The sequence below is a fragment of the Gopherus evgoodei genome, chromosome 3 (assembly GCF_007399415.2).
Source record: "Gopherus evgoodei ecotype Sinaloan lineage chromosome 3, rGopEvg1_v1.p, whole genome shotgun sequence".
NCBI classification, from domain to species: Eukaryota; Metazoa; Chordata; order Testudines; family Testudinidae; genus Gopherus; species Gopherus evgoodei.
The window spans coordinates 990,358-1,057,500 of NC_044324.1; the positions used below are offsets into that span (position 1 = coordinate 990,358).

The 67,143-nt window shown below is 38.1% G+C and overlaps 5 protein-coding genes across 6 annotated transcripts; all 5 read right to left on the bottom strand.

The window, feature by feature from the left end:
- Nucleotides 1–2,563: 2,563 nt before the first annotated feature.
- HOXC4 (homeobox C4) lies at nucleotides 2,564–4,597 on the bottom strand. Its single transcript, XM_030554427.1, has 2 exons — nucleotides 4,039–4,597; nucleotides 2,564–3,574 (listed from the first exon to the last, which is right to left on the bottom strand). Exons 1-2 carry the CDS (start codon nucleotides 4,580–4,582, stop codon nucleotides 3,225–3,227), a joined length of 894 nt encoding a protein of 297 aa, XP_030410287.1. The 5' UTR covers nucleotides 4,583–4,597; the 3' UTR covers nucleotides 2,564–3,224.
- A 19,893-nt stretch (nucleotides 4,598–24,490) lies between these two features.
- HOXC5 (homeobox C5) lies at nucleotides 24,491–26,653 on the bottom strand. The gene is made up of 2 exons (XM_030554425.1): nucleotides 26,130–26,653; nucleotides 24,491–25,470 (listed from the first exon to the last, which is right to left on the bottom strand). Exons 1-2 carry the CDS (start codon nucleotides 26,584–26,586, stop codon nucleotides 25,256–25,258), a joined length of 672 nt encoding a protein of 223 aa, XP_030410285.1. The 5' UTR covers nucleotides 26,587–26,653; the 3' UTR covers nucleotides 24,491–25,255.
- Nucleotides 26,654–29,222: 2,569 nt separating this feature from the next.
- Nucleotides 29,223–31,441, bottom strand: HOXC6 (homeobox C6). Of its 2 annotated transcripts, none has more exons than XM_030554423.1 (2): nucleotides 30,976–31,441; nucleotides 29,223–30,212 (listed from the first exon to the last, which is right to left on the bottom strand). In XM_030554423.1, the coding sequence occupies exons 1-2, from the start codon at nucleotides 31,373–31,375 to the stop codon at nucleotides 29,896–29,898; spliced, it is 717 nt and encodes a 238-aa protein (XP_030410283.1). In that variant the 5' UTR covers nucleotides 31,376–31,441; the 3' UTR covers nucleotides 29,223–29,895. The 2 variants fall into 2 exon arrangements, with proteins under 2 accessions (XP_030410283.1, XP_030410282.1); XM_030554422.1 differs by having other exon boundaries at nucleotides 29,223–30,236.
- A 17,778-nt stretch (nucleotides 31,442–49,219) lies between these two features.
- On the bottom strand, nucleotides 49,220–51,803 carry HOXC8 (homeobox C8). Its single transcript, XM_030554424.1, has 2 exons — nucleotides 51,368–51,803; nucleotides 49,220–49,625 (listed from the first exon to the last, which is right to left on the bottom strand). Exons 1-2 carry the CDS (start codon nucleotides 51,801–51,803, stop codon nucleotides 49,333–49,335), a joined length of 729 nt encoding a protein of 242 aa, XP_030410284.1. The 3' UTR covers nucleotides 49,220–49,332.
- Nucleotides 51,804–58,309: 6,506 nt separating this feature from the next.
- HOXC9 (homeobox C9) lies at nucleotides 58,310–60,737 on the bottom strand. Its single transcript, XM_030558385.1, has 2 exons — nucleotides 60,200–60,737; nucleotides 58,310–58,554 (listed from the first exon to the last, which is right to left on the bottom strand). The coding sequence occupies exons 1-2, from the start codon at nucleotides 60,735–60,737 to the stop codon at nucleotides 58,310–58,312; spliced, it is 783 nt and encodes a 260-aa protein (XP_030414245.1).
- Between the last annotated feature and the right edge of the window lie 6,406 nt (nucleotides 60,738–67,143).

Consider the following 67,143-nt stretch of genomic DNA (forward strand, 5'->3'; position numbering starts at 1 on the left):
CTTCCCCCGTGTTTTTTTTAAAGTGCAAAGCTACTTACTTGGCGTTGGATACTTTGATCTGGTCATAGGGTAGTAGCCAGTTGGGAAATAAACCATGGGAAGGCGGGAAGTGAGAAGAGAGATTTGGCCGTAACTTCACCCTTCTTCCTTTCTCTTGGATTATTTTGGTGACAACACAATGCGATAACACGCATTGAATCTGCCCCATCTCTCCCCCATTACTATGGTAAAATCTACAAAGACGCTAAACCATAGTGGTGCCGCTAAATCTATGTAGAGAGACACAGAAGGTACACGTTGTGAGACCTACCCGGGTCAGGGGGGCTTGGAGGTCAGGCTGCCAGGCTAGAATAAAGCTGATGGGATAGAAAAGTTGTCCTTTCAGTGAACCCATTTTTGCCATTTACCCGAACTTCAATAAAGTATCTTTCAGGCTCCCAACATGGAGGCGTCAAGAGGCTAAAAAGACTATGGTGCAGGCTGCTTGTAGCTAGGAACATTAATTTTTTTTTCCTTCCCCCTGCTGCCTGGCTATATAATGCATTCATAATCTCCCTCCACGCCAGGAATTGTGTCATGGCCAAGTCTAAAGGCTAAGTAAGATGCTAAATAATACTCAGCATAATGCAGAGAAGAGATGAGAAAGTAAAGTTAGTCTCAGAGCAAAGAACTGGAACAGAAATGTAGGTACAAGAACGCAAAGGCTTGTGCCTAAATGTGATTCTTTTTTTATTACTGAATATGCAGACTATACAGTTGAAAATGTGATTAATGTTTCCTTAGCTTCCTCCTCAGAAACTCAGAGAGAGAACACACACACAACAAAAAAGTCTCATCGCATTCAGAGCCAGTGCCCTCTCAGAACACCCCCTTATAATTCATCAACTTATGATGCACTTTGCAAAAAGGGAAGCGGGGGAAAGTGGATCAAATTTTAAAGAGAAATATTTCCACCCAGCCCACCCCCACTAGCCTTAGTTTAGTCTGCAGAACTAGCACATGTAGGTTTCCACTGATGAACACACACACGTTGCTTGGCCAGTTCAACTTTGTAGCAGCACCATTATTACAAGGTTAGGACTTTCAGCCTTTGTTTTCTTTACAATGTATATGCATGGTGGATGTGTCCGAAGACTGTCTCTAACCTCAAGTAAAGGCTCTGTTTTTTTTTCCTTTGGAGAATGCTTTGTTACAGATTAGCTAGCCAATTCACTTTATTATATATAAAAAGAATTTAAATGCCATGGTTTTTTTGTTTGTTTTTACTGGTAAAGTATGAGGGATGGTCTGTTACAGGCAAGGAATCAGAGGGAGAGAAAAAATTACAACCAACTCATAACACATTCCTCTGCTTGGAGGTGGAAACGTTTAAAGACAACTATAGACTTGATGTCTGTTTACTATGGCAACATTTTTCTCCATTCTCACTCTTATATTAATGTCGCTCAGAAGGAGTGTAAAGAACTGAGGTATACATGTACACGATCTTTACATGTACACGATCTATTAGAAATAGTAATTATAATCTACGTTCCCTTTTCAGGATCTCTCTCACTAGCTATCACAATAGGTTCTGAGACCATTATTTGTTTAAGGGAAGGCTATACATGTTTTTGAGAGCAAATAACAAACAAAAATTAAAAACAAATGAAATAAAAATAAAAATAAAGGTAACAGAAAGATCCCCTGTCCTAATCCCCTTCATTCAGATTTGATAATCTCTCTTCTGGGGTGGATTAAAGAGATCTAATCACCTGGCCAACTATCCTAATGCAAGGCATTGGGATAGTGTTAAATGCTTGAAGGATAAATGTCTTTAAACAGGCCTACCTGAAAATCTGGCACCCCTATGTTATTTCAGACTGGGATAGTAGTTCTGTAAAGGAACAGGCTGCAAAGTTGCAAAAGATTGGGGCCTAGAAAACAGCTATATATAACTTCCCTATTTGCACACAACTCTTTCTTACAGTTATCTCATCCTTCCAGGAAAGTAAACAAACCTTCAGTTGTGGGGACAAATTTCTTGCTAAACTATCCATGTAACTCTCCCTTTGGATAATGTATTCAAAGTCCAAGAGCAAGAATACCTTTTTGCCAAAGCTTTTACAGTCTTTGGAAGAAGATTAGAAGAAACCTATTGGCTTTTATGAATGAACCAGTTCACATAATCTTGCAACAACAACAAAACAACAGAAATGTAGAGAAAGAGAAAAAATCAGAAAACCCTTATATTAGATAGAGGGGAACAGAGACAGATGAATGATATTCTAACTCAAACACACATCACTGTTCCTTTCTCAAAACAAGATTCCTCCCCTTCCCCCCCCCCAGTATATGTTTGACTAAGAGACTCTGAGATTGAAACACATTGACCAAGTTGTGATGTCATAAAATCTAGAATACAGAGTTATTTTTATGTTTGTTTAGACTTAAGCAGTAACTCCTACACATGGAATTAATGCCACAATCCCAGGATTATTATTATCCTTTTTTTAGGGCAAGGGGGAATGTTGAGAGTAAAATAAGCCACCAGACATTAAAGTAAAACTAATTCACACTCACTGGTTTATTGAACACTGGGACTTTCACATACACACTAAAACTCTTTATTCCAAGTTTACAATGATCATGTAAAATCAGTCCAAAAACACAAATAACCACGACAAAAAAACTAGCTACTGACTTTGTTTAAACCTTGCTCTTTTTTTTAATATGTCACTATCCTTCCCTTTTCTTTTTTTCCCGCTTCTCAAAATTTAAAGCAATTGCTCGCTCAATCTGGTTTGTGTGATTTTTTTTTCTTTTCAATCGTGATTTTTTTTTTAGCTTTTTTCACATTTATACAAAAGAATGTCAATGCTCCATTTTATTCTCGGTAGATCATTGTGCATTTGTAATGCAGAGGGCAAAATACCTACATTCTCTTTCTTTTTGATTATTCTTATTTGTTCATTAAATTCATCTAACAGAACATTGACCTCTCCCTCCCCCCTTCCTTACCCCTTAAAAATAAATAAAACCCTGAAATGGCGTAAAAAAACCTGCAGGTACTCGGTCACCTGGCTTCATGCTATGTTACATGCATCTAAAGCCTGTGGTCTTACAGAAGACCTCATTGTTTTTTATACGCACAGGAAAACTACAAGAAAAGAACCAAAATATATATATATATATTAGATTCTATAAATAATCAGAGTCAATTTTGTGTGTGTGTGTGATATTGTTTATAACCTTGTGATATCCTCTGCTCGCTGATCCTGAGATGTACCCGGTGATAGTTCCTCGCTGGGGGCAGCGTTACCAGCAGCAATGGTGCCCGCCGATGAATTAGATGGAGTCGAGGATCTGACTTTGGTATTGGGCAGCCTGTGGTCTTTTTTCCATTTCATCCGCCTGTTCTGAAACCAGATTTTGATCTGCCTTTCCGAGAGACACAAGGAGTGGGCTATTTCGATGCGTCTTCGCCTTGTCAGGTACCTGTTATAGTGAAATTCCTTTTCCAACTCCAAGACCTGCTGTCTTGTATACGCAGTCCTGGAACGTTTGGGCTCGCCTCCATTGTAATTGGGGTTCACTAGAAAAGCAAAGATTAGCATGAATAGAGAGAGAGAAGCAGACAGGACAGAGAGGGAGAGGGGGAGAGAGACAGGAAATCTAGAGTGGCTCAGGAAAAAGTAATCAGCTAAATGGGTTATAAAGAACTTTTGGCAGCCCAAGACTTTCTATTCTAATATGAAGGGGTTTCCCTAGCTCAAAAGACTGAATTATTTATGCACCCCTTACAAAGCTTTGGAGTTTCACACATACATAACAGAATGAACCACATGGCTACGGCTGCCCAGACTAGCTTGGCTATAAAATTTATGGTGGGTGTAATTACCCATTCCGAGTCGTAAATCCAGCTCAATTGTGCTAACCCAAAGACTCTCATGGAAGGGAAGGAAATAAAAAAAAAAAACGAGTGAGAGAGCGAGCGAGAGCATGGTGTGAAAATAGGAAGGAAGACAGAGCAGAGGGAGAGAAAAAAAAGTTGCCTACCAGTACTGACGTGGATTTTTTTCATCCATGGATAGACTATAGGTTGCTTAGAAGCTGTGCTGTTAAGATGCTCAGGGTTTGGCTGGTTGCAGGCTGGAGGGGCTGGGGAAGGAGAGGTGGAGGAACTGGAGAGAGCAGTCTGCTCACAGAGCTGCTGCGGTTTCTCTGAGAGGTGGTGGCCTCCTTGAGTTTGCCCATGTCCCCTTTGGTGCGCGGCTGGGTTGCCGGGAGCTTGAATATTGGCACAGCTGTATTGGCGCTCTGGGTAGTTTGGTCTTGGTGGTGGGTACAATTCTTGGTGGTGATGCTGAAAGCTGGACTCCCTTGTCCGGCTGTAATATTCCGGACTGTGGTCTGGGATGTAATTATTTTGCGAATATTCCTCGCATGGAGGAAATTTCGGATCGATGTAGTTAGAGTCCATCAAATAGGAGCTCATGATCATTAATTTCTGGAGTGGAAAATAATTTTTCTCGCTTTGTCGTTTTTCTGCTCCATAAAGCCCTCCTACAAGCTGGCGACCCCGTAAAGTTACTTTCACCATGTGACTCCCTTGTCCAATCACACCAGCCAGCCTAGTCCCCGGATAAGGAACCAAAAGCTTTTTCAAAATGTATCCAATTTGTGTGGGTATGTGGGTGTGTGTATTGTTGTTGTTGTTTGTTGTTATTTGTGTGATCTCAAAACTAGGAGCAAAGGGGTCAGGATGGTGAGAAGGATCAACCGACCCCCTTTTCCCCCCCCCCTCCGAAAAAAGACATACGTGTAAGGAAAAATAAAAGAATAAAATCCTACCGGTTTTTGTAAAGAGGGTGAAGGAACGTTTGGGGAATATTCCTCGTAATACCCCCCACCCCGCCACAGGCTGGATTTTAGAAATCTCTCCGTGGTAGAACTTCGCCCCACATCTTGCAGATCAACAACAGAACAAGTCTTAATTATGAAGGTTAACACATATGTCACTTTACCCTGCACAGGATAAGACATGCTCAGAATATGTTGAATTTTTCACTTTAAAGAAATGCTAGGTTACACAACTGCCCCCCTTTTCACCTCTAAGTAGCATAGGGCAGTGTAAGTGCCCTTGCTAGTAAAATTGTTTCCCCCACCCGAAATGGAATATTGTTAAACATACATCATTGAATGGGGGGTGGGGAGGGAAGGGAAGGAAACAAGTTACCTGAGAGGTAAAAGGGAATATGCAAATCCTGGCTCCGTAATTTAGAGTTCTCTAAATGCTCCCAACGTTTGCTTAAGAGCTATCTCATTTCCTTGGAAACTGATAGGATCTATTTGTGTATTAAAGATCATAGTTACACAGTCTTTCCACTCACTCAGAAAGCAGGAATGCTTTTGGAGTGACAACAATCCTCTACTTGTAAAACTACTTGTGTGTTTTTATTCCAACTGGTTTTTACAGGGTGATTATGCTTTGTTTTCATCATTCAAAATTCTGCCCTTTCCAGTCTGACAAAGCTCCATATAATACACATACATACATACATACATACATACATTTAAATAAACATACATGTATGATAGATAGATAGATAGATAGATAGATAGATAGATAGATAGATAGATAGATAGATAGATAGATAGATAGATATGTAGTTCATAGCTCCACATCCAGCCAGAAATTAGTTTCCCTTGCAATGTCCGTTGAAAAGACCCATTTAACTAGCTGCTTTAATAGAGGGCGGGAGGTAAGGTTCAGATAACATATATAAAAATGGCTCCCTTTCCCAGATGTCAGGACAAATAGACCCCCTGTGCAAGCACAGAAACTGGAAATCGATGTAAATATTTTGGAGCGTGCAGTTATAGCAATTAAGGGCTTTATCTATAGCTTACACTAAACAGAGAGGCAGAGGGAGTCGGATTAATCCCTTGTACTGCTTGATAACAATTATAGTTGAAAATCATAGCTTGCAGGGCATTGCCATATTTTACTTGATAACAATAAAAGTGACACATAAAGTTAACTGTTTATGTTTTATTTATTAGACTAAACGTGCCAGTGGTGTCGGAGGCTTTTGGCTCGTTGTTACAGCTTTTATGGGGTTGTAAAACACCATAAATCAGTCACATGAAATGGCTGGGGCTTTTTGTGCTGTTGGCTGAGACTTCTGCTGTTTCTTCTTTACATGAAAAGTAATAATGTGATTTTATTATTATTATGATCCTCATCCCCAATCATCATTATTATTCAGTCTACCTTTAACAAGCCACCCCCACGCTGTCCTGGCAGAAGCTAAGGCTGTTTTGCACTTGAATAACTACCTTTTAAAATGACATAACCAGTATTTGAGGATTTAATTAGAACAGCTGCAATTAAGGGAATCAAAGGAAAGCAGAACTTTACAAGGCTCTGGCATCGTCCATATACTCCCCTAGAGACGAATTTGTGACTCTCAAATATTCACACAAATTCGATTCTACAGGGTACATATAGACGACTGTATAATTTGGCACTTGTGGTGTTGAGGTTTGAGGGATGGGGAGGGAAAGGATTGCACTTCAGCATAATGCTCTCTGGCTGAAGGGAAGTTGGAGAGCGTGCAAAGGCCACTCACTCAGCATGTTGCTTAAGATGTTTACAGATATGGTTGGCTTTGCATATTTGTAATTGCGTATACTACCTCACACAAAGACCCAGTCCCATATATATTTTGGCACTGTTACATGTGGAAACTCATTTGCTATTTTTATTATCTAGCATGTATTGGTTTTATTTGCATCTTTTTTCCCCCCAAGGCCTGTCTAACTGCTTACCCAATGGCTTGACAAAGATGAGCCCTACTTTATTAAAGTTAGATATGTTCCATCTCTTGCTATAAGCGAGTAGAATTCTATCTCTCTAAAGAAAAGTGGCAAGGAGGGTGGGGGAAGAATCTAGAGTATGCAAAAGACATTAATGGAAATGTAGTCTGCTATTCAAAACATTGATTCAAATCTGTCCAATAAATTCCTTTTCACTAGCTGTATCTCATGCTGTCCAAGCACCTTGGACTCAGACAGGATTTTGACATTTATTGTTCATATTGATGCAAAAAACTTTTTTCCCAAGGCTGCGGGGATATTGAATAAAGATGTAGAGTTAATAAAGTAATTTTACCTGGGCATGTCTTTTTAATGGATGAATCTCTGTAAGCCACAGAGGAGAGGCATTAAAAAAATATGTCCACAGGTAGTTATCTAAGAATATACTTGGTGGTTATCATAAACAACAACGACAACGAAAGAGTTCAAAAATCCCAGGCGTGAAGGTCACCCAAACCAATTTCTACCAATGAGCTACAGACCTACAGTTCGAAGGCTTAAAAAAGCCTTTGGCTCAGTGTTCCAGATGGCCAAGGGAGATCTGCAATTTTATTTCAATGATTTGTTATTCTTATAGCTTTGGGACTTAATTGCAAATATATATATATTGTAAAAAGATTTTATTTCAAGAAGAGCCTGGCCCTCCTGCATTGTCAATCTAAATTCAGACCCCTATTCTATTTTAGTTGCAGGCACATTATATCTAAGCAGTGCACAAATATATTTTCCCCCTCAGTTGTCTGATTTTTTCTTTTTTTTTTCTTTTTGTGGAGTTTTTAGATGTGTCTTTTGCTTGAAGTGTTTGACAGAATTTTTGTCGCCATAAAATAAATCTGCAAGGACGTGTGAAGAATAGTTGCACAAGAATCTGGCTCTTTTGTCTAACAACCTTCCCTCCCACCCCTCTCTCTTTCGCCTCAATTTCCCCAGCCAACCCAACAATGTCGACAAACAGTTTTGGACTGACAACGCCAAGAGAAATATAGCACCTCGGAAAAATAATTTCTGGTTTTTATTTCCTCCTCTACCCAGGAATCAGGTTGCAAAATATAGATCTGGTTACCATTTCGAGAACATTTTTGAGTACAAAGCGCCTTTCTGACAGTACTGAAGAAAAATAAGTGACTATTGTCCCTGCGGATTCATTGTCTCAGCTATTACCATACTGACCGTTTGGTAACCTGTACCTCAAGCCATTAGCAATCTGTGCATCCTAGAAAAATGAAGTACCTATCTACTGGGGTTTTGTTATTCAATGTTTAATAATAATAATAAAACAACAAACCTCACACTATGAACTATCTCTTCTTGAGATTCATAGGCAGGAAATAAATTTTTGAGCAGAGTTTTATTTCAAAGCATTTAAGGGTTTATTTTAAGGTGATTATTATACAATAAGTTACATTAGTGTGTGTGCTGGGGGGGAAGACAGATAGTTTCTTGCAGAAAAAAAATAGTTGGTTTCTCTGTGACATATGCAATGACATGTAATTAATTAAATTTTAATTTTTCTAACAACTTGAAAGCAGTAAGTGCAAAAAAGACCTTTTCTTTTTGTTCCTTCATAATGCAAATAGACAGGTCTAATGTATGCAAAGAAATATGCAAATGTTTAATTGATTTTTTCTTAAATCTGTTGTCAGTAAAAGTAATGAATCGGCCTGAAACGATTTTAACAACCAGAGCATGTCAGGAGAAGTACTATCCTTCACATTTTTCTTTTTAGTCTCTTTAGTCTTCGAATCTGTAATAATGTAAATATTTACCCCCTCTTTCTAAAATATTAAAGATGAATTCTTGTTGTTTGTTTGTAAAAAATATGCAAACCGTTTGCTCAATCTCTCTCTCTTTCTCTATTCCCTCCCCCTTCCTACCCCACCCAGGAATTCAATTTTCTTCAAATCTCGTTGAAAGTGGCTTTTTAAAAAGTGGGCGCATTTTAATATTGGTTAGACAGCGTGACCTGAATTTCACCTCAACTGTTTGACTTGATCCAATAGGTCACTGCCAAGGAGTTATTGATGGGGGAACTCCATTGAAATTTGTCTCCTCACAAATGGCCTTTAGATCTTCTAGCTAGTTCAATAACTAGTTATAATGTAGAAGGGGAAAAATGAAGCCCAGAGGCAAACTAATTTGATGTTTCATTTTTATGCTGGAGAAATTGTTGGTGTTCTTTCTATCACCTTTCCCCAAGCCCCCCTTGAAAATCTGGTTTTGGCGAAGAACTCCTTTTAGCTGAGAGGAGATTTGAATCTGTATTACAAAATAATAATAATAATAATAATAATAATAATAATAATAATAATAATAATAATAATAATTATTATTATTATTATTATTATTATTATTATTATTATTATTATTATAGCCTCAGTTCATGAACTCGTCAAGACTTGACCTACATGGAGCCTAAAAATAACTTCCTGCTTGGTAGGAAACATGCTTTTACTTTTTTTTTAAGAGATATTTTAAATAGATCAAAGTAGCCAGGATGGGTAAACGAGTTATGTCTCAATTCTTTATAACTTCTCATGTGATTTCATTTAGCTCGAAAAGAAAATATATGTGTTGCAGCTTTGAGAACTAGCAAAGCAAACCTGTTCGAGAGGGTCCTTAAAGAATAACTGTTTAAAAGATTTGAAATTAACTAATAAACCTGCGATCGGTAGAGTTTTATTTATTTATTATGCCATATTTGCTTGTCTGTAATGGTCCAAATAACTACCACTGATAACTTGCGTTTTCTCCTTTAGCCTCTTCAACCCTATTTAAAAGGCTGAAAACATGTATTTTAGTTATAATCAATAAATTCGGAATCCAATCTTTTCTGAGTCTGACTGCTCTATCCTTTCCAGCACGGAGAAAAAACTTTGATGGAGGATCCTTTTAAGTGACATATATATAGGCTATAGGGTTTCTCCTTGACTTTTTCTACACAAACAATACCTGTAAGGACTCATCTCATGCTGCTGAACCATAGGTTAAGTTGTAAAGAAAACATTGGTCTTCTACGGGGATGGGAGGAAGGGGGAGTTGCAGAGAGAACTGTTCAGTGGAAGTTAGGTGGATGTTATTGTATGCTATGGAAATATATACAAACTTTAGACGGCTCTTGTTCTGTATCATCCTAGAAAGCTTCTTCTTGAGTGGCACTTACTAGCTTAACCCATTTAGCCTGGAAATCCTCCCCTAGAGTGATAATATTAATAATTACAGAGAATGCACTTCTATAGTTTGATTCTCTCTGAGATAGCACCTAACTCCTGAGAAGGTCTTTGACAGCCGATGCCCAGAAAAAAAAAAAAAAGGATTTGGGCTTAGCCACTGAGACAGCATAATGGGTTACAGTGAGAATATTAGTTATTTTAAATCGTGCAGGGGAATAGAAAGTCATTCCAACCTCTCATGAGGTTGAAGGGTCAATATAAGTGTTGGCTACGTTGCCCTGACCCGCAGCTAACTTTAGGGTGACTCTGATAAACCCTACTATGCCTTCATTTTCAATGTTGCTGAGAGAGCCTCCCTGCCTCAGATCGTCCTGCTAAATGCTTTCTCTTTCCTCTGGATTCCCTTCCTAGCTGGCGCAAGAGTAAATAATCCAGCTGAACTGGGGCTACACTTCGTGTGACTTTCGCCACAGAACAGTTGGGCGTTTAAACGGCAAAGAGAAAACTCCGATGGGTGATTCTCATTCTGAAGCTGAGTCTATGGGGAAATAAGAAGCACAGGTTGCAGGCACTTCTGGTCGGTACTGACACCCTTTGCAATTTAAAATCAATTCTGTGCTGGCTTTCTCTGGGGATGTGAAGTAATCACTGGACACTTCCTAAGCAAAGGGCAACAAAAGAGCACCCTTTCTGCCTTGGGTTTCAAATGGCCAAACTGCTCTTACCATACATATATGTGATAGAGTGTCTAATTAGATTGGATGTTCCAAGATTTCCTCAATATAGGTTATAGACTGGTGAGTGCTTGAATCAATAGCTGTTATTAAAACCTTACATATATCAATTCTCCTAGCCAGTTTAATGAATACAGCTTTTATATTCAAAATGTACAGGATTTACACACACACTTATTATATATACACTGTATATATATGTACAGTACATTGTAGTTGTAATATATATATGTATGTACACACACACACACATATATATATATAGTGTACTGTACATATATATGCATACTATAACCATGTATCAGATACATTATGTTTTGAAGTGTAAATATTACATATTCCACATCTAAAACTGTTTTAAAGTATTTGTGTATCTATTCATATCTCTGCATGTGAGTGTATGTTTTACACATACACAACTAACACATATATGCACACCCACATCCACATATATACACACAGGGACAGACACGCGTTTGTGTGTATCAGTGTTATTTTAGGTGATGAAAACAGTTCTATAAAGCACTGGAATTAGTTATTTAGGACTGATGAAGAAAAATGATCTAGTGTGATTAGTTTATTCTTCTGCATAAGATTCATATCTTTGGATATTCCTACCTATCTCGATTTTCTGTCGATCACCCGCACTCTGTACAAATATACAGCGTATAAAATCGGAACCATGTGTACTCTAATGAGCGAACAAGACCCATGGAGTTCTGGAGAAACCTTCTAATTGCCTTTAGCTACCAAATGAGATATTTTTTAAAACAAATTTCATTGGGCAGTGGAGAATGACAACAATGGACTATAATGGTTGCAGAGGAGTTTTCTGTTATCTATAATGTTTATTTTTTTTCACTAGGGTACTTTCAGTTTAATCTTTCACTGTGTAATAAACTATTATCTTAGTTAATCCCCAAGGTGAATCCATCAAAACCTTTTAATAAAACGTTTATTAGTTTCAGTCATTCCGAGGGTGGTAGCTGCACCTCCAGAGCAGCAGGCAGAACTTAACTAAACTTGGACTGCTGTAAAATACTTCAAAATAAATTTAGAAGTGTAAATGTTGCCCGGCTTATCCTGGCGATTAGATTTCTGCAGGCATTGTGGTTTGCAGCAGTCATTAGTCAAGCCTACAGAAGCAAAAGGAGCCGCGTAGTTGGACAAGAGAAATCTCAAGAATGATATACAGAACCAGGCCTCTAGCATCAATTCAAACCTGATAAGAAATCGGCTGCCTTATTGCAAAAAGAGATGGCTAAGCTCGTTCAGTTTGGCCTCGGATTCATTGAATAATTGTTCGATTCCTGGAAAGGCTAAAGGGTTTTCACACCAAAACCTGGGGAAAGGGAAAGGTGAACACCTAGGGTACTAGACATGCACCCACATGAGATTGCAAAGGGGCTGTGAAGGCAACAGATTGTTTGGATCCCATCCAGAGTTCAGCAGCTGGGACTGGCTCGGTGAAAAAGTGGAAGGTGGGATGAAATGAGGGCAGAACAGAATGCCAGCTAATACTAATAATAACAGACTCCCTAGATCCTAAAATCTTATTTTAAGCATCCATTTGGAATAAGTTAAGAGGAATTAGATATTAGTTCAGGGATAGTGCATCAGCCAGTGCAGCATGGTAGGAAACTAACATAAAATATAGGTTTGTTCATACTCCACTTCTTCGCTTACACATGACCCAGCAACTTTGAGACTGGACTATTTTTTTAAAGCTTTATATTTCTGTTCTCCACAGTATTATGGGGAATTAATTTCGACAGAGACAGGTACCCAAGGAAAGCAGAGACAGATGTAAAGTGTCAGGTTGTGTCTATAGGTAAAGATCCTCCCTCGCCCCAACAGTCTAATGTTTTATTCCGACCCAAAGTGTCAGGAAAGGAAAAATAATGGGGGCTTTTTGTTTTTAATTGGAGAATGTCTATTAGATCATTCATTTACAACATACGTTGACTGAATGTTGTCTTATAAAAACAGTACAATGTGTATACACACATACATACACACACTGAGAGAGACTGAATGCTATTTTATGGAAAGAGGTCACTTTTCACCATACCCGGGAGAGAGAGAGAGAAAAAGCGAGCTGGGGGAGAGAGAGAGAGAGACTGAAAGCTACTGTAGAGAAATAAGTTAGCCTTCAGCACGGATTATATACACACATAGGCTCAGATCATTTTTTGTGGGTGTCGAAAATGGATCTCTTTGATAATCTGTTAATTTCTCACTTAAATGTATTTAATCAGATGTAGCAATCAAGCAAGCATACCCAAAGCCTTACTCTGCCCTTATGCCTACGGAGCATATACCTAACCTTTTAGCTCTCAGAGTTCCAAGGAAAGCGGTTGTGTGTGTGTGTGTTTCTATTTTTATTACTGGGAAGCCTAGTTAGCTCACAAATCTTAGTCATTTTTGTAAAGTATGATTTTCTCCTGCCGGATATTATGCATCACAGCCACAAAAGTACACAATATAAAACGGAAAGAAAAAGGGAGGGAAAAACAGCAACCATCCTCTACCTTGTCTTTAATTACATAAGCCTATCAACCTAGTGGAATATACCAAACAGAACCATAATACAAGATATAATAATAATTAATAATAGGGATAGCTGTCCTCCCCCATAGAAGACGCTCAGTTGACCTCTCTTCGGGCTATGTTTAAGCAAAATAAATTCAATATTTTTAGGGCAAATATTATTAACAAGGGGAGGGAAGTTTGAAGACCTTTTTAGGAAGCTACTGGATGCATTCATCTCCAGTGCCAATGGGTCTTTAGATCTTATTAATTGCCTTAGCAGAATATCAGCTCCAAATATTTCCACTATGTCTTCCCTCAGATTAGGCTGGGGATCCAGGCAAAAGACACAACTACTTTTGTTTTGTTTTGTTTTTAACGACAACAGTGCAGAGGTATATTGGGCACAATAGACAATTGCCAGACCATAGCACGAGATTATTTAAAAAAAAAATCTTTTCGGAGGTACCTTTGAGAATGTAAGTAAAAGCGGATCTGTGGAATTTACAACCTTAAAGACACAGACCCCCTCACTTCCTGTGATTAGCGACAGATCAAAACGGACACCTACCTGCGTTTACAACCCCCGCCCCCTCCCTTCCTGACAGGAAAAAAACCTCCTGTAATAAAAGTCTAGTCAGCCATCCCTTTTGTGAAAGATGAAACAAAATATATGCAATCACGGCTTGTGAGTCTCAAAACCAAGAACATTGATTTTGGTTTTGGTTTAGAAAGAAAGAAAGAAAGAAAGAAAGAAAGAAAGAAAGAAAGAAAGAAAGAAAGAAAGAAAGAAAGAAAGAAAGAAAGAAAGAAAGAAAGAAAGAAAGAAAGAAAGAATTACTTACTGCTGTTTCTCTCCATTTTGTCATGGCCAAACCTACAGAAAAGAAAGTTTCATTTTTTTAAAGAAAGATACATACAGGCTATGCCCTACAGGATCATCCATAAACTCTAGCTATGTTCACTTTGCAAAATGACTACAGTTCCTTGTAGATTACACTCCAGTTCATGTTACCTAAACTCAAGCAAACTCTAATCCTGCCGCGGACAGAAATAAATAGAAAGGTCAACAGTAGCAGCTCTCTCTTCCCATGTGATTATTTTGTTGTTGATACATGAATTAGAGAAATCTGTTGAGTGCCAAGAGAGGATTATATATATAATGTCTATATAGATATATCTACTAAGGGAGAGGAGAAAATGAATAGGATACAGAATAAATACTCTAAGGGGGGGAAATAACATGATATGTCTTCATTTCTATCAAACTATCTTGTTGCCTCAAATCCTCTCTCGTTTTGGTTTGGCTAGGAAAACAAATATGGAATTTAAAAAATAGTAACCAACAATCTTGATCAGTGGAACAATGAAGCGAAAGTGGGAGGGGGGTTCGCACTAAGGAAGGCTTCCTCATTCTAAATGAAGAAGTGATATGGTGAACGGATAGGCATCTCCAATTCGTGCAGGGGTAATAAGGGAAAGTACATTCATATCTGCCAGGAGAAAGGGAAATCGCAAGTTAAAAAAAAAGTCGATAACTCGGAATTCAACTCTTGACCGGGAAAACCCAGATCAAAACATCATTTGACAGGAATGCTCTTTTAGAATCAGATACTAAATCAATAAAATCAATCCATCAGTACAATCTGCATAGGCAGAAAATCTCTGCACCGTGACTCTTAAAAGAGAGAGGAAAAGGGGGAGCTGATGTTTAAAAACCACTGGGAGAAAATCAGAGAGCAGCGAGCTGAAACAAAGTGAATCTCACCCTTGGAGTGTGCCTTTCTTCAGCTGGATATTTTGATTTCTTCATTCCACCTCTCGCTAGCCCATTTTTCTGGATTCAGCACCACACTAAACTTATGTTCGAAGGCATTATGATTCCGCTCACATAGGTAATTAATACGCACAATGCTTTTCTTGTAAACAGGAGTGTTTAATATTAACCTTCTTTTAAAAAAAACTTTTAATTCATAAGGTATGAAGGTGGCAAACAAAATTTTGAATTTGGTTATTTCATTGATCCTGAAATGGAAACAGTTTTCAAAAAATGTTATTTAAGCTAAAAACCAAGGCAGCCAAATCTGCTGAGGAAATGACAATAATTTACCAGCTACAACACTGATTTTTTTAAAAATTAATCAGTAAACCTATAACCGAAGGAAGAATTAGACAACGAAAGACCCTCTTGAAAGAATATATCTACATTTCAAGTCACACCAAAACTTTCTTCCTGTGTCAGACATGCAGCGTCTTAAATCTCTTAGTACCCATAACAAAGCTCAGAGCATTCTAGCCTGTACTCAATACAAATATTTACTTTTGATACCCTTGGCAATACTCGGCAACGTGCTTTTAAATGCCTTTTGAATGGTTATTTTTCATTATGAGTGGAGCACTGAAACTCTAGCACCTTTCGATTCTTTTTTGAAAGGAGTATACTTGGAAAATAAGCTTTCCTTAAATTTGCTTTGCAAAGGATTCCCTGGAAATAATCGGATCCTCTCCGTAATGTGAAACCTCCCAAAGCTCTCTTCGCTTTGGCATCCTATTTACAAGACACATCAAATATGGTGACTGTGAAGGACCGAATAAATGTTTACTTTTGGAATATAGCATATTTTTGGCAACTGCAAAACCTTTCTGTGTATAATCTTCTGAGGGTGACTAAGAAAGTTATAACTCTACCTTTAAAAAAAATGGAATGAGGTTATCTCAATTGCAAGTCTTGTTCAGGGCGAGCACAGATGTTGGTTGTTTCTTACAATAGATAATGAAATATTCCCACTGTTATAATAGGATGTGACCCAATTACATTGACTCGCAGTGGCTGCAATTTGGGAGTTGCGAACTCATGGTTTTCTGTTTTCTTGGTTATTGTGGCTGAGTTTAGTTTGTTCACCTTTAAGATAAATGTTTCCAGTACGAAATGCACGATTTTAAGGTACTAAAATGCCAGGAAGCGCTGTTATTGTAAAGTAATATCCCTTCCTTTCCCAAAACGGGTAGTTTAAAAGGCTACGTGTAAATATCTTGCAGCTGAAGTAATTTCAGAGAAACAGGTTTTAGCTCCATTTTAATTCCAAATTAAGCAGAATGCCTCTGAATCTCAAATATCCCAACTGACAACGCACAAAGATTAATATAGTTGAGCCCTGCGATTTATCCTCTATACGGTGGCAGAACTTGGACTGTATTTATGTTCCGATTTAAAAAAACCCCTCCCACAACGGTGCAACCTGAGGTAAAATATCAAGTTCTTGCTAATATTGTATCACCTGTTGGGAAGAGGAGGAGAGAGGACTGCTATAGTTACAAACTTGCCTGAATGTCTCATTTGCTTTTGCTAATCAAAAGATATTTAATTCTTTTTTGTTTGTTTTTTAACATATTTCAGGGTGTGTGCAAACCCCTTCTCTTGCCTGGAGAGCAGTGATCACCTGACTCCACTTTGCGCATGCTAGGTGGGTTCCTGGGGCTATTTTGGGTGCCATGAAAGTACACAGATCTTCCAAGCTAACTTTCCATCTTCTCGTGGTGAAATGTTAGCCAACCACATATACATTAAGAAAAAATAATAATACAGAGAAGAGTCATAGGGATGGAAACACAAACGTTGCATTGATCATAACGTCTCAGAAATATTTAGCTCCGGAGAAACCTAAATTAAAAATTGACGATTTCAGATGGCAAGAACTTCCCCATTGGAGAAGATGAAATGAACTAGTAACTCTTGAGCCAGATCAATCTTGTTCTTCAAGCACAAACAAATAACGGTCTTTATGAATAGGATTTCCAGGTGAAAACCAATTGTATCAGTTCATTTGTGTGAGCGAGGTTCCCCCCCCCCCGAAACTCAGAGTTGGGGAAGAGACAGAGCCGCCAAGAAATCCAGAGGGATTGTTCTTTGCTATCACGACCAAAATGACTGGTTTTGAAAAGTGCCACGTCTCCTTATGAAGAAACTTCTTAATTCATTGAAACCTTGGGTCCTTCGTTCATAAGAGAAATGTGCTTTGCGACACAAAACGCTAAAGCTTCTGTCCAGGCACAGAGTTATGGCGGTGTGTTCCCCAGGCAAAGTAGGGGATTGGCCACACTAAATATTAAAATTACCTTTATCTATGGAGAAATTGGGGGATGTTTGTAAATGCATCTCCATTTTCACGAAGCCTGAGTTAGTTTAAGACTTAATTCTACAGTCTATTCACTCCAGCACCCCCATTGTTATATGGTTATTAAACCTGGAACAAGTTGGAGGTCAGGCAAGGAAAAGGAAAAACAACCCTCTGGAAGCCCACGTGCGGGCTGGAGCCGAGATTTGCATTGAAGCCACCTGCCGATGAAACAGCTTTGGACCTTCCAAATTCACTCAGCGCTTTGCAGCATGGAACCCATGCGTCCACCCGGGCCTCGGAGCCCCAGAGAGCCTAGAACCAGGAGCTACCGCGCCTAGGGACTAGTCTTGCAGCGGGGCTGCATTTTGCTTCGCAAAGGGCCAGAAAGCTCGGGAAGCGGTTGCGATTTATTTCTGCTAACAGGGCATCCCTTTTCTTGTCTTTTTTTTCACCCCCCCACCCCCTTTCCAAGAGGCTACTCCACCGCGCCGAGACTAAAACAGTGACACACCAAACCAGTGCTGCTAGTCCCGGTTCAGTGTGAACAGCAGAAGTGATCTCAATCTACTGGGTTGTTTGGAGAGGAAGAAATTAAGGATCGGGTGGGCAAAAACTGTCTGTGCTCTGGGTCCTCCCCCTGCCCCACCCCACTTAGAAATGATGGCACCCCTACTGTACCTTTCATTTCCTCGCTGTCGCAACTGCTCAAGTTGTGTTGCAAAGAGCAGGCCAAACCCAGCTCACCTTCTTCCTCGGAAGAGAGATCTCGCACCAGAAGGGACTCGTGGCACCATTAAGGGGCCCAAGAACTCACCCAGTAAGACAGAGAAGAGGGGGAGGGGCAGATGTATACACATATGGCTGGGAGTGCTGGCTGGACAAGAAGCTTTTTAGAGAAAAGAGCCCTTAGGGGAACACTGGGGAACTGCTGGCTTCGGAGACATTTTGGAAAATCTGGCCCCAATCGTGGGTGCAGGGCTCTTGAAAATTTGGTCCATAATGGAGAATTTGGTCAAATAAATTATTTATTATTATTATTATTATTATTATTATTATTATTATTATTATTATTATTATTATTATTATTATTATTATTATTATTATATCATCCCAGAAGGTTGCAACAAAGATCAGTCCCATGTTGTATCATCCAGAAGTTAACGAATTTACACCCAGGATGAATTAGGCCCAATATATCGTCTATATTTAATAAGTATGTATGGATCTCTATACATACACCATATCACTGTGTGTATCTCTTGTATGACACTTTATATGCTGGATACACATGAAGGGTGTACTTTATAGGTGCATGTATGTACACAGTATCTACTTATAGACAAACTTAAATACTCTACACCCAAGGGTCTTTGTTCAGGCAAAATTAGCATATACTTCAATGGGAACTTCCCCTAACTAAAGGACTACACTTTGGTTTATTTTAGCACACACCTGGCTCCATTCAAGTCAAAGGAATTTTTCTAGTGGGGTCAGGATTTCACCTATGCCTATACAAAGAATAACCTATCTGAAGGCGTGTCTACAGCGTGTACAAATAGCTGGACGATGTCCAATTCTGCTCTGGCCACTGCACACTGCAAATCCGGAAAGATTCATCATTTACTCTGGTGTGAAGAGGGTACAGAATACGGCTCCATTGTGTTAAGTTAACTGAGAACCTTACTGAGGGACTCAGCAAGAGTTGCTGTTTATCGCGACATAAATAACTAGGTAACAACGAGTATTTAGGCCTGAATCTCCTGGAAGTCTAGTGGGATGTTGTCGCTGAGTTGTATGGGTGGGATCAGAGCCTGGATTTCAGGCCAAAGACTTGGGAAGCATCTTATAAAGACCATAAGTAACATCAACAACACCCACTTGAAGGTATCTGGGCTATGTATACACAGGGGCCTATGGTCACAATTCTGCTTGCTTTCCTGTAAAGGGACAGAGGTTACAACTCTCCCAGGATACAGAGTGTCCCGATTTTCAAATCACTAATGACAATGAAGGCTGTTTGCTTGGAGGAACTCCTCATTTTCCCCAGGAACACCTTTTTCATGAAAGTTTGGAGGACAAAGACTCTAAAGCTTACTGGGAAGGATCCTCCTTTTCTCCCCAACTCCACAAAAACTCCACTGGTTTCTTTGCAGGGTGCAGAGAATGCAGAATTGGGCTTTTTTGGGTCAGAGATCAGCTCTCAGGAAACTATTGAGAATAATGAGGTTTCCTCAGATTGTTCTTAAGTGAGTGTTTGTGAGCGTGATTCTCCATTGTTCTCAAAGGAATCTACCGGATGCTGAACATTTCTGAAAGTCCAATTCCCACATTTAGGCATCTAAACGGGAGCTGAGCTCCTGGGATATCCGGCCCTATACTTTCACCTTGCACCGTCTCTGTTTTAAGCGCAACAAAACATTTTATATCTTCACACGCACACACCCGTCCGCTTCACAGACAGATCCCCCCCACACACCGCCCTCCTTCCTTTTCTTTGAACTAGAGAAATCCTCTTTTCACTTCGCTGTTTAACACGAGGGTCGTTCGATCGCGACTTGGATGTCAATAAAACAAGGCGAGTAGCAGTTATTTCTGGGATGACACACTTCTCTTGACTCTAAGATCCAGAGTACTCAGTGCTAGGTAGCCAATTGTATGAACTAGGGGGGAAACGTGATATGTAAACAAACCAAGACGCTCTCTGGAAGTACAGTTGAGACAACACAAGCAGTATCCGAGGCAGGGATTCTTACGTATTTACCAGTCACTGCTACATTTCCTGATTCTCCTCTCCCCCCCTATTCAGTGAATATGACATGTCTAACTTTGCATATAATATAGTCTTTGTGGTTAGATTTCAAATATGAGGCCCGGCCCTACATTCCCAACACTACCATTGCCTAGGTGTGTTGCAAACAATACTGAATGCAAACCACCCAAACACCAATCTATTTCTCTACACTCAAACAGTGCTCCAGACAGGTGTCTGGACTCTGGCCTGCCCCATTTTCGATTGAACATTTAGAGACTGCATTGCTGGAGTTTGAAACCTATCCGCTGGAGGTATATTGTTACATTAACCCAAGGACACTCGAGGAATAAGAGCAACATCTCCTGGTTGTGGAGGGGGGGAACACAAACAGAGAGAAGCAGGGATTGCATTAATGGCACCTTGTGTAATCTGATCATATCATTCTTCTGAAGAAGAAAAAATGCCACGTCTCTTATAGCCTTAGTCCTTATCTGCGACGGAAAGTTTACAAATTCTTCGGCCTAGTTCCAATCCCTGCATAGCTCTGAGTTCATGCCTTCCTCTACACACCTGCCAACAGCATCAAAGGACTACAGAAGTCAGACTTCCAGATCTCTTTCCAGCTCAACCTCCCCCCCACAGCAATGCGCATGCACTTCACCACCCAGTAACGTTTTTTTAAAAAAGCAAACTCTATACTGTGTTCCTTTAAAAAAAAAGATTTAAAAACAACAACAACAACAAACAACAACAACTCACACAGGAGCCGAAACTATCTGATCAGAGTTTTAAAACCAAAAGGAGGAGGAGAATCAAAACCCCAATCCTCCACCTTTCACTTTCTTCAAGTATTTTATTGTCTACAGCTAGAGTGGGGTAGGATAGGGGTGGGGGGGTGAAATGTCTCTGCTTAACCAGTAATATATGGAGCTTTCTGGCCTTATCTTATTTCCACAAGCCCTGGGGAAAGAGGGAGAGTGTCTGATATTCCTTCTAGATAAGATTCCTCACTGCTGCTCGCCCTGTACGCCTTCTATATCACTTTAAAACGACATACACACTAGTTTGCCATACAGTAAAAGAAGAAAAGCCCTCCCCCCTCACAGTATCTACAGAATTCTGTGCCCATCAGAGTTTAACGCTCTATTTTAATAAGACTCACTGGATGCAATGGATTTTTTTTCCCCAGAAAGCGAGAGAGAAGGGGGGGGGCGGAAATTAACTTACTGAGATCGCTTGGGATCCATTTGGTAAGATGTACCTTCACTAACAGCAGTCTGAGACGCCGTAATCCACACTAAATGCCTTGTCCCACTGTCCCAGCATTAAACAGCTCTAGCAGCTGCGATGGTGGACAGTTAAGATTATATATGATGTAAATATATTGTGGGTTTGTCAGCTCCCCCAAACCATAAAACTTAGTTTAATGACATCACGTGTTCTCTGAGAGCCATTCAGGGCTTTTGCTTAGGGCCATCCACATAAATAACCTTCAAAAGTTTTAAACTACTAAATTCACATAGAAGCCATGAGTATTTCTGCTAATGTTCTCATGTTCTCAGTTAAACTAAAAGCCCTTTGCTCAATAATAATGATGATGTTAATAGTAATAATAATGCAGGATTTTTTTTATAAAAAAATGGAACTTTGGTCTGTGGTTTTTTTTTTTTGAGGCCATTTTAAGTTCACACTGAGTTGACACGGATGACAGGGGAAAGGTAAGTCATTTTTTATTTCCTTCTCGGTTTTACAGCGATCTTTGGGAAAGGATTGAGAGGCAGACAGGAAAAACAAAACCTCTCAAGAAAGCAGCAAAAAACAACAATCAAAAATGAATCAGTCCTGGAACATGACTCGTTAAAGAAAAAGAGGGATTGAAATAAATTCATGCCTCCTCCCCCCGGAAAGTCAGGATTAACCTAATTAATCATAAATAACTACACTGTTGCTTCGCACTGTGGCAATGAAAAAGTTTGGAGTTGTATGTGTTGGGTTTAAAAAAGAAGCAGCTACAAGAAAGCAGAACCAGCAAAATCCACTCCTCCCTTAGCTACAGCAAAAATGGATCTGATTTTGTTAACCCTTAACTGTCAAGTCTAACTGTTTCTTGACAGTTTACCGCTGAAGGAGGAAGGGAAAATGTTGTTGACGATTTAACAGATACAGTGTTTAAGAGAAAGGAGACCAAGACTAGATACAGAACTACTTAGTGAACGGCCACCAGTATACGCCAAATTATTTTCTATGCTTGAGCAATTTCTCAATAGATTTACACAGCATGGGTAGAAAATAAAAACCTAAAAGGAATGGTTAAAAGACCCTATTATTCTATTTGTAATTACCCAAGGCCCACAGAGTCAGAGGGCCAGAGCGTTAAGCTAAAACTGGTTCAGGCAGAAAGAAATTTACAAACCTAGTTTTGATTTGCTTAGCAGTATTTCACTGTAATGAACGGGGAAATGACAGTTCTTCCAGAAAAATAAAAGGAATTTTCAATGAACTGTTAAATGACAGTAAAATTAAATGTCACAGCCTTTCTGAAAGCATTGTTTGATATTTGTAACTTGCCTAATAATGAATAAATACATAAAAACACCAGGAAGAGGTAGGGTCCTAACTCCATGTTTAATAAGAATGCCATACAGACACTCCACATTTGAGCACGCTCTACTAATTGTACCTTTAAAGACTTCCAGGCGACCACTAAAATAAACTTTTGTTTCCAGGTTCAGGAAATTGTTCCATTGTTTGAAATGTGTAAAGGAAATGCTATAAAGTTTTATGGAGCTATTGGCTTCTTCAAGCATTTGTTTCTACTGTAAATAGCTCTCAAGACACATCAGGGATGACCTTAGTAGTGTGTGTTGTCTATACGTATAGTGTGTGTGTATACACAGTAATAGACAAATACATGTTTGTATACACACACTAATACATATATATACACACATACATACACACACATAATTGTATATATGCATGTGTTTGTATATGTGTGTATATGTATATCTGTCTGTCTGTATGCATGTGTGTGTGCATAGATAGATAGATAGACAGACAGACAGACAAAACAAACTTCAAGAATACTAAATTAGGCCAATCACGTTAAACAATAATAATTATAGTAATAATAATCGGGATTGGAAAACAGTAGTTCTAAATACATTTTTTTAAAGTATCGAGCTTTTCTGTATGTTTTTAATTACCAAAGAAAATGTCATGTTGTGCTCAAATCCTGTGGAATCCTAAAGACAAAGTAACTTTAACAAAGAGCAGGTTAAAAATAAGAAGTCTACCCTAAACTCCCACTTTAAACCTTGCGGGTGAAATCCTGGCCCCACTGAAATCAATGGCAATTTTGCCATTGGTTTTCAGTGGAGCCAGAATTTCACCCTGAACCTCTATTCGAATATGGGCCTCATTCTGCTCCCACTTCAGTCAATGGTAGTTTTACCATGGATTTCAATGGGCATTGGATACGGCCTATAGCCTATAGCCACTAAAAGGTACATATCACTGTACAGACCCCAACTCATGCAACACATCCATTTAAACCAATGGGACTTGTGCCTGAGTGTTCTTAAGCTGCTTCCCAATCTCTTTAAAGAGTGTTTAGGGGTATAAACTGGGCTGTTTTGGGATCGGTATTTTCTCTGAACTATATATTTGGGGGAGTCTTTGAAAACTAGATTCCTGGCAGAAGAAGCCATCTGTCAGTTGGGGAAAATGAATATAGACTCCAAAAGGAGTTCATTTGGTTTAGAAGAAGGAGCCAAAGCTGCCATAATATTTGTATGTTGGAAGTAACAGCAGTGCTGCACTTTGCTCAGAGCTGGTTCTATCTAGCCCTCTACAACCAGAAAACCTCATAACTGAAAAGCACACATAACTCAAAGCTTCTTTGGGTCGAGGTACATAAGTTTACAGTAAGGAAATGGACCCCTCATTCTGCCCCTGTTATCTCCAGAGAGATTTTTAAGCAAACTAGAAGCAGGACTGAATACAGCTCTAAGAAGGAAAATCAGCACAAAGGGGTTATCTCAGCTGGCACGCCAAAGTTTTGTATTATTTAGTGTTTATTTAATATGACAAAATATAAGTTCCATGGTCTTTCACATATGAAACTGCAACCAATAAATATACGGAGTACATTATTGAAAACAAGTTATTAAAATGGACTACATTTAAACAAAGATGTACAAATTTTTGCTTTTTATATATTTTTAGCATTTAGCAAATCTACATTAATTACGCAACAAATAAATACACAATAATATTAGGTCCAGATAATTCATTTCCCCCACATGCTTTACTCTTCTGCACAGATATTTCGGATGATTGCTCAGGCCGATTATTTCATAGTCCAGTCCTTTCTTTTCATATGCAAATAATAAAAAATAATGAATTCTAAGTCCGAACAAAACAAACCAACAAACAAAAACAACTCGTCTCAGAGTTTTTGCCATGTTTGAGGACAAGTGCATCTAGGAAACAAGCTGTGGATATACCCAATCCACGGACAAGGTAAACATTTCTCTTTTAGACTTCCGAAAGTAAAAGTGGAGATGTCAGGTCTTTTACGTAGAACTCCAGGATACAGAGGTTAATTTACATACAGTAAATATATCAGCATTTTTTCCTTCTCCTATTAAGGTTAAGCAGATAGTTAAGGAAGATTCTGTGACTTTAGACAACTTACTTTGCGTCTTTTTTCTCTCCCTTAGGCAGCTTATTATTGTAGTTGTTGCTATTATTATCATAGCACTGATAGAATATAACCCATTAGTTCTGCGGATTGTTTTTGAGCAATATTATTACTAAAGCCCCTCCCGCCCCCCAGAACGTACAGGTTAGAACATTGAGTAACAATCTAAAGAACTATACACTAAATTCTGCATGAAGCGAAGAGAAGGTTTTTGCATACTAATAAGATAACTCCTTTGTCTGATGGATTTGTGAGGGTATGTAACACAGTCCATTCAGCTATACGACCCCCTCCCCACCCTAAAAAGAAAAGTTTTCCGAAGGTAGATTACAACAAAACTCATGTAAATATTTGCTGACTCTCTCTTTAGAGAGTCATCCTGCTCCTTAGAGAGAATCTTTGCTTTTCAATTTGGAATCTTTCTTCCACTTCATTCTCCGGTTCTGAAACCAGATTTTGATTTGCCTTTCGTTTAAGCACAGGTTGTTGGCAATTTCTATGCGCCTCCGGCGTGTGAGGTATCTGTTGAAATGAAATTCTTTTTCTAGTTCCAGAGTTTGGTAGCGAGTATAGCTAGTTCTGGAACGTTTGCCATCTGTTTCTGGAAAATAAAAGACACCACATGAAAAGCCAAAACAATTATGTTTCAAAAATAAATAATAACACAACAGAATATAAATAAGTCCCCTTGGTTATGCCCAGGACAATTATATCTGCCTAAGACATCAAGGTTTGGCCAGGGTCACCATGTAGCTTCTCTTGTTATAAACACCTTCAGATTAAAGTTTGTTTGGGTTTTCTTTAAAGATCAAACGTATGCAGACTGCCCAGAAGAGAACCTGTTCCCTGTTAAACATTAAGAAAGTGTGCAAAAGAGGGGAATATATTTTCATGGGCTGGATTTCTCTCCTCGAGAGGGTGGAAGGAGAAAAAGCAAGTCTATATAGACGGGATGACTTTTTATATGTTTTTTTTATTTAATATTTTTTAAAGAGAAGCCTAAAAGAACGTGTGTATTTTTAAAACCCCCTCCAAAAAATTGGAATATTGCCTTTTATACACGTTTTGTTTCTATGATCCAATTATGCTGTCATAAATTTGGGCGTATATAGCCTCTAAGCCTTTTAGTGGACAGTTTTACGAGCAATTGATGCCTTAGTCGTAAAATTTACGACCTTAGGTTTTTTTTATTATTTGCCCCGTATGGCCTATAAAACCAAGGCAAATCCTGTGAAACAAAATCAAGAAGTGAAAGTTTACCATGGCTCATGTGTAGTTTGGTCATCCACGGATATATTTGTGGTGGTTGCTGCTGCTGCAGTTGTTGCGTTCCTTGTTGTGTAGTTTGCACCGGCTCCGCTTTGATCTCGCCAATGCTCTTAGATCTGTCCTCCAACGCCGTGTTACCAGCCTTCTGACTGTAAATTCCTGGGTTTAGAGGAGTCTGGTCGTCTCTGGCTAGAGAGTGCCCTGAAGAACCCATGACTGTACAGGAAGGTCGGTCGGGGTTAGTTCTAGGGCTTGAAGACATGTCCAAACCGTTCAGAGAGTTGGAAGAACCAGAGGATGGGAATGTGATGCTTAGATCCAGCCCACTGTAGCAATACCTGGATGACTGAACCTCAGACACAGATCCATAATTCCCATAACTTTGCATGGTATAGGCAGGAGCATTTTGACTTTGCTTATAGAACGAATTGGCTACGTAAGAACTCATGTCGGATTTTTTGCACCCTTTTGATTAGGCTTGATTTGTGGCCCTTTGAAGTTCAGGGGGTTTTTTGTTCTCTAAAGTGCAGAATTTATAGGTGGAGATTCTTCTTTCTTTATTCTATGTGCGCTGCCCAAATATGGCATGTTTAAATAGAATCACGTGACTGTGTTGGCCAGTCATAAATTTGGCTTGATGACCCCAGGAGGTTATTGATGGAAGCCTGTGAAACGTATCTGATATGTTGGCAAAGCAAACTAAAGGCCCCAAGTAAAAACCAAGACAACGAGACTATAGCGTCACCTGGTGCTAGGCTTGTGGTACAACGCTTCATAAAATACGACTTCCCATGCCCCCTCAGTGTGTACATTGAGCTTGGGTGTAGGGTGGCCAACATATGAAAGTATTTTGCCTTTTAAGAAATGGAAGATTTGGCTAATTATATGTTGACAGAGATTCAGAGACGGACGTGGACATATTTTCCTGCCTTTGTGTGGGATAATGCCAGTGGTGCGAAATATCTTTAGATACAGGCCATAATATGTTTTCTCTTTATTTTCTTTGTGCACATATATTATGTGGCTATAATAGCAACGTGTGGTTTATATGCATTTTTAGAGAAACACACGCATATAGCTGTGTTTGGGTGGGAAGGGGGTTCATATGTATGTGTATGCACGTCTATATTATTATAGATATGTTTGTGTATTTACTGTAAACCGAAACGCTTTAGGATTTCTAATTCACAAAACGCGTTAGTGTGAACTGTTAGCCGCTATATTTTATTTTGTTAGAATAATATATCAATTAGTTCATACATATATACACACATACATATATATTATATAATATATGTAATGTATTGTGTGTAATATATATTACACACGATGCATGTATTGTGTAATATACATTACATTGTACTGTGTGTAATATATATATACAATACATTACATATATAATATATACTGTATACATATATTGTATATATTGCATATATGTATACATTGTACATATGAATGCACATATGATTTATCATCTAAATCTCCTGTAATATGCAGCTATACACAGCAGATTTGAATATATATATTCACATTTGCTGTGTAGAGCTGCATATTATATATACATACATCATATATATTATACTCACTCTAGCTCTGTGTATCTCTCTGTGTGCGTTGTGATGTGTTAATATCAGTGTACGTGTTCGGTGTCAGTGAATCCCATGAAGTTCCCTCCCATAAATATTTCATGGCTTAGGTGAATGAAATAAACACGTACAATGCCTTATCTTCTTTATATGTGAAAAAGAAAGCTCTGAAGTGTTAAGCATGGGTTGTTTCTGTCATGTATCTACAGTAATGACCGAAAGTTTACAATTTCTATTACCTTTACCACTGCAGATTACAGCTTGAAGAAGTAGGGAGACCTGTGCTTGATGCTTACTGAAAAGCAAATCTCCTTTCAAGGGTATTTAGTTAAGTGATTGCATTAAAATATGATTCCTTTTGCTAGACTGCCTTTAGACTAGGATACTTGCGTGTTGTAATATACACACAACGACAACCATTAAAATCTATTTCAAGGTTTGTTGCTTTAAATGTTATGACAGTTCATATATATATACACTTCTAATTTTTCTATTAAAATGCAGACCAGGGAAACAACAGTTTGTTTTATTTCTTTTTAACCGTCCTGTTTTCTTGACTGTGTAGCCAGACTATTGTTTGGTAAATGCATATTTTGCTCTCCCTTCTTATGCCGTTTTAAGTAACGTATACAAGCGGAGGTGGAAAATAAGCAAATTATGGGATTATAAAACGGCCCTTATCTTTTGATTTCAACCGAATTCAACTGAATCCTGGTTGTTTAAGACAAACTCTGAGAGTGTGGTGGGGCTTCCAGGAAAGATATGCCCCTAACGTACCACCATATGTGTTAGATACAGAATGTTCGTACCACTGGTAAATGCCTTTGTACTGAGTATACGACAGAGGATATAAAATATAAGTTGTGTTAAAGCCTTCGTAACGTATTATATGTCTGCAATACACCGTAGTGTAATATTAGCATTGTTTGTTTCATGGTATGATATTGTCAATTACCCTCTCCTGAGTGCCAGCTTTTCTATAAAAATGGTCTAAGTAAGTCTGGGAAAGTGTGTGATTGCTTAAAGCTAGGTGTTCATCAGCAATTTCAAATGCAGGTGTTTGTTTATTTATTGAATAACAACAACAAACATTCTGTGACCTGTGAATTGCCTGATGAGAACGGCAATAAAAATACTATTTGAACTCTGGAAATTCATTTTTTTTAATCAGGAAGCGAGAGGTATGGCACAGATTTGTAATGCCCTTTAACAATACAATAACAAGACTAAATAAAGGAGAGAAAACAAAATGCAGAGTTCCTCTTCTGGAATAATTTTGAATGAGAGAAGTATGGAGGAGGGGTGTGAGTGTGTGTGTGTATGTGTAGGGAAGGATAAAGGAATTTGATTGTTAGGAAAAACACACAGAAAATAAGTGAACTTTCTAACAGGCTGTTATCAACATGAGGGGTTCCAACTGAATCTCAGAGGCCAGTCTGTAAACTTTAAAAATAATATTCAGTTTTATTAAATACTCAACAATAGTCCTCTGGACATGATCTTTATACATGAGAGGGTGTAACACAAGATATTTTTTTCCTACTGCTATAGACCTCCATTCACTTTATACTGTTGAACATTACAGTGCTAAACATAAATATAAATACAAATACCACAAATACAGCTAAAAATATTCACACATAAACTGTCACAGTTTGCAATGATGAGCCCAGGTATTGTTTAAATACAATTAGGTTACTCTTGAAAATGCTATATTTAGGTGGAAAGAGATTTCAGGGAATTATTTTCAACATGGTGGGAAACTCGTTTTCTGGATGATAATAATAATAAGATAACTGCACAGAGTCCATCTTACAAGGATCATCCCAACACAACTAGGCAACACTACAGGGTGTTCTGCCTCCTGCAAGCCAATTTCTTTTTAGGAAGAAAACTGTGTTCAAAGTTAGATAAATAGGCAAGATGGGGGCTAAGTGAGGGTTAATAGTCAAAACCTAGAAGGGATTGTGGAGCAAGTTATGAACTGAATATTGGGGAGTGGAGGGTGAATGGGGGGGAAGGTCTGTCTTTCATGTCCACGTTTGGCTCTTAATTTTTTTTAATGTAGCCAAACATATAACTTGTGCCAGTGATAAATATAGCGTGTATTTGGATAGGGGTGAGGGTGGGGAGTGTGGGGGGGGCATGAGGGGCTGAGCCGTCAATTTTCACTCCTTTTGCTTTTCCTCCTCTGTCTCTTCTCGCTTCTCTTCCTTTGCACCCAAGCTATCTGCAGCTGCCCCAGCGCCTGCGCCGCCTCCCCCAGACAGAGTGGAACTCAAGTTACTTTCTTTTTTCCATTTCATCCTCCTGTTCTGGAACCAGATTTTGATCTGACGCTCCGTTAGGCAAAGTGCATTGGCGATCTCAATCCTCCTCCGCCTTGTCAAGTAGCGGTTGAAGTGGAATTCCTTTTCCAGTTCCAGGGTCTGGTAGCGGGAATAGATCTGGCGACCCCTTCTACGATCCGCTCCATAGCCGACTCCTAGGGATTCAGAAACAAAGCAAACTAAAACTAATTAGTGATACATATATACCTTAGTGAAGACATATCTATTTTGATCACTGCAATCACAAAATCGATTCCCCTTCAACCCCCTCCCCTCCATCCTACATCCCTATTGTCAACCCCCCCCTTCCTCCCCAGTTCTTAGCTCCTGTTTACCCAGATTCAAGTTATCACACTCAGCCCCTGCAGCACAAATGGTTTCTAATCTAGGCATGCTACTCCTTGCAAAGCTTTGGAGAGTCTTGCTTTAATTATTTCCCCCAAAAAAACTAAAGAGAGAGAGACAGAGAGGGAGAAAAGAAAACTAGGTGTTGCCTTAATTACTAGAAATAGACTCTTCCTCTTAGCAACACAAATTTCATAAATTCCCATGGAGAAATCTGTCACAAGGAGGGATTCTTTTTACATATCCTCCCGTCCCAACAAACAATGGACTTACTCACCTATCATTAAAACTTATCTTACCCAAGTAATATTTTGTGCTTAACTCCAAAGCAGAGCTCACTGCACTTTATTATAGATATTTTACACTCTCGAAGTCTTTTAATTAGAAAGAGCATAACAAGCCATATTTGCCTGCAACAACTTAACAAATAAAAGGCCTGTAGCGGCAACTGTGAAGGAGCTATATTATTGTTTTTATGGGGCCATAAAAAGTAGCGGAGGCTGTTCTGCTAGGGAGATGGTCGTAAAGATGGTTCAGTTTATTTAATTTATATCTCCAAGCTGTAAAACTTACCACTGTGGGAGTTCATGCGCTGCATCCATGGATATATTTGAATGCTAGTTTTTTGTTCTTGCGAAGTGTTCCTGTTTTGGTCACTGGTAAAATCCTGTGCAATTGAAGTCTGTGTATTGTGTCCCATAGAATTTTGCCTGCAGCTAGAAAGCATGTCTTTTTCTTGGTAAAAAGCATTAGATCCATAGTCATATGGTCCTCGGCTGGAACTAAACACAACATTATCTTGCGGTGAATAAAAAGGAGAAGAGTAAATCCGGTTTTGAGCAACGGCTGCTCCATAGGTAGAAAAATGCCTGACGGGGTCATAAGCCGTTGAATTGAGAGCTACATTGGGTAGCACATCTTGGCCACTGGTTAGATGGCAAGATAACGATGGGTTTGTAAAATAGGAATTCATATCTTCCTCTATACCTGGGTGTATGATTTCTTTAATATTTATTTCTGTCTCCAGTTTGTAGTCTGAACTAGATTGTTATAGGGAAGGCTCTACTCCAGGACAGACAAAATGACAAAGTCAGCTGACCTGATTTGAGCCAATAGGAAGCTAGATGTCAAGAAAGGGAAAAATTGCTTTTGCTTGTGTTGATTCCCCAGTTGAAACTAAGTATGCATTGAAAGTAAGTCTTGAAAATTCTAAATATAAGATGGCTTAGAAGAAGGAGAGAAAATATTAAGTGTGTGAGGGGAGATTTTGAAGGGGAGTACTCTTAGGGAAAAAACACATCTGAATTAAATTTGAAATTTCATAATCAAATCTAACTTTCTCTCTCTCGCTCGCTCTCTTTTATTTTTTTTTGAACACTCAGCTTTTGAAGCACAGAATTTTTTATGGTTTCCTGATATCTGATAACAAAATAGCCCAGAATTCAAAGTAATACCTCTCAAGTGCCCACAGAATATTAATTCATAAATTATCCATCTTTCTTCGTTTTCTCATGGAGCATTGGTCAATATTATGGAATCAAGTGGTTGTGTTCTTTATGAGAAAATGTCACATAAAGGGAGCAAAAAGAAAAAAAACATGGCGACTGCTCAACTGATAATGTGGCTTTTAGAGCATTCCTGAACTATGGATTTGGAAGGAAGTTGCAGTAAAAAAAGACAACATTCCGAATTCACGTTAGTCTGGAAGTTAGATGTTCTCTTTTAGTGCAGTTTGACATTCCTGTCCTGAATATTTCCCTTGCAATTTTCAATAGTTTGTACTGTTAGAATATATTTACATTTTCAACAGGAACCACAACAAAACTCACACTTTTCCTATTTGCAATTTAAGTACATTTTGAGGTATTGGTTGAGGACAGCACCTCGTGTTTACGTTTACAGAAATTTATGGTTTCAGATATTTACAACAGATTTAGGAAACTTCCTTTGCAAATATTTAGTTAGATTAAACAGGATTATATTATCTCTTCTCTTGGTGAATTGCACCTAGGACTAATTGAAATGAAGGCAGCTAATCTAATTTTAATTTCAATCCAGTCCCATAAATTGCTCCTTAAATGTAAAACATACCTGCTGATCTGTAAATATTGCAAGGTATATTCATCATTCTCGTGGCTGGCTATTTAAAAATTCAATTATGCCAGGAAACCCTTGGCCTTTTTCTTCACGTACACATTTTATTTTAAATTTAGGATTTGTGTAGAGTGGTCTGGTGAGACGCAGACTGAAAGTTGCAGGGTAAAAATTCGAACATCTGAAGGTGTTTTCTTGCTATTACTCAATATACTGAATTTCTTTTTAGCTATGTCTCCCCTAAAAGATTTTAGTTGACAAGGAAGAGGGGGAAAGCTATATTTCCCCCCCAGCTATAACAGGAACCCGGATGCCAAAGGATTTTATTATCTTTTTCCTCTGTGTAACAAAGCAAAGTAATCAATGGTGGGCAATAAAGCCATAAACGAGACTACAACTGGAAAAAAAAAAGCTCGTGTATTCATCTTCTATAACATTAAGGCTTCCCTTGAGTGTCACTAGGAAAATAAAATAAAGTTTCTAACCAAAAAAGAAGACAGCTGCAAGTATACACCAGGTTATTTAGCACATGTGCCTTGTTGCTGACCATAGTTGGGCTTCCACTCCACAGTGCTTAACTTGTGACCAGCCTGGTACAGATATACGAATTATGCCCAATGTGAAGATTTACTGGTATTTTCCAAAAAAAAACGAAATTTAGGTTGGTTTCTTGTCTCCCCTTCTCCCTCTTCCCCAGCCGTCATACGTGGGGATTTATGGAAACAAAACGAAACGGAACAAAAACGCTACATATGCTATCCCCCTGGCGTTGACACATTGCACACCCAGCCACATACACATGCAGATGCATGTGTCTGCAGAAACATATATGTTAGATAGATTATAACTGTGAATAGATGTATGTATGTATATGTCCTATAAGAACAATCTCCTTTGAAACCATGGTTACTTTGGAAACCAACCATTGCATTGCTTCCAGATATGAAACTGGGGCAATGTACAATAAACTGAATGAATGCATGCATGCATGCATGAATGGAGATCTTTTGCCTCCTCTTGATATGTTGCCTTACCTTATGTATTACTTATGGTCCAAAGGTACTTGGAGTGTAAATTGAAAGTAGCAGGAATTCTTGGAAGATATACAGATATGATCCTATAGGGGTGTGATTCATGTGGCTTCTTTCACCTAAAAAGATGCATTTATAATAAGAGCAGTCTTGTTAAAGTTTTGAAGGAAAGTCTTGGTTTGGAGGGATTAATTTTTGTATAGGTGCTCCGGGGCTCTTGTACTAAAGACCTGTGTGATAACCGTGCGACTAGGAGTGGAGAAAGTTAAGTGCTTTATTACTTCTCTAAACAGAGGGCAATGCTTAAAAGTCTGGTCGATTTATAGTGAACAGTAAACAGCTGCCATAAAGAAACTTAAAATAGAATGCTCTCCCTCCTGAAAATCAGATTTCTTGGGAGAAAAACTCCTGCAAATGTAAACGAGGCATCATTAGATTACGTTTTACTGATTGCACTCCTGTCTAGCATTTTGAATGCACTAGATTTGTATTCAATTTATATTTTAACCTGTATTGGGATTTCTCGAAAGTATTTCATCAAGGTATGTCACTAGCAAAAGGTATTTATTATTTTCCCCCATGAAAACATGTACAGGGAAATATCTAGGGCTATTTCTGGTTAAATTGGTCTGCAAACAATTATGTAAACTCATCAGCAGAAGCAAGAACAGATGTTTTATTAAAACTGCTACACAGCAGTGGAAATATGCACAAGTCCTCGAGTAGTTCTTTAATAGCAGTTGCTCTTTGTTCCCAGAAAATAAAAAGCCCACAGAAATCTGAAATAACATCCACTTCTCATAAGCCATATCTCCCCCCCACACACACACAGACACACACATTTACCCCTCTCCCCTCTCTGATGTTTACAGGGGGGAAAAGGAAAAAAATATGTATCGGGAGATTTTTTTTCTCTCTCCCAGCTGTAATTAGCGAATTGATGAACTGATTTAGAAAAAGGTTTCAAAAATGCATCCCAACACATGTGTTTTCTATCCCCACTAATTACTGAAAGGAAACAAACCCAAATCGTTCCGTCCTCCCCCCCGCCCCAACACCCTATAGCCTTAATAAAATGCTACTGTCCGGTTCCTATTCTGCCTAGATCCTGAATGCAAATTCAGACGTCTGTTTGTTTGTTTTAAGAGGAAATGAGTTTGTTGTTTGGTACAGTCAGAATGACCAGTTGAGGCTGATAATACAATTGTAGTCAAAAGCAATTACACTCTGTTAGCCAGTGCATTGCCTGGATGTAGAAATGTGCTTATTCATAAATACAGGTTGTATTTGGGTGCTTTTAACATGCACCAAAAGTTAGCATGGGTCAGAAGTGTTTACTTGATGCGCCTGTGCAGTATGAATATAAGTTTTAGCATTCTGTACGTGGGAGAAGAGAGAAAGTGTTTATATTTTCAACACACATATTAGAATTCCACGTGTGTGTGTGTGTGTGTGTGAGAGAGAGAGAGAGAGAGAGAGAGAGAGAGAGAGAGAGAGTACAAAGAGTTTATATTTTGAATATATATTAATTATATATGTGTATATGTGTACGTATATGCATTATATATACTATATATACATTATATAAAACAAATGTGTATAGTCAAACTGGAAATTCTTTCTACACGTACACACCTATATATACATGTAGAATATGAATGTATCAGTACGCATATATACACACTTACACATATATAATATAAACTATGTAAAGAGCGTGGTGGTGTGTATTTATATCTGAGCTGAATATTTTGTAGTTGGGAGATGTAAACACGTGATGTCATTAAATATCTTCCCGATTTTAGCTGATCTCACCTCATATATGTTATCTCTGGCTTTTTTTAACTTGACATGTATTGCGCACGTGAGTTCTTGCCTTCTAATTATTTTTTATCCCTTTTTTTATAGCACGAGCCTTCCTAGTCAAATATTGCTTTTACTGCAAATAGCTCCTCTAAAAAAGAAAGAAAAAACAAAATCTGTTTGAGGATTACTTGGCACATATGCGCCATGGGCCACTATTTCCCAACATGAAATGTTCTGCATTGTTTTGAGTCGCTTCTTTCCTTAGTTATATTGCAGTAATTAAACCCTAGGACGAAGAGTCTGGTCGCTTCTGATTAAAATAGAAGAGGAAATCTATCCTTCTACTGCATACTTTCTATTCAGCGCTTGATGGACTGTTTAAACTTTATTTCAATGTCGCAGACAGATAGTTTTGAAAGAGGCAGGCTATATGGCAGGTTTATTTGCCACTTTAAAGCATCTTCTTTACAAAGACTCACAGAGCAATAATTAGCAATAACAGAGCTCTCTCTTTTTTCATTTTCACCTCTTTCCTAGAAGACTTTATATTTATTATTATTATTATTATTATTATTATTATTATTATTATTATTATTATTATTATTATTATTATTACATAAACCCAATTTCTTCAGTCCTGTATGCAAGTATGTCTAATATCTCTAAAGACAGGTTATAAAGACTATATTTACCACAAAGTACATTCCAAGTTTGGTATAATTAGAAGACTCATTGCTATGTACTAGCCATTTTATTAATTTTGTTGCATGGCTGATGGAAATAAGTTTAAATGTATTGTTATTTTAAAAGAAAGAAAGAAAGAAAGAAAGAAAGAAAGAAAGAAAGAAAAAAAGAAAGAAAGAAAGAAAGAAAGAAAGAAAGAAAGAAAGAAAGAACCTGCCTGACGCCTCATCCTCATCACACACAAAAAGTTTCATGTGCAAACATTTAACCTTTAGTTCCAAAACTGAAAAATAATAGTTCTAAGGTAACATAGGAGCACAGTTTTCTCAGGTTTACAACCGCCATTCTGTAATCACTACACGCATTTCCAGAAAAAAAGAAGACAGAATTCTGGAAACTGTCAAAACACATATCTCATAAACAGGAAACTGGGAGATGGCGGGGGTGAGGTGGGGGGGGAGAGAAGATAAATTAATCTATTTCACTATATAATTTATTCCTTTTTTCTATCAAGGTCTGAAGTTCTTTCTAACATTGCTAAGCGTTTGTTTATATTCATTTGAATTCATAGTGCAACTGAAATAGATGGTTATTATGCCTGAACTACTATTTCTAATATGTGGATTTATGTATTTTTTTCCTTGCCAGATTTATTGAGGGCCCGCACCTCAACAAAAGAAGCCAGAATCGAAACCTCTCCGCAGAAACTGAACTTCTCTTTGTCTTAAATTGCCAAGTAACAATGTCGCTGCTAAAGTTAGCTTCAGCACCTTCACATGCTATGTAATGATGAGTAATGCATGGATATAATCCAATTTTCAATGTAATATTACGTCAAATGTTTGCTAATTAAATGCACTTATGAATAAACATCCTCAGTGCTGGGGAAACCCCAATGTGTTGATAAATGCAAAACGATTGAGTGTTGCATTGTGTAATTGCTAAAAAAAAAACCCTTATAATCAAAAGTACAGACAACGGTTTCATATTCCATTTGATCCAGGAAAATGTATTTCTCAGCTACTATTTAGTTTGACGAATGAGTGCATTAGACTGCATCGCATGTATGTCATGCCTTACATGTTAAAGCCAGGTACCACTGCAAACTCCTAACACCTCTGTGCATTTAGAAAACTATTGTTTAGCTTGGTTATTCTGTCTAGTTGAGTGAAAATATCCCCTACTATCATGTTTTGGTGGGCTTCTTTCTTTCTTTCTTTCTTTCTTTCTTTCTTTCTTTCTTTCTTTCTTTCTTTCTTTCTATTTAAGATAGCTGCATTTATGACGTCACTGAGTTGACGCGGGCAGTGGTTACTAGCTAAAATTATTAAGAGTGTCTTGATCTATAGATAGATAGATATAGACACACAACTATTTATGCTCGGTGTACGGATTAAAAATAAAAGGAATACAATTTTATTGCGTTCTGGAAGGATAACTCAACAATGAAAAATTGTTGTCATTAACTATAGGCAGCTTTATATTTCATTGTTCGCAGATTCTAAAGCAGAAATTTAATCTTAGGTCGCAAGTAAAAAATAATAATTCAGGAAACAATATTAGTTGCCTTAATGATGCTTTTTCAGAGGCGATCACTTAAACAGAATTAAACTATATATTTGGAGACAACCTCTACGCACTTTGTTGAATTTATACATTTACATTGTCTTTAATCGAGCTACAATTTAATATTCCAGGATTTGCTTAAATACACTCATATTTTCAAGAGGGGAAATATCGTTCCCAAGCTGACATGCCTTATCTATTTTTATGAGTTCACGTACATTGGAATGATTTAAAACACGGTAACACGGAACGAAAGGGGCTTTAAAAAGAAAGAAAAAAGAAAACTTCTAGTGAATGGGTATAAAGTGCAAAGGAGGAATTTCAAATAGGTTTTAGAAGCCAAACTTTTTGAAGTACTGTTCAGCCTAGTACGTTAATAGGGGGCCGTTTATGGACATTCCAAGGGAGGTGGGGAGAGAAGACATTGCTGGCTCTTTTAAGGTACTAAAACTTCCTTGCAAATCCGGGCTTTATTGTGGGCCAGCATTTTGCAAGTAGTCAAGTAAGGTTATTTTGCCCACTCCTCCCCACCTCACCCCACCTCCCCACCCCCACAAAAAGGCACCAAATTGCAAAATTGCTCGTTTGCAAGTTTCTGTCACTTGGTGGCAGTATACAAAACAAGTAAACAAAACGTGCAGATATTTAAACTCTCGCTCAGAATGAAAGGAGGAAAGAAATTCTCTACCTGTGCAAACAATAGCAATTGTACAACACAGATCTAGGAAACGCATATTATTTCAACGCTAGAAATATACAGTGGGTTTGGGTTGGTTTTTGCCCCTTGGAAATCAACCTTCTTAAATCTGACCAAACCGAATCAGATTCTTGGTTAGACTTTTCCAGGAAGGTGTGTCCACATGCGACAGACAAAAACAAAACCAGAAACTGGAAACACTGTATGTAATCTCAGATTCATATGACTTTAAACATCCCTTTACCTTTCTTTTAGAGGTTATTGCTTGTCAGCTATTTTCTTCTGGTTTCTATTGAATACGCACTGAGATATCTAAAGATCTTTCTCGGGTTGTACATAAACTTGAGACAAAGATATTTATCATATATCTTGCAATCATATTAGCTTTCATCTATTGATCTACATTTCTGTCTGGACACGTATTGGCGCTATATCCGTATTGTATTTTATTTATCTATTAACTGGACACATTATCTACAGAGATACATTGTTCAGCATCAGTTTGTTTCCCAAAGCTCGGAACTGCTTAAATGTAGGAAGGCCTTCTGTGATCAAACCTTAAATTCATAGGATTAAAGTGAAATCTGCAAGAGATTCTACTCTATTCTATTTTTTTTTAAGTAGAGCTAGTAACAAGAGATCTAACTTTCTTCCGAAAAGACCAGGAATTCCTTGATACTCCAGTATTAGGCATTTTAATATATATATTACGTTATATATATCTATATATCTATATATACATATATAGATATAGATATAGATATATAGATATATAGATATATATTTATATATATAATTTTAATATATGTATTATGTTATATATATAGATATATATATATATTTATATATATATAATTTTTCTCTAATTATTTTATCTCACAACATTCACTAAAGCTTTACTTTTGTCTGCTGCAAAGAGATCTTAAATGAATAGCCTCAAGTATTTCTTTCTCAAAAGCATTTGCTGGACAGAATTTCGAACATAAATATAGTGAAAAATAACATTTATTCCAGTAGTAATGACCGAGATACAAACCCCATTGAAAATAGAAGTTAACATTACCGCAGGTAGGATTTACACTGAACACAAATGTTAATTTATAATATATTTCTATATCACATACTGTTTCTGGACAACGTATGGGCTACATTGATTCGTCATGCATTGACTTCCTCCAATTGCTACCATTTTCAAAAGTTTGTAAATTATTTTACAAGTATTACTATACTTGTATGTTTATAATGTTATAATAAAAACGCATTTTTAGCATTGTAGCGTTGCATAACAACACACACAAACACATACACACCCATTTAGCATAATCTTTATATGTAGCTCATAATCTTGTGTTTACATATATTTACCATTATATGAGATAAAATATATAAAAATAAGATTTATCATAATCTTATCCTTAGGTAAAATTACGATAAAATATACACACATATAGTTAAGAATGTGAAGTCTTTCTATAAAATATAAATTTTGTTATCCCAAATATTCGTACGCATTATATTAATTATAGAGCCTAAATGCTCATATCTGATATATTTATAATATAATAAAATATGAACATTTACAGCAACATAATTTACATTTCAATAATGTGGTAGAATCCTGCACTTTTATACAAGCTCTAGCTGTAGAAAAGCTGTCATTTTTCTGCAAGTATATGTCAATAACACGTGGTGATCGTATTATAATCCCTCCTGTGTAGTGATGCTATAGATAAAAGAAGCAATTTATTTCCTCTGTTTTAGTCTGTAAAACTCAAAGAATATAAATCATTACATTATTCCTCCTATACGTACTAAAATGTTTCTCAACATTGCTAGTATATGAACGATGACAATCCGTCAGCCTAAGTAGAAAATCAATACATCAAAAATTGTTTTGTATACCCAATTCCAGGCCTTGCAGAGCTGACAGTGGTTATTGTAAACAGTAAAAGCAACTATTGCAATAATATATCGAAGGAAAGGGAACAGATTTTTGGTCTCATTAACCACAACTCAAGAGAAGAATGCAGATGTATTTAGACTGGAGCCCCTAAAAGATACTATTTCAGTAATGAGCTGGTTCCAATACACAGTCATTGTTTGCTCAGAAAATGTCTTTCTGACTATACGGATTGCAGACAAGGGCTGACACAATGTGTTTTCAGTGAACAAACCGAAGACAAAATTGTATCTCTTACTTTTCAAACAATCTTAATTCAGTATAATCTAATTGAGTCCTCATTTTAAAAAATGCCTCCGAACCGTATGCGGCAGAAATTGTCTCTGTGAAACATTTATTTTTTTTTAAATACCTCTTTGCACTTACCCAAAAGCGTAAGTATTTTGGTGGCGGGAGTGGTGGTGTTTAAACAGACCAAAAGCAGAAGATAATTTTCAGAATAAAATGCGGGCATAGATAGATGGATTTTAGAAGGACAGTAGGATATAAACATGTTTTTTTTTAATTTTGCAATGTATATCACACATAGAAATAAAATTAAGAATCACCCCCTGGTAACTTCCAAAATACTTATCACGTTAGATAATAAACCCCTATGCAGTCTCCTGAAAGACTGAAATACAGAAGAGGCTATTTATTTATTTATATATTTATCTAAGGGCAGAAAATGCTAAATTCTTCGCTATGGCACGTTTTACGAATCAATCGAAGCAACTTCAACGCAGAGTCCTTTCTCGATGCCTTTTCCCACATATTGTATTAATATGGAGAAGGGGGACAGTAGTAATTTATAATGAGACAGGAAGCAAGAATTGTCTTTGTCACCCCTCCCCCACCCCACCCTGAGTCACAACAATGTCTGGTTTATCTTTCACTTCATGTTGTTATTTAGGTACATTGTTTTGTACTGTAACTTTTACCAACAGGAATTTCTACTACAAATCTAGAGATGCTTTTTTTCATGAAGGGCTGTCATGTCAGGAAAGAAAGGAGATATATACTTTCGAGGAAATTTAGCTAATACATTACATACATTCTTAAATTAAACCAATACACATCACATATATTGTTCTCTCCGGAACGAGTGAACAAATGCATGGAGAGAGAGAGAAGGAGAAAGAGAGGGGAAGTATAGGGAAAGAGATTGTAATTTAAATTACATATGTTGTATCTGAACAAAAAAAACTGGAGAAATTAGAAGACCAGAGAGAAATTGAAGACAGCATAAAATGTAAAGATCTGCATCATTTTAAACAAAGTTGTAGTAATAACCATAGGACAACATAAAAACCAATATAAAAATATCCCAGAAGAAAGTTATTACTCTACAGAAACAGAGGGTGGAATAAAATATTTGACATGGTTCCTTCTGGGAGGAGAGAATACAATGTAATCACCGTAAGCATATTTTTAAGGACTATTTAGACCAGAAGGCGGAGTTTGTGAATAAAGGACGATCTCGAAATTTAAGAAGTACTTAAAAAAATCAAAGCTCTGAGGGGGGGAAGGCGGCGTCTCCCCCTCCCATTTCAATCATTTGTTGAAACCCGTGTGGGCTGGGCGAGCCAGTCTGTGTCTGTGGCACACAAATAGAATCAAACCCATAATTGCTCATTAAAAATGGCACTTAAAAAGCCTGTTTCGGCGCTTCCTGGATGCGGCTGGCTGCCTGCACTGCGCATGTGCGCTAGATAGTCAATGATTGCCTCTTATTAAAAGTTTGGAGTGGGATTATTTTTTATTTGCATGGAAAATGTCGCTTCCGGGTTCTCTGTTCTCTTCCCACACCCCCACTGCCCCCATGTTCCAACCGAGCCCTTTCGGCTCCTTTAGTTTAACCAGTAGATCAGATGCTTTACTTAGGCCTTTCAGTATGTCTCCCCCCGTTCCCCACCACAGCACCACCCCTGTTAACACTGCCCCATTGTAAATGGAAAGGCAGACTGCAGCACGCATCTCTGTCTGTCTCCAGCAAACCAGCTCCCCACCGATGTGACATCACCACCCGTAAACCCTTTTTTTTCACCGAATTAACTACATTTCTGCCGATCCTGACCATATTCTATCATATCCAAGCTACACCCCTCGCCTACCCCTCGCTCGCAAAACGATGCATCATTATCTTTAACACCCATTGCTATGGATCATTAGTTACACATTTTAGCCAATAAGGGAACACTTACCAATGTTGCCTGTCTCCCCCTCTCCCACTCTTTCTCTCTCTCTCTCTCTCTTTCTCTCTCTCTCTCTTTCTGTTCCACTGACGCTGCAGCTCAGCTCCACAGAAAGATTTAAAAAAAAAAAAAAGATGGAAAACAAAAGCAAAATAATTCTTCTCTGGTTGGACAGGGGGTGGGGGGAAGCTTAGGAAGGCATCTATTTTTTTCTCTTAAAAAAAAAAGGTATTTACAACTCCTTGTGCCCCTCATCATTGCATCCTCCAAAGGCAATGTATTGCGTTTTGCCCCTAGGGGTGGAGAACAGGAGGCGGCAACAAGACGCAGCAGTAAACTCATTATTCCCAAAATGCCCTAAGCAACCACCAATTCCAACCCCAAGGAGGGAAAAAAAATCTAGATTTTTTTCAAAAAATAATAATAATGCTAATAATTAGGTGGGGGAAAAATACCATCCTATCCCTGGCACTGCTTGGACTGTTAAAGGGAGGACTACTGTGAAAGAGTCATAAGAGAAACCACAATAAAAAGTTCACGTTCATGGATGGAGTCCACATGACTTCCTGTGGCCAATCCAACTTGTGATTCAGTCGTAAACTTTTATTGCTTAGCTGTAAATTTTCTGCAAACAACCAGGAATGCGTTGCATTTTTGTGACGAGTGCAAATGCTCTCGTCTGTCGCCATGTTTATACAATTATTTTTTTTAATATTACTAATTTTTTCTTCTCTCTTCACTCCTCCTCCGAATTAAAGCAAGCAAATTAATACTGAGTATATATAATAAATATATTTATATAGGTATATATACACGCGCGCTCGTCCTCACTAGATTTTAATTTCTGAGCATTAGTGCCTGTCTTAATGTGGAGACTTTTTTGTTTGGCCGGGGAGATATGGCCTTCACAATATAATGTTGTTTTATTTGTATGATCGCTAATTAATTGGGCTACTTAGAGAGATCAACATGGAGGAAGGGTGGACTTTACAGAGGCAGGAACGAAAAGGGGTGAACTGGAGAGTTTACAAATAAAAACATTATAAAACCGTGTTAATTTTCAGGATGCAGGAAAAGCTAAATAACACTCTATTGTGTCTGCAAGCTCCTCCAGCTGACCAAATTAAACCGTGTAGTAACATCTCTCTGCAACACAATATTCTTAGGAAAGGGTGTGTCCACTCTCCCTGGCAAACTCAACACAAATTTGCTATCTTCACCCCGCCTTTGGCTTTCTAAATTATAATGTTGCTCTTTGTCATGAGTTAAACTCCATACCCTGTCCTGGGATATTAAGATTTTGAAACGAGTGAAGTTCTCCAAATAATAGTCAAAACTTGAGAACAGCTGATGCGGTATTTCCCCATACACTCCCATATTTTTTACCTTAAATGTTAGTGTGATTTTTTTTTAAATGAACAGCTTCCGATCCAATTTTACAGTTTCATGGAGGGATGTTTTTTTAATCAGCCTGTGATTGGAAATCTCAGCTAATACTAGTTCTCAAGGAAACATCTCAGAGTCTGGTCCTTTCATTGAATCATGCGATTGGATGGGCAGGAATTATATAGCAGGAGATATTATTTTTCTTCGAGTTTTTAGTTGGGGCCTATGCAAACACTTGAAAATATTGATTTGGAGTCAGAGCGATTTTTTTTTGTCGGGTACAGGCCTGCTTTGATCCTATGGAGACCTCCACAAGTCTGCAAATAGACAACCGCAAAGACCAGATCTGCTAGTTTAGATTAAATGCTACACTCTCTCCCCTTGTAGAAACATTTTACAATCCCAACTCCTAGCTTCAGGGCCAGGAGTGGCAGAAAGCTTTGGGAGGAAAAACACAACTTTGTCGCAATAACCGAATTCAGTCATTTGTCATGCATTTTCATGCCATGCTCCCGTATTTCCAGAGTTCAATTCTGCAGGTACTTCTGGTTTGCTTGGTTTTTTTTTTCCCTAAGTGTGTCTGTCTGTCTGTCTGTCCGAACAACACAAAGGTTGTAATACAACCGGATGGAAGGGAAATTACTTTATTCACTTTACAAACCACCAATAAATTTTATAACAGGTAGTTAAAAGTTACGAGGGGGAAGCAACCACCACAACAGCTCTAAGAACACAATGGACTCCTCGTTTTCCGACCAGTAGACTAGAGAATAGAATCCATACAGTGAACAGGAAATTTTATCCCTGCAAGGCAGAGGGTAACCTGTTCGACACGTTTCCCCCCGCCCTTGAAACATTAGGGTCCATGACTTCAGTATTTAATTCTCATTCCCTTTATCCAACAACCTTGTCTGGGAAAATAGCCTCTAGCTTCTTTCCCTGAAGTAAGTATTCCCGAAATCATTTCCCCTCCCCACACCCCCTGGAAAAGGTAAAAGGAGGATCAAATTTAGGAAGGAGTGTGTGTGTGTGGGGGGGGGAGAAATATAGCAGCTAGAAAATGTGGAAGGATTCATTTCTTTCCGAGTTTTGTTTTTCAAACTTTCCGTATTCATCCTCGCCTTTTTTTTTCAACCCCTCCTCCTGCCTATCTGCATGTAGTGCAAAAAATATCAAATAAAATAAAATAAATGCCCGAGAAATTCGTTGCCTCTAAAATATAATCTTTGCCCATTTCGAGTATAAAATCTAAACGATTTTTTTAGCCTAATGGCTGCATTGTCATGTAGCTGCTGCTATGATTAGAATAATAAATTAAGGGAAAATGAGCAATATGCTCAAGATCACTTTTTTAAGGAATTACATTTTTCACAAATCACAAATGGAGATCCGAAGGAAATTTGATTGGCTAATAAAAAGCGTGAAATAGGATATTTCTCACTTCAGGCGGGTAGATGAGTCTAATTTCAGTAATACTGAAGCAATGATGGTTTCTGAATAAGCCACTTTGTGAGCAGCGTATCTTCTTTCAAATTACTTTACCCCATAAAATGGTCTTTTCTCTTTTTCTCTTGAAATGGTGGAGTGATTACAAAAATAACCGGATGTCAACTGAAGACGCGACTCTGTTGTGTTGACTAGACAGCATAAACATTTACCCCAAAAGTTACTGCTTCGCTTGTAGTTCCAATAATTTAACTTCTAACCCTTTGATAGATGAGTGTCACTATCTGGTATTCGTTCATATAAAACTACTTAGAGATGTGGATTTAAATATGATGGATAGATTGCGAACACAGCTTTTTAAAAAAAATTTTAAACAGAAAACTTTGATAAGTTATCTTCCTTCTTTGAACCTCTCTAAGAATAGTATGAGTTCTTCAAGACCTTAAAAAAAAATTTAGTAATAGCACAAGCTGCTCTCTGCAAAGGCTCCTTAACATTGCTATAGAAGGTGTGAATAGCATAGATCCAGTCTGCTGAAGAAAGCTGAAGAAAACTACGGTGTTGGGAATGGCAGATGAATAACCCTGAAGATTATACCTCTGTTAAGATAAACCAGTTTATTTTATGCCCAATAAACCAGTTTACCTTAAGTGTCTACATTCGAAAGGGAAAAGTCTATAGTGATCAGTATTATTTTTAGTACTTTAATGGAGAAAATGGGTTCATGAACATATTATGTCCACTCTAGAATGTGCATTAACATAGAAGTGTGTGTGTGCTTGTGTATAATTCTAGAAGTCGGGAGTGGAGGAAGTGTATACTGAGAATTCGATAGAATTCCACAGATAGCTAGATATCTAGCTAGTTAGAAAATCCTATTCTACCTCCCCCTAAACCTGCCCTAGAATTATACACAGACACATTCTTATGGTATATGCAAGTACATTTTGCGTTTGTGTTTTGGACATGAATAATAGGCACACATGCAATCTGCATTAGAATTTTAGAATGAGACATACACCCATCCATATTCCATATGCATATGCATTGTTTGTGTTTGTGTTTTGAACGTGAATACATAGACGACAGACAATCTGCATTAGGTTTCTAGAATGAACCAGACACACATTCATATTCCATATTCCATATTCCATATGCCGTGTGTGTGTGTGTGTGTGTGTGTGTGTGTGTGTGTGTGTGTGTGTGTGTGTGTGTGTGTGTGTGTTGAGTATTTATATATGCACACACACATAAACGGCACTAGAAATCTAGAATTACACTTACACATAGTCATATTGCATAGGCACATGCATTATGTCTGGGGGTGTGTGGGAATTGTGAGGTTGTGGGGGTGTATTGGCTATACATATCAGTATAGATTTAATGTTATAAACTACTTCTTCCTCGTTGTATACTCTTCCTGAGCAGTGTCTAACATTTTCAATTATTTGAGGCATTTAAATCCTTTAAGCTTGGTGTTTTGGGTTAAGAATGTCCCAAAACCCAGTCTCTTCTCCAGACATAGTTCAGGACATCAGGATGTATCTTAGGAATCTTGTGCTTTCTTATCTATACTATCGTTGTAAACAACCCGTCACTTTTATACCCACTACGCCTATATGATGTAGTCCATTTATCAACAGACAAAAAAAAAGAAACATTTTCGAGATCAGCATATATGGTTTAATAAAATGACGGGGTGTGGGGGGGCATATTTATAGTATTCCTATTTTACAAAGGGAAGAACTGAAGTCATCACATTCAGGTTTTATTGGAAGAGATTCAGTGTAGTGTCACTTAGACAACTTCAGGTGCAAGAGAGATAACTGGGATTTATTTATTTATTCATAAAAAGAATTTCTGATTTTGCATCTGAAAAAGCTATTCATTGCTTTCATGACAATTTTCTTCGTAAGATGTTTCTAAGGGTTTCACTAGTTAACTATATTCTCATATTGTCCAAGTATGGCTTGTGAATATCTCTACAACGTAGTTAAAGTACATTTTAATGTATACGTAATCTCTTTCCAATCTCTCAATCGCTTTATAACGATGGCTTGCAAGTAGCAAATTGCACATACGCATGACATGAAAAATTCTGAATCTTCTGGGTTATTGTAACCTCATTGTGAGCAAAGAAAGAAAGAGTGTAGGATTTGCTGCACTTTAGAGCTATGGAAGACCAGAATGTTACACTTTTGAGACCTTTCAGTAGCAATTCCCACTGAGGAAAGTAAAATAAAGATATTTACTTTTAATACATTGTTCTCTCTCTCCTCTTCCTCCCCCTATTCACCCCAAGGAAGAACTATAGGATAATGTGGACATGCGTAGGCATGTTTCATACCAAGAAAAGAATTTTAACAATGAATATTTCTGGAAGCTTGCAACTTGAAAATGGAGTTTAAAAAAAAACCCTAAGACTACATATCAGTAAACAATACTGCATTGGTAATGATAATACCAGGTTTTATTTCCCCCCCTCACCCCCGCTTATTCACCATGTCTAATTACCCACATTTATTGTAGTTGTGCCAAGAGTCAGACATCCTGATTTCCTTGCAACTTAAAGATGGCTCTTGGTTTTGAACTGTGCGAGCATGGGGAGCAGTAAGTTGAATGTATGAAATATTACTCGGGACTCCTTGGCATCTCCTAACTGAGTGTGTGTGTGTGTGCATGTGCGTGTGTGAATGGTTTTAAATAAATGCATAACAATTTACGCAACTCAGCCCTTTTAAAATCTTTTATTATTATTATTATTATTATTATTTATTTATTTACGTAATGTCTCACGTATACAATACAAATCCACGGTGTCCAGAAATTGGCTTCTGGCAGAAATTGCTACATTCAGAGTTTGAACACGCAGAACTATGCTTTTACATAAAACAAATGACTTTTTTTTTTCCGAGCATGTTGCATGAACAGATAAGTCAAGACAAATAGATAACTATACATTCAGTGCAATTTAGTTCTACGCTACTTTATAAGCACAATAAAATAATACAATACTGTGCGTTCTCAACTAGGCAGTTTCAGTTGTTGGGAATTTTTTTTTTCCAAGAAAATAAGCAGCAACAAATACAACAAAATCGCATTACAAATACTTTGAAAGCATGACTCCTTCTATAGGTAGTGAAAAGTACATTACAAGGTTTTTTTATTATTATTATCATTTTATTTTATGCTACTTAGTAGCTTGCATCAGGGCAAAACGCAGCTCGCTCGCTCTTTTCCTTTAATAAATTCTGATCAAGTAAAATTTAGGATATGTAAGCCCCTTGTTGATAATAGATTTGATTATTATTGCAGGTTTCCCTTTAGGTAGTATATTAAGAATTTCGAGTGCTCACACACAGTGAAATGGTAAACAGTGCCTATATAAATCATGAAATGTTAGGCTCTTAGCCTTCATGTTCTGGCCTACCGAGACATAGGCGTATAGGTATTATCTACATACAGATATATTCATATATAGCTAATATGTGCGTGGTGTCACCTATAGTCACCCACCAATCTTCCAATTCAGACAGGCAGCTAAAAGTTAAATGATAACTGGGTATTAGCACTGAAGATATATAGATACATAGATATTAAAAATAAGCTAAGACTAGCAGAAAGCAATATCATACTCCCCCTTGGATCATGAATGGGGAAAACCAAGGTGGAGAAGAAATACTATTCAAACCTATTAAAACAAATACATAAGATGCATACATTTATATATCTATCTATATATCTCTATCTAGATAGATTGGAGTGGGAGTAGGGGGGGAATCTACTGTTTGGAGATGTGGCATTTGCTTCAACGATTGGTTTGTGTTGGGTTTTTCCCCCCTACTGCTGTTGTAGTAAAGCCAACTATATATTTATGAAACCAAAAAATGCAGCTATATAGATATATATATATAGGGGAAAAAAGTAGGGGAAGTTGTTCTATGACAATAAAAAAGGCTACAACTGTTTGACAGGTAGTTACTGCTGTGTGAGGCTCTCCATTCTATACTCTATAAAAGCAAATGACCGTCGTAAACATCTCGATTTATCATCTGCCATAAAACGAGACTTCAAGGAGCTGAGAAATCAGTCCTTGCTTTCTTCTTTTTCCTCCTCTTCTTTTTCCTCTTCTTCATTCCCTTCTTCCTCGGTTTTCTCTTCGTCTCTGGCCCCCGGGAGCTTGTCTTTGTTGTTTTCTTTTTTCCATTTCATTCTCCTGTTCTGGAACCATATCTTCACTTGCCTCTCCGTCAGTCCCAGGGCGTGAGACACCTCAATCCGCCGCTTCCGTGTCAAATAAGGGTTGAAGAGGAACTCTTTTTCTAGCTCCAGGGTCTGATACCGGCTGTAAGTCTGCCTGCCACTGCGCCTTCCGGGAGCTATAGAACACAAACAACATAACTTGTTAGCTCTCTCCTCGTGCTTTTTTTTTTTAACTCCTTGCCTGATCTTTCTAGAGACACTGGTGGTCTTCCCTTCTCTATGCCTGCAGCCCCTCGTGGAATTAAACCGAAATAAAACAAGCTATTTATAATAATAATAATAATAATAATAATAATAATAATAATAATAATAATAATAATAATAATAATACACCCTAATCATGCTCCCTCCCACCCCAGACCCTTCTTCTGCAAAATATCCACCTTTGCAAATATAATTCACAAAATGTATCCTCCCAGCTTCCTAATATTTGATGGATTTTAGCTGTGGTGTTAAATCAAATGAAAAGAGTTGTGTTTTTTAAAAATATTATTATTACTAATCCAACCTCTCCCAGCCCACTCCTCTTATGCAAAATGTCTAACTGTGGTTTCCTTTTGCAAATGTAGCTCACTAAATATATGTTCACAGCTTCCTAATATTTCTGAGCCCCGAGGACCTGCATTTTTGTTGGATAAGCTACCTCTCTCCCTTGTGGGTTTGTATTATCAATGTGTGTGTGCGTGTGTGTGTATACACATATAGAGATGTGTACATATGTATATACATACACAAGAAGTGTATTGAAAACAGTTACATAAATAGACGTTTACAACAACAACAACAACAGAAAAAGGGCTTATGTATCTGAATCTGACTCCTTACATTCCCTTCCGCATAGTACTTACTCGGTGAGAAAAAAATCATAGATTTGCTAAAATATCTTACAGCTCGAAATTATGACATGTGGTTACCTGTAAATCAAAGCTTTGATAAATAACGTTTCCCCACTTTATGTCTAATTTAAGCCTTTTCTGGGCCAAAGCCTAAAAGCATTTACAAGACAAGTGGGTCTTCTTGGGGGTGGGGGAAACTTTTATTGCTAAGATTGTCCTTTAAAATTAGCACTCGATAGTCTAACCTTCATATGTTTTGAATTAACAAGCGTTATATACAATCTTGAGGCTCGGGGAGAGAAACTTGTACTTTAAAGTATTCAGGATTCTGTGCAAATGAGGAATGGTTGCAGTTTACTTCATCAAACAAAGTTCCGTTAGGTCCATTTTCCTTTCTCTCTTTATCTTTTCCTGTCCAGGACAGTAGAATGTTCCCTCCACCCCACTCAGCTCTGAACTAAGTCCCCCTTTAAGTTTAACTTTTATTTAATTATATATATAGAGAGAGAGAGAGAGAAAGAGAGAGAGAGAGAAAGAGGTATAGATATAGATAGAGAGTAATACTTTACATATATACATATATATGTGTAATGTTTTACATATATATATAAACATACATATGTAAAGTATGAATAATTCCCTTAAGCAAGTTCCTACATTTTAGCCTAAGTCTCCAAGCGGTTAAGAAAGGCTATATGACATTTTAAAGAGCAGTGTATTATCAACATGCAAATAACCTCGTGGGAGCTGTATCTTATTGCCTATCCTCAAGGCAAGCAATAAAAAACAAGTTTTACTTTATTGTGATTTAAAACCTTTGCACAGTATCACCTTGCTGTCTCTCTAGTAACTGCTGGCCTGTTTGCTTTCAAAGGACTTCCTAGGAAGAAGAAATATTATTACAAAACTGCTCCTTTCTTTCAGACTGTACAGCTATGTCTATCTTTTTTTCATATATAGATAGATAAAGATATAAAGTAAAAGAAAAACAGTTAAAGGAGGAGAGAAAAAAATGTCCTAACCGTGTGGTCTCATCCATGGGAACATGAGACTGGGAGACGAATTTTGATTTAAATGGCCTTGTCCCTCGCTAGAGTTACTGTTGGAAGACGATTTACAGTCAGGATATTGTACAACGGCCGCCTCTTGCTGGGCACCATAAAGCGACTGCCTTGGTAGAGCTTCATATCCATAGAATTTAGACGCGTCTCCGTGACACGCCAAGGCGCATGGGTTTTGCTGGTATCCAGAGTTAGAGATGCTGGAGGTTCCATGGTGGAAAAACTCTTGGACATGGTGTGAAGGGTGTTGGAAGCTGGGAGCGGTAGCGCCCGGACCATAAACCAGAGCATGGCTCCTGCTTACACTTTGTGGAAATCTGCAGTCGTAGTAAGTTGGTTCCAGCGATTCACCGCCTTTGTACTTGGAAAAAAGAGGATTTACAAAGTAGGAACTCATGACTTTCGCATGAAAAAAAAAAGTCTTTAATTCTAAGAGATTGGTGCTAGGCTCTCCCTGGACTGTATAAAGTCCTGAGTTTAGTGGCTTTTTTTTTTTTAATGAGCTCTCAAAGACGTTTCATAGTGCCTGAGTGTGTATACGGCTGCTTTATGCCTCTTAATGCTCTTGACTTCTCTTGTATCTGTCGGTAGGTAGAGCTCTCTCTCAGTTTGTCTGTAAGTTGCTGCTTCCCTTTAACACCATAGGCAAATTCCTCAAAATCCCGATGGTGTGGCGCTTTCACACGCGATTTGTACTCATCACTCTTCTACACCAAGACAGGCTAGAAAGAAAATGACAAGGATTTGGGGGGTCTTGAAGGGGGTGAAGGGTACGTGGAAAAACCAGCCTTCAGAGGGGAAGGGGGAAAAAACATATCTAATGAATGAAGGAGGGTTATGAAAGGTGCGCATTAATATCCTTAGGTGCTTTTTTGCAAGCGAGCCTCTTCACTTATCTCAGCAAATACATGCGCCAGCGAGGTCAATTTAGGTAACCTCAACAGGTAAAAGAAACGGCAGCCAGACCAATTCGGTGTCAATAGAAATATTATTTTCGTGGCGATATTTTGATGGGGTTTAAAGACAAACAGGAAACCAACTGAGTGTTGGTTACGTATTTACAGCTAGGTTTTCGGCTCTTCTCTTCCGACACCACGTCTGTGGGGTTAGGAGTCTGCACCCTATTCAGCTCATGGCATCCCTTCCTCCTATTTTTGCTGTGGTTGTTTGTTGCTGAAAAATCGAAATGGAACAAACAAACAGAACAAAAAAAGAGCAGCTGCCCCTATAGGAGACAATTGCTTTGACTGGTTGGTTATTGTTGTCCTATTTTAAAAAATAAATAAATAAATAAATAAATAAATAAATGAAGAGTCTGGGATTTTTTTCCCCCTTTTCCTTTTGGATTAACCATTGAAAACCCACAGCTGAAAATAACAGGAAAGCATCGTTTCAAGGAAATAAAGTAAACAATGCATTTAAGAAACCTACTTTTGAAGGAAGAGGGGAAAAATGGGACAGAAAGTATGAACTCTTTTTTGTATGGGTGCCTGTGTGTGTGTGTGTGTGTGTCTGAGTGTGGTTAGGGTTGCCTTTAAAAATGGACATGTTTCTAAATCACAGACAGTTGTTTCCATGTTTTAATTTTGCAGATGCTGCTAAAGCACCTATTTCCCCCTCTAGTTTCTCTTCACTATAAATGACCATTCACTGAAACCTTTCACTTGAGACACTTCATTTTATGATAGCATTAAGGATCTCAGACCATTAAATATAGGATAAGCCAGTAGTCTTCCTCTTAAAATTTTGAGGGAAAAAAAGGTTTGCAAATTAATCCTTCCTGTGCTGTTCTGCGGCTTTTTAAAAGTGAAAAAAAAATTCAAAGTCACGTCTATAAATTATGGAGTGATATTAACTGTCAGCGTTTTCCCTTCAAATATTTCCAGCGGTCGCTTCAAATTTCCCCTTTATGTTGTTTCTGAAAATGCAAGTTAATTAATTTCAGAAAAGACCTAAGAAATAACAACTGTTCTGAAGTGTGGAAGAGTGAAATACATTTTAACCCAAACTGACGAAGATATTTCCAGGGTTCCAGTTCTTCATTTTAGTGGCATGAACTAGTTAAAATATCCGGCGAGACTGGCATTTAGGTGTATTCTTTTTTTAAGTAGACATGTTTTCAGGCGGGAGAAAACAAAGCAACCTTTTCCTATGTCTAGTAGGTGTCCCCCAAATAAAACAAATGATTTTATTTTCTTTTTCAAAAAGCTTCACAAATTGGATTTTTCCCCCCAAATATACATATATATAGGGAGAGTAATTTTCCGACCATGTCGTAGGTTATGACTGAAATGAAAAGATACGTGTATGGTGAGCAAATATTATCCACAAATGAAAAATAATTATAAACAGGGTAGAATTAGCATGTCGAATTTTACATGAGAAAATGTTATGTCTCATTAAACCCCTAAAAACAATTTAAAGGGGGAAATAAGCACCTGGGGATATAAACGCCTTAATTAGCAGCTAATAGTCAATGTAACCATTTTACAGGGATATGATCAACCTAATCCCTACTTTTAAATACCCAATAACTAAACATTCTATACAGGGCGGTGGATTTATATTTAAAGACTGAGAATTCAGATAGTCTCTTCTTGAAATTAAATTATGTGACTGAAACATTAGCTGCATTTTTAGCCGAATGTGCATTTGTGTGATACCTAAAGAGACACTAAATAATGCAGACTATTTATCGAGCCGTATGAGGGCTTAACGATAAATGTTTACCTTCCAGGTCCATGTAAAAAAACCACTCTCATTAAATCAGTTATGTGCAACTCTCAGATCTTCTTAAAAATATCTTGACATTTACGGTCCAGGGAAAGTGCTGTTCTTTGTCTACAGATTTTTTTTTTTGGTTTGTGTGTGTGTGCGTGTGCCTCCAGGCTTCGGAATGTAGCTTTATAAATTTGTCTGTATTGTAGGATTCGATTTTTTGTTAATGTATTTGTCATGGGTGCGAGTTATTTTTAATGTTCTGATCTTATTACCAAAAAAAAAAATGTTACCGCTTATTTTTTCCCCCAGAAACATATTGTTGAAAAGGTGTAACTTGTGTTGGCTCTAATAAAGAAAAAGACTTCAACAAAACAGCCTTCGCCGCAAGCATTTTATATATTTACTAGTTGATGCTGGACTGAGAGGCTCTGTGCCTCATCAGATATAATTAACTGATTAAAAAAAAATCTATTTATTGAAAGACTATTTTACCTAAGAATCAGAGCTTTGCTACCACCTTGACAGTTTCTAATGTGTTTGCTTTTCCGATGCACATTATAAGCTAATTTAAAAGTCATAGGTGAGGGAATTTATACATATTTGTTTTGATTTGTTTTTCTTACAACCTTTTAGAGGCCTAAAGGTGTAATAGGATGCGTTGTTAACTTAATGGGCCAAATGACTTCTAATATTGGACAACAGCGCCATCTTGCGTTTTCTTTACCCAAGCTAGAGCGAGAGAGAGAGAGGGAGGGAGGGAGAGAAGGAGAGGGAGAAAAATCCCTCTGTCAAAAAGGAAAAGGAGAGGGGTTTTTTTAGCATCTAAAACAGATTAAATCTATTTTTAAAAAAAGTCAAAGAAAACTGTATAATTGACTAAACTGTGAAGTGGCTATTTGTATCCTGAGCTTATCAGAAGGCATTTTATAACCATTAATTTACACGAATTACTGAATTGCCAGAGAGCTTGATATGACGCCGTAGCAATGTAACGAGATAGTGATTGTTTCTTCGTAAACAAGAGGGTAGTATTTTGGCACAAGTTATTTCTGTTTCTTCTTTTTCTGCTAAGGAACTCGTAAAAAAGCACAGCGTGTATACACACTGAGAAACAAACGCAGCCGCGTACCATCTCTCTCCTTCAACCTTCAGTGCTTTTATCAGTTTTAATTTAGGGTGGTATTTTTCCCCCCTGAGCCAAGGGGGTCTGTTGTTTGTAGTTTGTAGACAAAACATTCCAATAATCCGGTTTCAAAGAGAAAAGCATCCACCTTATTTAAACCATAAAACAATTAAACCCAGACGTCTAGCCAGTTCTGTGGTCCTGTTTTGTTCAATTCTATTCAGCACACATAGCAGTGACACAAACAGAGTTGTAAAACTGGCTTTTTTTTTCCCCCTGCGGAAATGTACCTATGGACAGCTTTCAAAGCTGTAGTATCCTGTCTTTTCTGTGTGCGTTACAAAAGGGCCATTTTTAAACGAAGCAGAAAAATATATACACAGAGATGCAAGCCATATGCCCAAGGAAGATCCTCCATTTGAGTATTATTGTTACATTCATGACCAGCAATACTCACCGCAAGGTTTTGAAAATGTGCTTTTCTCTCTCTCTCTCTTTTTTTAAAGTCACGTTGCATCTTTTCTTTATCTTATCGAAAGGGTAAGACTCTCCAGTCGCAGAGCATTTCAATGCCTGCTCAGTTATTATTCCCCACTATCACCCAACGGCCAAGTGACACTTAAAATTATGGGGCAACTCTGCAGTTAAGAGCCTTGCACATGAACTGTAACTGCAGCAGGGTTTAAAACAAAACAGTCCATCACCAACAAAAGAAAACCCTCGACGGAGACAAAAGGGGCCATATCCCTTCATGCCCATAGGCTCCAATGGGACTTGTGCCGGAGTAAAGACTGCAGGATGGGCTGGGGGGAGGGTAAGCGACCCATGGTCTCTTTGGAAATGAGATCGGGTTGAATGGGAAGGGGGGGGAGTTCAGAACTGAGACGCATGGATCATTTCTTTTCAACGTTAATAAAAGCGTTTCATTGCATAGCCACCAGAGAGGTGGGCCCGAAGCCGATTTGAAAGTCCCATCCAAAGTGGGAACTTTCCCAATATAAGGGGTGAACTTTCTCCATTGCAAATTTGAGGTAGCCAATCCATTTTGAAATTCGAATAGTGGGTTGTTTGTTTTAAATCGAGTTCACGCGGACGGATTTGGAAGGGGAGAAGAAAGGAAAAAAAATGCACGAAATGACAGGATTCTTTTCGGTTGGGCTGGACTGGGTTCAGTTTTGGTGGTGGTTGTTAGGGGTTTTTTTTGGTTTGTTTATTTCTTTGTTGCCCATCGTTCTTGGCGCTGCTAAAACGCCTTTTAACCTGCACATTTCAGTGGGCTCCTTAACACGTTCCAAATACAACGAGCATGGGATTTGGGCTCTGAGTGCACGGAGCTGTTGAGTTTCCACTGTTTCCAGGATGTTGCTCCAGCTGAGGTACTGTGGTGGACCCACACCACCTTAAAAAAAAAAGCCACGATGCCATAAAAGAAAGAGGACAAATCAATAAAGAGAGAGGGAACCTCAAAACGTTAAAAAAGAATTATTGAAGGGCAATATTTTATAAGATCAGTGGGTAATGCCTTCCAGATTTTTTTATTTCGGAGGAGGCTGAGAAACCAAGGCGACAAGTATATCCTACTATCTCGCTCTGCTTTTGATTAGAAAGATTAGAACCCTGCTCTCCTCATTTCATTAAAGAAAGGCACCTTATAACAAGTTTGGATGATTAAGCATCCCCCGCTGACCTTTTTTGTTTTAATACTTTCTCTTCCCCTCTTGTCTCTCTTTGAGCAGCTTCTGAGCACCCATCAATTTATACCTCAAGCTAAAAATGTATTGTGACAGCCTGTTCTCGCCCATCTGGGCCACTTAAAATTGTCACGAACCACCACAACAGAAACTTCCTACCCATTATAGACTGGTAGCACTGGTCTCTACCTACCACAGCAGACAATCCAGACCTCTGTACAGAAAGAAAGGGAGGCTGGAGTGGGGAGGGCAACGCATTTCATATAGACCGAAAAATTCTCTCCCCCCCACATTTGATTGTTTTCTTTTTTTCTTCCTTTTTTAAAAAACATTCCTCCCCAATCAATTATGTTTTACTTCGCAACGTAACGTCCGCTGAGGCGCAAGGAGCTGAAGCAACCTACAAGCCTTGGCATCTCATTGATAACGCAGAATAGTTGCAATATAGGCGGATGTCAAACAGAGGAATGTTGCCGCAAGCGCTCCTTTCCAGCATGCATATTTAATCTTTTACATATACTTCGATTGCCCGGGGTCATAAATTACTACAATTAATTATCCAAGCCTAAAAATTTATGGCACGTATAACCCTTACCAAAACGCATTTTATGATTATACTATTAAATACAAAATGTTGTGAGCGGAAGCAGCGCCCTTTCTTTCCACCCATCTTCATTTGCTTCCTGTAATAAGGTATATTTCAAATTCCATTTCAACAGACTGCAGTTTTTATCAGTGCTAGATTCGCTGGTGCAAGGAGGGTGTCTCCTTTAAGAATCTCAACATCGTTTTGAATACCATTGAAAAATAAACTCTGGTTGTTGTCTTTCAAGTGGAGTTTAAATAAAAGACACCTGCATGATAAGGCATTTTTTTCCATCTTTTTTTTTTCTTTTTGTAACGTTAAGTATATATTTACACAGAACTGTTCTACCGGAGCAAACATAACAATATTACAGAACGGGTCTGAGACAGGAATAAAATACACAAATAAGTACACCAGAACAACACTATGACAGAACATTTTGAGCCTTTTTCCTCATTTTCTTTTGTACAAAATATGCACTCACAAAGTCAGGAACTTAAAAAAAATAAAACACTGGATAAGTTTAACTTACGAAATAAAATACTAAAAAAAAAAATTCAAGTACTTTTCTTTTTTGTTTTCTGAAAAGGACAAAAAAATCATTTTATTTTAGCTGCATTTTAGAAAAGCCTGGGTGCTCCCAAACGCTTGGCTGTGTTTAACTAATTCTAAACACTGATCAGCACATTCAAAGTCAGAAACATTTCGAGCCAAAGAAACAGCTTCTCCTTCTTCCCTCCCCTCTCCTCCTTTTCTCTTGCATTGATTTGACTTTGCCAACTTTATTGCTGTTCTTTATCGGTTTTTTCTTTATTCATTTTCTTCATTTTCATTCTCCTGTTCTGAAACCAGATTTTGACTTGGCGTTCAGTGAGATTAAGAACTCTGGCTACTTCGTACCTCCGGTCCCGTGTGAGGTACATATTGAATAAAAACTCTTTTTCCAGTTCCAGGGTCTGATACTTTGTATAAGGACATCTTTTCTTCCTTGTGGAACGTGCGTGAATCCAATTTGCCACGGGATTGCCTGAGAAAGAAGATTTTTTTAAAAAAAAAAATCAAATAATTAATGTCAACAGCTGCCTTCCCCTCTCCTCACACCCAGATGATCTTTTTTTTAAAATAAACCTGTTTAATTAGGAAGTAGGTAAATATTTTAAAGTGACCTTCAGCAGGAATGAATGTGTTTATTTTTGGAGGGGGGCCATTTCCTTCCCTTTTTCTATCGCTCTCAGATAAAAGTTTCAGTAAATGAAACCGTAGCAATGGGTTTAAAATAATAATCATCCCCTAGCAGGAGTAATCTAAGAACATAGTCATAAAAAGTAAAAATTCCCACCATTTTATAGGCCCATAAACTCTCTTTACAGCCTCTGCTCTCCAATACCTTCTCTATAACCAGACCAGTCCTGGAAATATCTGGAGGATGCCACAGAATAAATTCATTGGCTCCAAAAAATACAGTCTTCAAGCCTAAAAGACCTTTCTCTCTGCTTCCCCATTCCCACTTTGTTAGGACGAAAAATTTACACTGTTTTATCCTTAGAATCATCTCCTTGATCCAACCGTAGGCTTTTTATAGAGATATCTTCCAGCAAAGGAGAATGTTTTCCCTGATCCTACTACTTGTTTTAGCACAGATTTACTTTATATAGTCACATATGGATACTTATATCTATGAATGCATACATGTAGAGATACATATGGGGCTACACCGACACCCACAGACTCACAATGTATAATTTATAAATCACATTTCATCAGATTGTTAGGCCAGAAGTCTTAATAAACACATGGCATGGTTGTGTATGTGTGTGTGTGTGTGTGTGTGTACATGTGTGTGTGTACAGGCATACACACCCACAGACTTAACTGGACGTTTATTCTAGTTCCAACAGATTTGGAATCACACTTTATTTTGCCCTCTGTGCGTTGCCTTTATGCACTCACTATACTGTCAGAAGCATCTATCTGCATTGAAGAGACACATGGCCATTCTGAGATGAACATTTTAGCGTGGAAAAGACCGGTTACATTTGTAATGGTGCAAGGGGCGTCTGGCTAATCAGATCCTCAAGTTTTTTTGCACTCAAGTAGATGGGTTTTTTTCAAGTGTTCGGTCCAATATCCTGCCAAAAGCTGCTATTCGCCTTTATCTAGCCCCATAGATTCTGTATGCCTTTGCCTCCCATAATCCACACTCCTTAACACTTTTCTCAGGGCAACCACCTTCCCATTTATTCCCACACGTTTGGATTATTTTATGAACAATTACATAGGTGGATATTTTTAAAGACATGTATATACCTCTCTCTATTTATCCCTGGGTGCTTTTCTCCCCACCCCACATGCCCAAATCACTGAATTAACTCTCAGCTAGAAGGGACTCTTGTTGATTGAAAGTGGAAATATCTGAGAGGCAGGAGCTTTGGTGGTTAGGCTGGGTTATGAATATTTTACCACAGAAAAAACTAGATCCCCCCCTCTTTTTTAATAAAATGGAAATGAAACTACTTTGTCCTGAGGTTAGACTAAGGGGATTTTTAAACCCAGGTCTTCCTGTATATCTGGAGTTTTAGGACAGGGCCCTCTAAGGTAATTTCATTTTATTGAGTACTGTACTAGAGGCTGTAATGCCTCCCCGGTTGTAAACAAGAATGACTTCAACTTACTAGGGTCTAATTCGTTCTTTTCTTCTTTGTGTTTGCTCGAAGCGACTGCCTCCGATTCCGGAGAGGGTATAGTCTGCGGAGTTCGGTCTCTGAGATCACCCGGGGATCCGTACATGTAATCCGGATAACTACGCCCGTCCACCGGGCCACATTCCGCCCTTCGGCCGGGGAAAGCGTCCGGCTTGAGCCCGTAATGCCTGCTGCTGGGTGGGAAGCCAGGGAAGGACACAGCGCCTGAGATGGGTTCCAACCAAGTGCGCATATACCTGGTGTCAGCCCCAATGTGAGGCTGGTGGGTATACGGATGGTAAACCACAGAAGACTGAGAATGCACGGGAGCCCATGAAGTAGTAAAAACGGCCGGTTTAGGGGCAAAACTGCAGGATGGAAAATCGGCACAGTCCGGTACTAATCCTGAAGGTCTAGCGGCTGCAGGGTGAGAGCCAGTGGCTGGGAACCTTGATGCCAAGAGCTCTTCATTTTCATGACTTATCAAGGAATCTACATAATAGTTGCTTATGGGACCAGAAGCCGACATGTTCCCCCCTCTTTTACATTCATAAGATTATTGTATGAACTGTATGTGTACTTTTTATCTTCTCATAGAACAATCAGGGCAGGTAATTATTTTTTCAGCCTTTCCCAGTTTGCTATTGGCTCTCAGCTCTCACGTGATTGTATTTACCCAAAAATACAGTGTGGATCAATCCGCAGGTCTTTTTTTTTTTTTTTTTTTTTTTAAATAGAGACTATGCGACCTGGCTTTTCATAAAACTCTTGAAATAATGCAGCTATTAGAAGCAATGCCTCTTGCATTTTCATTAGCCAGAGGTGGCTATGTCTGGCATAAAAAGCAGTCCTGCTAATGAACCTATAAGGTATGTGTGTAAGGTATCCCAGGAACTATTTCTTGACGTAATTCGTCTCTGTCTGTCCTTTGCTTCTGCAGCTTGTATTCTGTAATGGATACATTAAATTGAATATCAGTAAAAAGGGACTGGTTCAAAGTGTAATAGAGGTGTGCTTCCCATCATACTTCAGCACCACCCAAGGAAGGATCTGATTTTAGGCTCTTTTAGCCTAAAAATAAATGGACTTTTTGTCATCTGTTACAAGGGAATAGAGTCGTCAAGCCTGCTTTAGGGCAAGAAATCTGCTGGTCACATGCATATCTATTTTTTTATAACTGTCTTCTGGAGTGGAAAGGATAACCATGTAAAACATGAGTGGAAAATATTAACGCCACCACCGTCCCCCTCCCCAAAAAAAAGACAGCTTTTGCAGACTCTCTCTGAATTGTTCGGCTAGTAGCCGTGGATGTTTTTATGTCCTTCAATAAAATTTTTACGAGGATCATTTGATTGTTCATAAATGTGTCTTTCATTAAATAAACCTGTAAGAGTGAATTTCGGCTATAAGGCGTAGCTGGGAATGGTGAAACCTTCTGAATATTTACAGCAAGCAACAATGGACACTTGACACTTATTATCATTTTAATGTATGGAAACTTTTTTTTTGTTTTTTGCCAAATCGATTGAAATAGTTTGGCTTCTGTTTTTTGGGTTTTTTTTAATTCTTAACATTCGGGCTGCATTTTGAAAGAAATAACCTTCCCTTTGTAGAGAAAGGCAGGTAGGTAAATAGATCACGCCCATTGGATTCTGGAAGAATGGAGTTAGTGGATTTCTCTAGAAGAGAAGGATAAGAATAACCTACACAGAATAGCCACTTATTTTTTTAAAAAAAGAAAGAAACAAAAATGGGCATTATCTAGTGCTGAGAAGGGCAATTCATCACTTCGAATTTCATAGTAACTGGAGTGGGATGAAGGCGGATGCTCAAAATTTTGCAAGAACAAGAAAAGTGGAATCTCAGAAGGTTATGGTGGTTTCTCGCAGAGCGAGACAGATAGACAGAGGTAGAGAAAGAGAGAAAGACAGGGGCATATGTCCGTTAGTGATTCAGCATGCACCAGTGACATACATTATGGACAGTGTATGTAAGTCCCGTGAACACACATGACATGAATGCTTTTTCCCCCAGTATGTAACATATAGGAAATTCGAGCATGAAGAAAAAGCAGATGGCTACAGATACATGCCTAAAAATGAATTAATATATGATGTTGCTTAAAGAGCCCCCAACACCTAGAAACTTACAGTCCATGTTTCAGCTGAGAAAAGATTAAAACTGCATCTTAATTCCAAAGTTCTTAATAAATATGCACAAATCTGCCCTAGTTTCTGTTAGAAACGTATTTAATTCTATCAAAGGACCACTTTAAATAGAAATTGATTTCTCTATGTGTATGAAAATCCAAATTCGGACAGTTTATGAAATCTGAAGTAATCATCTCGTTCTCTCTCAGAATTTATTCTCATTCCGTTTTAGATCCTATGCTTTATGTGAGTCCTTAAAGGGAAATATTCCTATAGGAGTATAATGTCCCCTTTGGCCTCTATTGAGTTCAATTTATTTGTCAATCAAAAGTCTCTAGTGACAGTTGTTTTTACGTTCATGAGGGAAAAATATACTCATCATTCTTTCTCTATTTCCATTTTTGTTAAATACTCACTATGTAAGATTGCTAAGATGCTGTGATGTAAAAACGTGGAGGTGTAAAGGAATCTTATTTTTGGTACATGGGTGAATTATTGTAAATGGAGCCTTATAAAAGAATGGTTGTCTCTGGATATTTATGCAGAAAGAAAGAGAGAGAGAGAGAGAGAGAGAGAGAGAGAGGACTTTACAGAGGGAGAGATGGAGAAGAGCAATGACTGTAAAGGAAGACTAGTGTGAAATTTGGGGGGGGGGGAATGACAGAATATACAATATATGAAATACATAAGGAGCAGAGATTATAAAAACACAGGGTTTAAATAAGTAAAACCAATTCTTGTAACCTTAACACAAGCAGACAAGGTCACCAATTTAGTTGTGAATGGTGCATTTCTGGTGGTACACAAAGGAAAACATTGCTGGCCAAGATTTCTTTCATTTACACGGAAACTTTCATTAAATAGTATTGTTTACTCTCCATAGAGCTGCATAGGATTTTTTTTTTTAAAGAATCATAACGTTTGCAGTACCAGCCTATTTCATTCAAGGAGCAGCATGCTTTGAGCAATTACCCACTTCAAAACAGAGAGAGGCAGCTCATCTTAAAGTAAAATCAAAACAAGGCTTAGCATAATTTGATCAGAACATTTAGCTGTGTAATTGCATAACATAACTCTGAGTCTGCAGCGAAGTAAAATAACCTTCATTTATGTTTCTATCTACATCAAACCTTCTACGTGGATAAGAGTAAGGTTTCATGAATAAAGTCCAGTCGCAATGCAGGGCAAATGAATACATATTTTGAAATAGACTTATTTTAGGGAGTAGTCTTTCCAACCGGAGGTGAACGTTAGAATTCAAATCTGGTTTGCTACACAATCAATACCAACAAGATTATCTTGCAACATTTGTGAACGTTCCAGCTAGACTCTGAGCAGATATGATTCTGTTTCCATAAATGTCTCGCTACTTGTTTAATGGAAGATTCCCTTTACTGAAATGATGTTGAACTATCATTTCTCATGCAGGCTGTCTAATATCTCTACCTCCTCCACCTCCCATTATTCTGAAAGCAAAAACTTCTGAGCATTTAACATAACCAACACATGACTGCAAATATAAATAATATCAAATTTGGGGTGGGAGGGGGAATACAACAAAACTCATGTAGATTTGTAATTGTAACGTTAAAAAAGCGAACGCCATTGTTTAGTTTATTGATCACCGTCTGGACACATTTAGTTTTGACACCTTTTCGAGCGAAATTATTTCCAGTCTCTTTGACCCCTTGTGTGTGTGTGTGTGCATCGGATAAGCGTGTGCAGTTTGCAGAAATCCATTCCTTCTCTGTTTTGATTGCACATAACTGCAGACGTTTAGTCCCTCAGTCTTGCAGTTTCGCTTTGATAAGCTTTCCTTGATTTCAAGGAGTTGAAAAATCATCATCATAAATACATAAAAAGCCCAGGGCCGTGTCTTTTCAGCTCTGTGACACTGCAATTTTTTTTTTAAACTTTACAAACTAGCGGTATCAAAGACTAGTTTGGAGTCCCACAGCAATTGGAAATAAATAAATAAATAAATGCACAAGTCCCACCACCTCCTTGTGGCAATTCAAGGCCTGAAGTACACTAGGCAGCTCTCCACACAGGGATCCAGTGCAGCTGTCCGGATTTGCACCCTGAAGCCGTGTGGAAGATGAAAGCGGTGCTCTTTATAAATAGCAATAGCAACTCTCTATGGGTTACTGGCTACCAGAGGAAGACATTCAAGAAGGGATTTGATCGACAAACTCCAGTGAGGGCCTTGGGATTAGCAGACAACACTCCACCCTTGACAGGCAGACAAACAGCGACTCCAAAAACGCATTCCCCGCTTCCACTTGGTTCAATTAACACTGTCAAGTTCGTATTAATAATCTACTTTTCCCTTCTCGTTAAACCCCTGCACGCACGCACACACACACACACACACAAGCACATGCACGCACACACACACACACCCTGCATCGAAGCAATCTGAAGCCGTGCTGTGTTATCTCTCCATAAACAAAAACGAAACTAACCATACAGACAGCTCTAATTTACACAGGAGCAGTGAATATCGCTTTGATTTTAATCCCTCTGCAGAATAAAGTTCATCCCTCACCTCGCATCTCTTTCTCTTGTTATACCTCCGCAAAATGTTTCTTTATTTCTTTTGTTCTTTTACACCCTCCCCCTTTCTCTTATGAAAAAAAGAGTACACAATGGGTTGGATTGCATGAATGTAGAGCAGACTGTCTGAAGTCAGTAGAAAATATCCCCTGATCTCCTACAGGTCTTTTATTTTTCATGTTTATCCTTATTAAAGCCACTCCGTGAAAAAGGAAAAGCCAATTTCAGCAAACTATTCCTGGTGGATCCCATAGCAATGCAGCTAGCTGTTGTTTTGTTTTCCAAATTTCTTTGGCTACTTTCATATCATATTTCCTGGGTTTTTTTTTAAGATGTTGGACAGAAAGGATCTTCAAAACAACATATTACCCATGAGACTTGTCTAAAGGTGCCTTTATATGGACATAATATTTAAATTGAACCGAAAATGAAGGGAGGAAAGGGGACAGGTAAATAAAAAGACCATTCAGTTTAAAAATTACTCCAGAGGAGTTTTTACCTGTTTCAGTGTTCCTAAACACACGCACACACACACACACACAAGGCTTTGTTGCTAAGAATTTTGTTAGAAGTTATGACTTTGGATTCCAGACTCCTTAGTGTCAGAAGGTAGAGGTAATAGACAATAAATTCCGAAGCGCAATTAAAGCCCAGGACCAATTTATTTAACTGTGTTATGGTGTCTTTCCAAAATTTCAGGTTTCCACTAGACGAATCCCATTAAAAACATCCACAGTTGGGAGCTTGTCTAGAGCAACCGAAGGGGTGGGGGGGGAAATCTTTAAATGACACTAACTGCTAATCTCCAAGGCATATTAGGTTATCTTGGTTTGGGGTGTGATATGAAGTACAGGTCAACCAAAGGGGAGGGGGAACATTTCAAAAAGAAGTAAATTAAAAGAACAGCAGGAAAACAAGCCTGAACCCAAAGAGTAAAACTGTATACTGCCTGAAGAAACATATTTCTATACGTCTCCTTCTACATTTATTATGTTTCTGTCAGACACCCTGTAATTAGCATAAATAACTATAGTTCCAAGCAGCAACTTTTGTCTGCAAATTCTATGGTTTAGGCTGCCCAGTTGCACTCCAGCTAGAATGAAGGAAAATCCAAGGTGTTACGATGACAATCATGCACACAAACCGGACAATAACTTCACTCCATTTATTAAAAAGGGGGTGTTTCGGCTGAAGGCCATGACTTGCCGCTGAGTATAAACCACTGGAGCTCTGGGCCTTGTTTAATTATACCTGCCTTGACCATACCAACCTACCTCTTAACCTGTCTTGGTCTAAAACAAAGTGAACTTTCTTTAAAAATAAATCAAACACCACATATTCCTCCCTCTCCCCCTGCTCCCCACTTCTCTCTCACTCACACATAGCCTTGATTTGATTCTGTTAATCATTTGTAAAGATCATCTGCACACCCCAAGAGCTGGTTAAGTAACATGGTGACTGTGTGAGAATCCAAGACACCTAAGCATAGCAGCCCTTAACACAGGGATTTGTTAGTATTTCGAAAATTCTAGACAGCCGCTCCAGATGATTTTTCAAACGTACCACAGGCACGTATCTTAGTGAAAGCTAAGCTTTCAATGCGACGTCCCAAGCTCAGGCGAGGCAAACGGCTAACTGAAACAAGGAGGGATTAAAAATATATATCTGCACCTCTTGAGCTGCAGCAAAATGGAGGAGCCTATAACCAAGCCCTAGCCTCCCTGTTACGAATTTACAAGCTCCTACTCACTTCTAAATATATTTTTCTTCCCCAGGAGGTATTTTCTTAAAGCACCACAAAAATCACCAGAAGCAGCAAAGAATAAAACGCATAGGAACCCGTAGAGTCACAGACAAAGCCTTCAGGTTTTAAAATTGCACCTGCTGGGGAAAGAGCATTATATAAACATAGGCAAGAAAAATGATACAATCGAGCAGATAGTAATATTGCTAATATTTTACCCGGATAATAACAGCATCAGAAAGTGCGTGCATGCTTAGCCGCAAAGCAAACAAAAATATATGAAGTGAGATGAACGCGAACAGCGTGGTGTCTTTTTGACTACCCATGTTTTTTACATAAAAATAAGGAAAATGTACACAAAATTGTTAAAGCCAATAAATTCACACCCTCATGCCTTCTGATCTAATATCATAATTAAAAAAACAGTAGGGGAGGTTTTAACTTCTATTGCGTTTCTGGAGTTGTGTTGCTAAACATAGATTAAT

Excerpts from the sequence above, each read along its gene's own strand:
- HOXC5 (XM_030554425.1), bottom strand. The coding sequence starts at position 26,586 with ATGAGTTCTTACGTAGCCAATTCGTTCTATAAGCAAAGTCAAAATGCT. Across the intron at positions 25,471-26,129 it reads CAAACTACACATGAGCCATG|AAACAGATGGCAAACGTTCC; the intron begins GTAAACTTTCAC and ends TTTATTTTCCAG.
- HOXC6 (XM_030554422.1), bottom strand. The coding sequence starts at position 31,375 with ATGAATTCCTATTTTACAAACCCATCGTTATCTTGCCATCTAACCAGT. Across the intron at positions 30,237-30,975 it reads GCGCATGAACTCCCACAGTG|TTTGCTTTGTTTCTGAATCC; the intron begins GTAAGTTTTACA and ends AATTAGTTTTAG.
- HOXC8 (XM_030554424.1), bottom strand. The coding sequence starts at position 51,803 with ATGAGTTCCTACTTTGTAAATCCTCTTTTTTCCAAGTACAAAGGCGGT. Across the intron at positions 49,626-51,367 it reads CCCATGGATGAGACCACACG|CTCCCGGAAGGCGCAGTGGC; the intron begins GTTAGGACATTT and ends TGTGTTCTATAG.
- HOXC9 (XM_030558385.1), bottom strand. The coding sequence starts at position 60,737 with ATGTCGGCTTCTGGTCCCATAAGCAACTATTATGTAGATTCCTTGATA. Across the intron at positions 58,555-60,199 it reads AAAGAACGAATTAGACCCTA|GCAATCCCGTGGCAAATTGG; the intron begins GTAAGTTGAAGT and ends CTTCTTTCTCAG.
- HOXC4 (XM_030554427.1), bottom strand. The coding sequence starts at position 4,582 with ATGGTGAAAGTAACTTTACGGGGTCGCCAGCTTGTAGGAGGGCTTTAT. Across the intron at positions 3,575-4,038 it reads AAAAATCCACGTCAGTACTG|TGAACCCCAATTACAATGGA; the intron begins GTAGGCAACTTT and ends TTGCTTTTCTAG.